Source organism: Panthera tigris, chromosome B2, assembly GCF_018350195.1.
Source record: "Panthera tigris isolate Pti1 chromosome B2, P.tigris_Pti1_mat1.1, whole genome shotgun sequence".
NCBI lineage: Eukaryota > Metazoa > Chordata > Mammalia > Carnivora > Felidae > Panthera > Panthera tigris.
Window position 1 is genome coordinate 57,028,203 of NC_056664.1, and position 72,089 is coordinate 57,100,291.

Genomic DNA, 72,089 nt, shown 5'->3' on the forward strand with positions numbered 1-72,089 from the left:
CCACATTTTCTCTAAAAGTCATAAATAAGCCACTTCTTATTCTCCCAGACAGAACAGGAACACTTCTTACCCTACAAACTTACTATCTTTGCAAATCCCTCTCAAACTCCATATCACGTTGCTCTAAAATATCTACAGATCTGTCTTGCCCAGTAGGCTCTGAGGTACTTGAGAACAAGGACTGTTATTCAGGGTGTATCCCTAGTGTCAGGAAATAAGAACTCCTGAGAAACCCCATGACCAATATCCACTGTTTACAGATATGTATCCCTAGATTTTGTCTTTCGGTTTTTTTTTAAATTTTTTTAACATTTATTCATTTTGAGAGACAGAGTGGGAGTGGGGGGAGGGGTGGGGAGAGAGAGAGAGAGAGAGAGAGAGAGAGAGAAAGACATAGAATCTGAAACAGGCTCCAGGCTCTGAGCTGTCAGCACAGAGCCCGACGTGGGGCTAGAACTCACAAACCATGAGATCATGACCTGAGCCGAAATCAGACACTTAATTGACTGAGAAACCCAGGTGCCCCTGTTTTTTGTTTTCTAAGCCTCAGTCCCTAATCAGCTTATTTCACACTTCTTACACACATTTCTGACAGCAGAATAATGTGCCCAGAAGGCCCAACTCTACACAACACACTTGCCATGAATTCAAATTTTGCCACCTTAATTACTGATTTGTTTCAGTTTTGCTTCAGTCTATTCCATAATCCAATGCGTCCAAGATCATGATAAATGAGATCATCTGGAATGAAGTACATTAAATATACAGGTGGCCCTTGAACAACACAGGTTTGAACTGCATGAGCTCACTTATATGCATATTTTTTACAGTACTGTAAATGTATTTTCTCTTCCTTATGATTTTTTCAATAACATTTTATTTTCTCTAGCTTATTTTATTGTTAAGAATACAGTATGTTGGGCACCTGGGTGGCTCAGTCAGTTAAGCATCCAACTTCAGCTCAGGTCATGATTTCATGGTTCGTGGGTTTGAGCCCCATGTCAGGCTCTGTGCTGACAGCTCAGATCCTGGAGCCTGCTTTGGATTCTGTGTTTCCCTCTCTCCGTGTCCCTCCTCTGTTCACGCTCTGTCTCTCTATCTCTCTCCAAAATAAAAAATAAACATTAAAAAATACATATTTTAAAAAAGGAACACAGTATGTCATATACAGACCAAACAAAATATGTGTTAATCTGGTTATATTATCAGTAAGGTGTCCAGTCAACAGCAGATTATTAGTAGTTAAGTTTTGGGGAGTCCAAAGTAATACACAGATTTTCAACTGCATGGAGCCTGGTGCCCCTAACCTTCATCTTGTTCAAGGGTCACCTGTATTTCTTTTTATTTTAGTAAATATGAATTTATTTTCAAGTGTGTCTTAGAAGAAAATATAAGCAACTGACCAGTGTGTTGATTTCCTGAATATTTTTTATGAATAAGAATTGCAAAGGGAGTACTTGAATACCTAGATGTTTGAAAGCCATTGCTTTATTGGTTCCTTTTTCCTTTCTCTTTCTTCTGCTTCGTCTTCTTTTTTTTTTTTATTTTTTATTTACCCAAAGTCATTTATTTAGTAAACCATGATATATGACCTCTCACCCAAATATTCTAACTTAACAGCGGAGCATGACTACCACAAATACTCTGAACTTGGCATCAATCCAGAAAAATACGGAATGCTTCATGAATTTGCGTGTGATCCTTGCACCGGGCTCATGCTAATCTTCTGTGTAGTTCCAATTTTAGTATAGGTGCTGCTGAAGTGAGCCCTCTTTTTTCTTTTGATAGGAGAAATAGCACAGCAGCAGAAGCTGCTCTAAAGCAGACACCTGAATTTAAATGATGGCTTCCCCACTACTTGCTCTCTGACACTGACAAATTTCTTAACCTCATTGTACCTCTGTTTCCCCAACCGCCAGATGGAGATAATTGCATCTACCTCATAGAGTTGTGAGTGTTAAATGAGCTAATATTCAAAAACATTTACAACAGTGCTGGACACATATTAAGAACTCTAAAAGTGTATGTTAATATGATTATTATTTAAAAGAATGTTTTATGTTATTTATGATGGAATACAATTGAGGCTCCATGAAGGTGTGCCTCTCATTTTGTTCTGTCTCTCACCCTTGTACAATGTTACATACATTTAGACTCTTATTTGGGAAGCAAGTTATGATAGATTCTTGTAAATATTTATGATGCTCAACAGCTTTTCTTTATTATAATATAAAAGTAATACTTTATTGTTTTCTCTTAAGGCTTTGCAGTCTTGTAACGACTGATACATTCCATGTAACTGCTGACTCTCTGTAAGAACTCTGGCGTATTTATGAGGCATGATGTTATTTGAGAAACCACATTGCTGGGAAAAAGCAGGTCATGCTTGTCTGTACTCAGCCAACCTAGGCTTTGATGTAGAGCCTTTAAGTGTGAGAATAGCACAATGTGGGTAATGACATAGGAGTTGAAAACCCAACCTTTATATAATGTTTTGTAGTTGAACGAAGTGTTTTGAATATATTGCTTTAATCAATATTCAAAAAAAAATCTGAGAAAAAATAGTGTATCCATTCTGCAGATGAGGAAATTTTATTTCAGAAAAAATTAAATAGCACCCACAAACACTAGGCCAAAAATGGACAGTACAAAATTTCCAACCAGAATGTGGATTAGTATTTATTTTTTAGAGATAAACATGGAAATATTAATAAAATGATTATTTGGATTACTTTCAAAATAATGTAGTCAGGAAAAGGAGTATAGATGAAAAGAAATTGGCCATGAGTTGATAAATATTAAAGTTGGATGATGGATATTTGAATTTCATTATTCTATTCCATCTACTTCTGTACATTTTTAAATTTTTCAACAATTAAAAAAAAATAACCTTTTTCTTTATTGTGTTGTTTCTGGAACCAAAATGTCAGAGTGTGAATCCTGGCTGTGTTGTTTATCTGCTATTTGTCATTGGGCAAAGCTGTGCCTTGTTGCCTCATCTGTAAAATGGTAATAATAATACTTCCCTCATAAGGAAGTTGTGAGAGTAACTGTTGCATGCAGCGACTGCACAGAATAGTATTCTGATTCCCAGTTCTTTGCTTTTTTCCATAACAAGCTAATATCCATTTTGAACAAAATATTAATAAACTCATCCATTCTTTCAATACATAAGCACCTAAGGGCTGTGCAAGACCTGTTCTAAGCACTGGGGATACAGAAGTGAACAAAATAAGCAAATTTTACATCCCTCAAGTTTCAGTGCCAAGAAAAAAAAAAATGTGTGTGTGTGTGTGTGTGTGTGTGTGTGTGTGTGTTAAATACTAATGGAGAAAAATATAGCAGGATAAGGAGGATAAAGAGTGATTGAAAGGGATAGCCATTTGATACAGGATGATAAGCAAAATTGCCAGTATTGTACCAGAGCCCACTCTTGCCAGCTCACAAAAGCAATTATTTAAGTTTCCAGGAATTTTGCAAGCCAGTTGTAAAACAGTCGTCACTAAAAATTAAATTCTATCAACCTAAAATTAAATTAATTTCATACAAACAAAGGTAATAAATATTTAAAACTAATCACTTCCTAACTATTTGGCTACATTTTATTATTATCCATGCTTTTGAGGTTACGCATGCCTCCTGAATCTGAATGGTAGAAATGCTATGTAAGGGAGTGCTACTGCTGTAGTGTCTTCCCAACTCCATCTTAAATAACAGCACTGTAGGGGTGTCTGGATGGCTCCCTTGGGTGAGCCTCAGACTCAGGCTCAGGTCACGATCTCACTTCATGAGTTGGAGCCCCACATTAGGTTCACTCTCTGCTAGTCCCTGTCTCTCTCAAAAATAAATAAAACATTTTTAAAAATCAAAAAATAATAAATAAACAAACAAATAAATAAATAAATAAATAACAGCACTCTAGAAGTCTCAAACTGGTTGGCCATGGTGGGAATATTTACACCAGGAAATTTGATAAATGCATCAAATCAGGGCTTGATTTATTGTTTGTTGATGGACATCCTAAACTTCAGACGATGATGAGTAAAATGTCAACAGTTCAGATGAAACTTAAAATTGGAGGTGAAAGAAAGGAAAGTCAAAGTTGACTCCAAGGTTTTAGGTTTAGACAACTGGAAGGATGAGTCGCTGTTTACTGGGATGGACAAGACCAAGATGGCGTTTATCAAAACCCTAGGAAGGGATGAGAAGAATTAGGAGCTTGGCTTGGCTTTGGACAGATTAAATATGAGATGCCTGTTAGACATCCAGGTGAAGATATTGAATAAACAGTTGGATATTTGTGTGAGGAGTTCAGGGGAACAGTTTAGGCTGAATGTATATATAGCTGGTACTTAAAGTTTCCGGAGACTGACAGAGATCCTGCAGGGAGCCAGTTTACACAGGACAAAGTTAAGTTTGAGCCCTGCAGAACTCCAACATTAAAGGGTCTAGAAAATGAAAAGGGACCAGCACAGGACACTGAGAAGGTAAGCCTGTAAAAGAGGAGAAGAACTTATAAGGACAAAGAATTCATTTAAAGTGCTATTTATTTCTTTGTCCTGGTTCTGTCCTGCAAGGCTTTCAGGCAGTAAACAATGAAAACAAATAATAAGCTAATAAAATTTAAATAGAAAAAATCTGTGTCACAAAAGAAAGGCCAAAAACATGTGAACAATGAGAAACAACAGTATGGTTTATATGAAATGCATGTTTGGTTCTGAGTTTTGTAGAACACACAGCAAAAAGGAAACACAATCAATGTATTAGTTTGCAAGAGTTGCCATAAACACACACACACACACACACACACACACACACACACACATATTGAGTACCTTCAACAAGAGGAATAAATTTTCTCACATTTCTGGAGGCTGGAAGTCCAAGATCAAGGTGTCAGCGGGTTTGATTTTTCCTCTGACCTCTCTCTCCTTGGATGGCAGACCGCCACCCTCCTCCAGTGTCCTCAAATGGCTTCTTCTCTGTGCATGAACCACCCTAGTGTCTCTCCCTCTTCTTTTTTTTTTTTTTTTAATTTTTTTTTAACGTTTATTTATTTTATTTTTGAGACAGAGAGAGACAGAGCATGAACGGGGGAGGGTCAGAGAGAGGGAGACACAGAATCTGAAACAGGCTCCATCCAGGCTCTGAGCTGTCAGCACAGAGCCCGACGCGGGGCTCGAACTCACGGACCGTGAGATCATGACCTGAGCTGAAGTCGGCCGCTTAACTGACTGAGCCACCCAGGCGCCCCTCTCCCTCTTCTTATAAGGACAGCAGTCCTCTTGGATTAAGGCCCCACACTTATGACCTCATTAACCTTAATTACCTTTTTTTTGAGTCCCTATCTCCAAATAAAGTCACATTGGAGGTTAGGAATTCAACACATGAATTTGGGATGGGGGTGGGGCCGGGAGACACATAAATATTATATTATTCCTTTTAAGTCAATATTGTTATAGAATTCTTGGTTTGCCCTACTATCACTTTTCAATGATTTTATTGAATGTACATGTGAGAAAGTGTCCAGAAGGAATGTTCCTGAGCTGAGCAGAGGAACTAGGAACTTGGTATGCACCAGTGTGCTGTCTTCAGAAGTGCAAATGTCCTAAGAAATAAAGGCTGCTGTTTTTCTGATTTGATTGCATCTTTAGGCTTTGATACTGAGAAGAGGGGTAATCAGGAAGGAAAAACTCTACATAATCCTTACTAAAAGCCAAGCCAGATGCTGGGAGGTAATGCTGCAAATATCACTGTCAGAAATAAAAGTAAAAATCAAAGACCTAGAAAAAGTCTGTGGAGCAGGAACACTAAGATTTAAGACATGATGGGGAGTCATAAAATGTATTAAGAAAATTATCTGTTGAAAACATGACTCCTTTATTCTTTAGGAGATGTTTAAACACATGTATTTATTTTAACCCCCAAAAATAAATGTGTAAAGATGCTAGAGACCTGTGACATCTTGTGCTGTACTAAGGCATTTTTATTTCCACTGGTTTCCTTGCTCTGATAAGCCATAAACCTTAAAAAAAAAAAATGAGCTTGATGTTTCTAATTTGCATTAGCATATTTATTGTTCAAAAAAATACTTGAGGGGCTCCTGGGTGGCTCAATTGGTTAAATGTCCGACTTTGGCTCAGGTCATGATTTCGCAGTTCATGGATTCGAGCCCTACATCAGGCTCTGTGCTGAAGCTTGGAGCCTGAAGCCTGCTTCAGATTCTGTGTCTCCCTCTCTCTCTGTCCTTCCCCTGCTCACGCTGTCTCTCTCTATCTCTCAGGAATAAATAAACATTAAAAAAAATTTTTTTAATTTAAAAAAAGAAAAAATTCTTGTTAAAATTGTTAAAAGACTTTAAATTTGTTTACAGGGTCAAATTTACTTAACCAAGGAACAGTTTTACTTAAACTAAAAAAAATTTTAGAATAGTGACTTAATTTTTTAGCACAATCCACAGTAAATATGTTATACATTACAACCCATTGCAGTCACCTCATATAACAAAATATTCACAAAAAATGCTAAAAATGTGAATTTTTTAATTTGTTTCTCTTTTTTTTCCAACACGAGTAACAATGCCCTTAAATGGTTTCATGTACTGTTAAACCATTGTAACTCACTGTTTAAAAAGTACCACTTTTGGGGCGCCTGGGTGGCTCAGTCGGTTAAGCGGCCAACTTCAGCTCAGGTCATGATCTCACGGTCCGTGTGTTCGAGCCCCGTGTCGGGTTTTGTGCTGACAGCTCAGAGCATGGAGCCTGCTTCAGATTCTGTGTCTCCCTCTCTCTCTGACCCTCCCCCGTTCATGCTCTGTCTCTCTCTGTCTCAAAAATAAATAAATGTTAAAAAAAATTTTTTTAATTAAAAAAAAAAACAAAAACGTTTCATTCCTTGGCCTTTAAAATCATCTGATCCATCCACATGACCATGCACCTACTGCCCATTAGAGCAAGCCTAGACCACTCTTTGATGTTCCTCCCTTGACTCTCAGACTTTCCCACTGAAATATCCTTTATAATAACAAAGGAGAGAGACTGGGCATGCCACCCTGATGGCTTTAGCACAACCCAAAGCAGCCTAGGCAAGGGTAAATTGTCTTTGAAGTCCTACGTTTTGTCTTAAAAATTCATGCAAAATTTGCATTTGACGCTGTAATGTGGGAAGTAATGTAATGTAAACTACCATTAAACAACTGACATTCTAAATAGTGCTCCAGGAAGGTTTTTCTAGCAGATTTTCTTGCAGTGCCCACCGACAGGTTTTGTCACACTCTTCTAAGCAATTGATCAGAATCATTCTTACTCTTCCACTCAATCACACCCCAATTTGATCCAGGATTTTTTCTGTTTCTCCATCTCTAATCCTCAAATTCCAACTTATTTCCTGCCTCTGCAGCCACAGATTTAGCAATCTTCCTAAATTCACCTCCTCTTTGTAATTTTTTACAGCTTTGATGGTGCACAATCTTATCAATTCTTGTGTCCAGTGAGAAACCTTATTCTAGTTCCCTAAGAAACCTATTCCAAACACCAGCCCATTAGTTCACACCTGACTCAATCAGGCTTGACCCCTTCTTGGTTGAGAATTTATTAAAAACTAGAGTTGGAGGCAGCACCCAGTTAAGCAACTGACTCTTGATTTCAATTCAGGTCATGATTCAACCAACAGTCAGTGAGATGAGGCCCCTCATTGAGATAGAGCCCCTCATAGAGTTCCCTGGTGAGCGTGAATCCTGCTTAAGACTCTCTCTCTCCTTCTGCCCCTTCCCCGCTTATGCACATGCATGTGCATGTGCCTTCTCTCTTTCTCTCTCTCAAAAAAAAAAAAAAAAATAGAGATGGGGGTGGGGACAGCTGGTAGAGAAATGTATCAAGATTCTAAAGTTCCTCAGGAGAAAATAGACTGGATTTTAGTGATGTCTGAAGTACTTCAACATTAGGTGCTTAATAGAGGCACTCAAAACTACCATCTTCATGAATCAATGGAATCTCTTACCTCTGTCAGGTTCCCAGAGAGATTCAAGGATAAATTTATGGAACACCCATAGATACTAGTGCAAGACCACATATATATCTACAACCCACTATTTTAGGAGAAGCCTCTTATTCCACCAACCAGTAAAGGCAAAAAGGCAGCTCTCTCCTTGAAAATTATGTTCAATTCCAGACTATCTTTTCAAAGTGTTGGTATTTCTACCAGTCAGGATATGGTAAAGGATGGGACCTCCCAGTTTAGCCAAGTCCACCAATTAGCTGTGCTCCGGGAAAGAAAGTTTGACACATTGTCCTGGACTCAATTGAGGGGAGGCCACATTAGACCTTCCATCACAAGATCTCTTACTGAGACTCCCAACTCCAGCTCATGCTTAAGTTTAGTCCTTGACCAACATCTCATCTGCAGTAGCTCTGCTCTCCTGCCCCAACCACATACCCCCCACATACATAATTTTCTGAGAGAAATAGATCACAACAGATTTCATATCAATTTTTAATTTCTCATCACCATGTAACAAATGAAAAGACCCTTGGCCAATGCGGTTGAATGGAGTCTCTTATTGTCTTTCAGACTGGGGTCCAGGTCCTTCTCATTCCATTTATTCCTCTGCATATGCCACATGGATTTCTTTCACACAAGTCCTTAGGATGTCACTTCCCTATTTGAGTCTCATTCTGTCTCTGGAAAATTTTCCTTGGTTATAATTGCTCAGTGTTAGCTGAAAATAACAATATGCATCATAATTATGTAGAAAAGCTAAGAACTAAAATTCTTTCTCATAACCTTCCATATTCAGATATAGATACATGCTCTAAGCCAAGATCCCCAATAGGCAGCCCTCATCCATATATCGCCTGCACTGTGCTTCGTTTGACCCATACATTTGTTTATAAGTTGACTTGGTAGCCCATATTTGGATCAGAAGATTTTTATCCAAATATCTAACCTTTCATGAAAAATCAGAAGATCTGGCAAAGCTTGGCCCATATTCTGACATTCCCGCATGACACATCCAGAGCTAAGTGGCAATGCCTCCTTTAGATGCTGCTTCCTGTCTCCAATTCAATCCAATAATAACCACTTTCCATTTTCTCTCTAACTCACAAACCCAGTGTGAACTGCCATTTATCATTTATACTTGTGCTGCTGATTTTCTTAGAATACAGAAATATGTCTTTGCATTCATGCCTACATCAAAGGTAGAAAAATGAAACATAGGATTCCTCATAGATTTTGTAAAAAATGAGATAAGAGTATATACTTTGGTGGAAGTAAAAAATCATCCCTACGGGTTTATTCTCTCTCTCTCTCTCTCTCTCTCTCTCTCTCTCTCTTTTAATGTTTATTTATTTTTGAGAGAAAGAGAGAGAGAGAGAGAGCAAGTGGGGGAGGGGTAGAGAGAACACAGAATCCAAAGCAGGCTCCAGGCTCTGAGCTGTCAGCACAGAGCCCAATGTGGGGCTCGACTCCACAAACTGGGAGATCATGACCGGAGCTGAAGTTGGACGCTTAACCAACTGAGCCACCCAGGCATCCCTATCTCTATAGGTTTAATATAAAGCATGTTTTAAGTTGAAGGCATTCAACTTAGGACATTATTAGAAAACAAACCTCTATAAGAACTATGACATCTACAAGGAAAAATCAAGTGTGATGAAATAGAAATAAATAATAATAAAAGGAACTGAGGTTTCAGGGTTTGTTTGGGGTTATAATAATGCTGCTATGACATACATTTACAAAGCGGGCTGTCTTCATTCGTATACCTCATCATACAGCTCCCTACACCCTAAACTCCCACCTTTATTCCCATCCTACCACACTGACTTTTCAGTTTGCAACTTCTGCTCTACAAGAATAAACCTAGAGGCACCTGGGTGGCTCAGTCAGTTAAGCATCCAACTCTTGATTTCATCTCAGGTCATGATCTCACAGTCCTGAGTTCTGTGCTCTGCTCAGAGTTGGGCTCTATACTGACAGTGTGGATCCTGCTTGGGATTCTTCCCCTCTCTCTGTCCCTCCCCCACTTGCAGTCTCTCTCTCTCTCTCTCTCTCTCTCTCTTTCAAAATAAATAAATAAAATCTTTAAATTAATTGATCAACTGATCTATAAAATGAAGTGACACCCAACTACCTCCTATCAACCCCATGGACCCACCATACTTCTCATCTAAAGATACCATAACAACGTGGTATTTTTCAGGTTACTAATGATTACAAATCATGGAGAATTCACATGTGTATATTTTCAGATGCCTGGAAAAGCTCAGTGACTTAATGGTGAAACAAAACCTGAGGCATTTATACAACTGGATACTTCAAATAGGTTGGTGGTGAATTTTATCTCCTGTCCTAGACAAGTGAAGAACCATATGGAAATAAGGACTGAAATATGCTTCAAACTTGGTATAGAGTATTTCAGACTTGATACAGAGTATAGACAAAGGCTGGTTGATATGGCAGCAACACATTTCTAACATTTGGGCTAATGATAGTGAAATAAATCCTTTAAGCACTGATTAGGCAATAAGGAGGAGGAGGAAGAGGCAGTGGCAGTGTTGGCGGCCTGGGAGAAAGTCAAAAAATGTTTTGGGCAGATCAGCATGTAGTCACACACAGTGTTGGGACGCCAGCAGGTCATGCTCAGAACAGTCTGCCCTGGAATCAACTATGAGCCGGGGCTGCCGAAATCCTGGCAGGCCCAAGGAGTGCTGTAATCAAAAGCAGCCCTTCCCAGGATGGAGAGAACAGGTGGTCTGGAGCAAAGTTCAAGCAGGTAGAGTACTAACTCCTTCTGGCTAGCATCATTCAGATAAAGAACATAGTGAAGAACATGGACATTGTTATGTAGATTTATTTATTTATTTATTTATTTATTTATTTATGCTGTTAGATGTAATGAAGACATAAGAGATAGAGGCTTAAGGAGAGATACTTCACCTAGCAACAAAATCATTAAAAGTTCACTTTGGTGTTATAGTACCACCTCATAATTATATGACTTGTCTGTTGGAAGTTTCCAAACCCGGTTTCTCCTATTCTTGGAAACCCGAGAAGTTCATCATCAAGCCAATGTGACAGAAGTTGCTAGAGCAGTCTGACAAAACCAGGACAGCTCTGGTTAAATCTTAGGGCATAATAAATTACCCCAAAATGTAGCAGCTTAAAACAACCGTTTATTGGTTGCAATGTGAGGTGTCAGTAATTCAAGCAGGGCTCAGTTGGGTAGTTCTCCTTAGAGACCCTCACACAGTTGAGGTCCAGATATTGGCTGGACTACAATTATTTGAAGGTTCGGCTGGATGGGATGTCCAAGACAGCCAGCAGTTTGCTCTGGCCATCCGCTGAGAGTTCAGCTGTAGCTGTCGACTCAAGCACCTCCATCCTCTCTCTCAGTGTGGTTGGGTCTTCTCACCGCATAGCCTCTGGTTTTGAAGAGTCAGTACCTGAAGAGGAAGAGTCCGAAGGGTGCGAAGAGCAAACAGTCCAACAGACCAAAGAAGAAGCTATAAGGCTTCTGACTTCTGAACCCTGAAAGTCATTCAGTGTCATTGGCACTGAACTCTGTTGGTCAAGGAAATCACTAAGACTAGTCTGGACTCAATGAATCCCATCATTCTATGAAAGGAGTATCAAAGACTTTGGCACCATCTTTAACCCACCATAAATGCCTTCCCATCATGCTTCTGTAAATCTTCCATAATTGCTTTTTCTACCTTTCTTATGTTATTCATTCCCATTTAAATTTGGAAATGGATATCCTTTACATTAAAGCCATGGCCTTTAATTGAAACCCTTCCTACTAGTCAAGCCTGAAGATACAGAAAACATGTTCTCTACGTTTTGTTTGTTTCCAACATTCAATTTGCTGTGTTAAAATACCAAAATTTTTAGAAGCAACATTTCCCATCCACAGTTTGTGACAGGAATGTTATTTTTGAGTTAAATTTAATGTCTAGAATTTCAGTTAATCTCCCTTGAAGAAATAATACAAACCAAAGTTGCTTAAGCTTGGGAATCAGGAAAGACAGGCAGTAGACTTGTCTTTGTTACATGTTGTTCTAGTACACTTGGTGTTATGTAGTCTGTTCCTCGTTCATCTCAAATTACCTTTATACAATAAAAGCTTATCGTATCACTTTTAATCAAATTCTTTGTCTTTTGTTCTCATGTAAAAAGATGTTTCTGATCTCCAAAACCTTAAAAAGAGGAAAAGGATGTTCTTATCTTCCCCCAAATGATGAAACTGCTGTATCTTCTTTCCTCGTGGCTAATAAAGCACTCAAAATCCACACCACAAATCAGATGCCTTATTGAAAGGAATTAGAGCTTAACATGGAAATGGAGACTTCCTTTCAAATATGTCTTGGGGGCCCCTGACCTAGACTGTGAAACAAAAAATGTTTTTCATCATGTACGATCTGGTTGTCTTTTTTCATCCTTTTTTGTTTGTTTTTGGTCTTGGGGTGGTAAAAGATTTTTTTTTTTTTTTTTAGGAATCAGTCAGTGGCTGTTTCTTAAGTTTCTTCAGTATAATTTCTTTTCTACGTTACTGTCATATCCCTCCACTTCCTCCCCCTTCCTCCTCCTCCTCCTCTTCCTCCTCCTCCTCCATATGCTTCTCACATTTTCTTTTCCCTTTTTTTCGTATCCTGTATCCTTGAATTGGATTTCTATTAAAGGTAAATCAAAATAAAAGAGGAAAAACAAAACGTGAAGCTTTGTATATCTTTCACTGTAAGGATTTGTGGAATCAAATGTATGGTTCTTCACTAAACCTTAAATTAGGAGAGTTTCAGCTTAGTAGACAGTCATTTAAATTAAACTAAAAAGACTATTTAGAGCAAAGAGAGAGGATTTTAAAAGGTTAGCAGAGTATTAAGCCAAAAGAGATTTAAAATATGTAGTAGGCAATAGGCAAAGCTATAGTGACAGAAAATAGATCAGTGGTTGTCAGGGACTGGGGGAGGGACAATGGGGAATGACTGTTAATGGGTCAGCATTTCTTTTTTGAGTGATGAAAATGTTCTGGTAACAAAGTTCAACTCTTCATCTATTGTTTTCCCTAATACTCCCATGGACCGTAGGACTTGTTCTAATTTGACAAAATCCTAAATTTCTATCATCAATCTTAAATAGGTTGTGTTACACCATCCTGGTGGGTTTGTGAAAGGCAAGTAGGAAAGAAGTGTCTGAGGAACAAAGAGCCAAAAATAATCCCAAACTGAAAGTGCTCATTTTGTTTAGTCATATAAAATTCAAACTGTGTATCATTTTCATGCAAACCTTTTCCCTGTGTCCTATGTAAATAAAGAGAAGACACTGTTGGAATTATTTCCCTTTGTAAAGAAAATTTGGTTCTTTAACCGTCTTCTCTTTGAGCTTGTTTCAAGACATTGTGCTTTATTTTGTCCTGCAGGCAGGGGGATGAGGTTGAGGGAGCATTGCTTGTTTTCTACGGTTAACTTCTATAACCTCTTTATAACTATAGCATTTCTGAAGCTCTAACAGATTGATTAGTGTCCTAGTCTAGACAAAGCTGTTTCCTTCCTCAGAGTCCTCAGAGGACTCTGGTCCTCCTCAGAGTCCCAGAAGTCTCAAAGAAGCCTGCCTGTTGGATTTACATCAATTCAAAGTCAAAACCATCTCCATTTCTGTCTCCTTTTTACTTTCTCCTCCCTAGGAAGTTTTTGACTACCCCCTGCAAGACATTTGCTACCTAACACCTTTCTTGGCCATCTCTGTCCCATCTGGGTCCCTCTGGGATGGCCTCACAAAGCCAAGCAGATTTGTTCTGTCCTTCCTTGTGTAGCCATGTCATTACCATATGAGTGATAGTTTGGTGAACTTTGCACTTACTATTTCTTCTGCAGGGAAATGTCCTTCCTCAGATTTCCACATGGATGCCTCCACGTAACAGACTGGGTTCTCCAAGAAGCTTACTCTGAAACAGCCTTCTGCACACAGGGTGCTTAGGAGGGAATATGTTTGGAATCAACTGTGGAAAGGAGGGAAAGGAAGCTATGTAGGCTTAAACTGCCCCAGGGGGAGACTCTGAAACTAAAACAGCCCATCAGGTAGGTCTTGTTTGGGTTTTTATTTTGAGGCTTTTATACCCCCACACCTTGATCAGTCATTAAACATGGGCCATCCACAGGAAGGATGTGCCCTTGAAAAAGTGGCTTTTTGCAGCTGAAGCAATCCCTGAAAGTTCTGATATTAAAGGCTGTCTGGTGAAAGCTCACTAACAACGGAGGTAGAAATCCTTCCTTGAAGGGGAATCTGGGTGACACATCTCCGCATCCACACATCCCCCACTTCATGTAGACTCTGTGTGCACCTTAACCTTACCTCTTCCTAGAGGCTTTTCTGCCCATCCTTTGTAAAATATCCCCATTCCTAGCCCCTAAACACAACCCCAGACTTCTTTTCCCCTTGCCCTGCTTTATTTCCAGTTAACATATTATACATTTAAGTATATATTATCTACACATCACACACACACACACACACACACACACACACACACACATACCACATGCAAGCCCAAACTTTGTTTAATTCAAATTGTTAGGATCCCAGTACCTATAACATACAACAATTCTTGGCACAGAGTAGGCAGCCAAGAAATATTTATTGAGCAAGTAAATCAAATCTGGCTGCCACCTAGATCCATTATTTGAGGGAAATACCCACGGAAACAATATAGTAATTTAGTTGTTTAAGGCTAGGATTCTTAAGTACTATCCAAAAAGACTTAGTGACCAGAGTAAAACAAGAACATTAATGTAACTTCAGTATTGTCTAAAATTTGACTTCATGAAGATGCCCTCTCCTGCTGGTAGAAGAAATGCAAGCAAACTTACTCTAATGTAGGAGGGACCTGCCCTGAGAGACCTTTAAAGAAAACACAATGTATTCAGTTTCGAGGGCTTTTGCAACAAAGTACCACAGACTGGTGGCTTAAACAACAGAAACTTCTTTGCTCACAGTTCTGAAGGCTAGAAGGGTGTATGGTGTGGATTTCTTCTGAGGCCTTTCCTTGGCTTGTAGATGCCTGTCTTCTCCCTGTCTTCACATGGTCTTCTGATATGTCTGTGCCCAAATTTCCTCTTATAAGGGCACCAGTCCTATTGGCTGAGGGCCCACCCTAATGACCTCATTTTAACTTAATTACCCCTTGAAAGACTTTATATCCAAATACAGTCACATTCTGAGGTACTAGGGGTTCCAGCTTCAACATGAACTTGGGAGGAGCGCAGGAAACAATGCAATCCTTAACATACAACCAAGTTTCTACAAATCAAGTAGGATAAATAACAAAATAGATGTTAAATTAATTCATATACCATACACTGACCCTAAAATAAATGAGCATCAACCACATAGAAAATCCCAGAGGACTGCCCACATATGAAAGCTAATTGACAGCATATAAATAAAGGAACTAGAGAGCCAAAGGGTCCCTGGGTGGCTCAGTCGGTTAAGTGCGACTTTAGCTCATGTCATGATCTCACGGTTCACGGGTTCAAGTCCTGTGTCAGGCTCTGTGCTGACAGCTCAGAGCCAGGAGTCTGCCTCAGATTCTGCATCTCCTCTCTGCCCCTCCCTGCTCACACTCTGTCTCTCTCTAAAAAATAAATAAACATTAAAAAAAGTTTTTAGGGGGGCCTGGGTGGCTCAGTCTGTTAAGCATCTGACTTTGGCTCATGTCATGATCTCACAGTTCATGAGTTCAAGTCCTGCACTGGGTTCTGTGCTGACAGCTCAGAGCCTGGACACTGCTTCGGATTCTGTCTCCCTCTCTCTCTGCCCCTCCTCCACTTGCACTCTGTCTCTCTCTCTCAAAAAAAATAAACATTAAAATTTTTTTTTTAATTTTTTTAAGTATTTCAAAGGAACTAGAGAGCCTTTCTGGACTGCTTTCAGTTATTTGGCAAATGGACAAGCTAAATTTAGCTTCAAATTAGTACTGCAAACCTGAATTCTACACCAAGGCATATACTAAAGGATGATTTACTAATACATCATACTGTAGAAGGACTTGGCCAAAGGTGAATAACTTTTGGACCAGTTGTGTCAGTAATACCTGCTATTATTGTTGAAAAAAAAAAAAATAGCAGGCTCCTTAGAAAAGAAATGCTGAAGTGGTTTCAGTATGTTAGAGCTAAAGTAGAAGTAAAGTGCTAAGTTAATGCACAAGAATATGTGAGCACCCTGCTTCTCCTTATCTGCCTTGCCAATCAGGCCTTCAGGATTTGAAGGAAATTGTGAATTTCATCCACTTCTTTTTACTTATAAAAAGATACTATTGGTATTTTAAAATCTTGTTTCTTAAAATGTAACCTTCTTCGGCAAAATCAGAATCACTTGGGGTCTTATTATTAGCAGACAGTGTGGCTCTCCAGACCCATAGAAGGTGATTCCCTAGGGATAGGACCCAGTAATCTGCTTTCGTAATAAGTTCTCAAGATTCTTATGTATAATAAAACTTCAGGAACATTGTTTTTAGAAGGTGACCAAGATCTCATACCCAAAATACTTACTTTTTATTACAGGGTCGTTTGGTTTTTGTCCCAGATGAACCAAAGAATTGGAGACCCGAGACCAGAATGGAGAGAGAGAATTTACCGAATAGAAAAGTATAGAACACTTCCAAGAGAGAAAGCAGGCCACTGCCAGAGCAAGAGTGGCAATGATACCCAGAAGTTCTAGCTGCGTCCTTTTAAGCTTGCTTTCTATCATGCAAATTTAGATTTGATTGACATTTTTGATTGACAGCTGGTGATTATAACACTTTGGCTCCTGAGCATGCGCCTACGTGATGCATTCTGTTACAATTGTATGTATTTATGTATGGTATATTTACGAGTTTTCAATGAGCTTTTGCTGTGACCTTAAAGGCAACTTGCACCTTTTGTGCACATGCTCAACTCTTCCAAGTCCCCTTGTGGCTTTTGAGCCAGAGCCTTTCTATGGCAAAGCCTTTCTTGTTCTGTTAGCCCTTAGAGGTGGCTCTGAACGTGTGACTGTTAACCCTGGGTGGGGTGGGGCAGGGCTGGGTCCGGGGGGCGGTGCTGGGGCTCTGAGGGTGTGGCCAGCTTCTGCTTTATCCCTCCTCCCTCATGACTAATTAACTGCCTAACATTCCCCCTTCAAGTGATTGGACGCCAAATCCAGACCGCTCTGGCTTCTTCAAGGTGTTAGGGGGCATTGTGAAGATTCTGGGAGTCCATCATTTGATGACTATCAAGGAGGGTGGTGGTTGCCAGTATCCATTCAAGGGACTTCCAAAAGGGAAAAAGTTGTAGGTATCTAAAGGTTGATATCCTTCCTGAGGATCAATTGGAAATTGATGGCTTGTACCCAGGAGAAGCCAAAGGATACCAACATATTGATTAGTTGTAGTCCAAGAAGTACCATTAAAAGAGTCCCTAGAACAAGGGGAATAAAGGGACTAAGGGTGTAATTGTAAGTAGTTACAAACAGATTACCCAGGAAGACAGGTGTTACCTGGTATTCAAATTTTTTAATTTTAATTAAAGGGTTTGTAGGAGGGAAGTGAAGGGTTTGTAGGAGAAATGATTCCATAGTGGGGGAAGGAGACAACTGAGTTGTAAAAAAGGAAAAAAATGGCTATAGCAAGCCTTATTCCTAACGGAATGTTTCAGAAAAAGATGGGAGACCTATCTGTAATGAGGGATATTTCTGAAGAGTAGCTTTAGGCTTTTGAGGGGTTCACAGGAGTAGGCATCTGTGATGTCTGCTGGGGTTAATTCCAGGGTTTGACTCTGGAGTGATGGATCCAGCCAGGGATATCTGGTACCTAGATGGCTGTAGAAGGAGACAAAAGAACCAGGAAAGGCACTTTCCAAGTCTGTTCTAGTTAGGACTTAGGGGAGCTGTCTTTCCAGACTTTGATTAGAACCTGGTCATCAGGTTCACATAGACGAGGTGACTCCTGTTTGGTAGTGGAAACCGTTAGGCCGTATTTCTTTAAAGCCCGTTGAAATTTGGATAGAGAGATAATGTGAGTTTGTATTCCCAGAGTCTCTAAATCTAGCAAGAAGTCTGTAGTTAGGAGGGATCACCCATGGGGGACCTCGAAAGGATTTAAACCCAGGGCTTCCTTAGGAGCAGCATAACTACGGAGAAGGACAATTGGCAAGGCTTTTTTCCAGTTTAATGATGTTTCTTATGTGAGTTTTTTAAATACCTTTTAGGTATCAGTTGGCCCTTTCCACCTTCCTGGAGGACTGTGGCCTCCAAGCACAATGGAGGTGGTATTTGACATCCAGTGCTTAGGGGACAGTTTGAACTACAGTGGCCACCAAGGGTGGGGGGTGGGGGGGTCCATTGTCAGTCTGAAGTGAGTTTGGAAGGCCACATTGGGAGATGACTTCATGTAGAAGTTTGTTGACTATTGCAATTGCCCTTTCAGTCCCTGTGGGGTATGCCTCTATCCATCCTGTAAGGGTGTCAACAAGCTCGAGGAGGTATTTGTATCCTCCTCAGGGTGTCCTCTGAGTAAAATCCATCTGCCAGTCTTTCCCAGGGTAGGATCCATGCCTCGGTATTGGTTGGATTAATTGAGGCCAACAGATGCCCTGGGGGTTGATATATGTGCAGGTGGGGCAAGAGAGGGTTATTTGTTGAACCACTTGAGAAAGCCTTTTACTTTTGAATGTTCTGGAAATGAGAGTTTGTAAGGCATATCATCCTAAATGAGTGGAGTTATAAAGGGCCTTGCCTAGTTTCCATAGAAGATTTTAAGGAATGGCCAACTCTTGAGTAGGGGAGCAAATGAGCAAATTGCCCACATATTGGAGGATAGTCCCCCCCTCAATTAGTAAGTTTTGCAAATCCTTAGAGAGTGCTTGGCCAAACAGATGGAGGTTATTCTGAATCCCTGTGGGAGTACTGTCCAGGTAAGCTGTTGGGAACTGTCGAATATAAACAGAACACAAACAGAAATTGGGATTGTTGAGCCAATGGAATGCAGAAGAAAGTATCTTTAAGGTCCAGGACCATAAAGCAGAGGCTCTTTGGAGATATGGTACCCAGTATGACATATGGATTTGGTACAGTTGGGTGTAGAGGTATAACAGCCTCATTTTATTTATAAAGACCAAGCTCATTGGTCTTATTTTTTTTATTTATTTATTTACAAGACTTATTTTTTTATTTATTTATTTACAAGACTTATTTATTTACAAGACCAAGCTCATTGGTCTTGTACTAGGTGATAGCTGTTGTCCTTTTTCTTAACTGCTAGGATGGGAGTGCTGTAGGGTAGAGTTGTGGGAACAAGAAGCCCATGTTTTAAAACTTGGTGATTATGGGCTATAGTCCCTGTCTAGCTTCAGGTCTGAGGGGGTATTTTTGTGAAGGTAGTAATAGGGGTCCTTAAGTTGAATTATAATGGGTGTGGTTTATTGCCCTTCCAAGGATTTCTTGATCCCAGACACCTGGGATGACTAGGGAATCCCAGTCTTTTAGTACTTTTGTGGATAGATGGGGGTGGGGGAGGGATGCTCCATAGGATAGCAGGAAAAGAAATATTAACAGCAATAGTTTTGTTTTGAACACAGTTGTACATAGGGAACACATTAACTCAAATGTCATCAGGAAGGCTGTTACTAAAGTCTATCACATGACTAAGGGCTCTCATACAAAGTGAAAATCACAGGAAAGAGTGGGAACTTATCTTTCAGGTAAGGTACTCCTGGTCAAGATTCTAAGATAAGGGCGAAAGTCCTACCTGTCAAGCCACCAAGCAGATCCTGAACACCTGCCACAACTGCAACTGTTAGGTCAATTTGCCAAACTTCCTTAGATTCTTCCAGTAGGGAGGCAATGAGACCAAATGGATCTGTACAGTTTAGTACACGTGGCACAGAAGACTGCATGAGCTCCATGTTCACTTTGGTTGCTCTTGCACCCCAAATTCCATGGCAGCCATGCAGAGATAGGCCCAGGTAGACACTGCACACGCAATGGGTTTGTGTCATAGTAAGGAAACTTGAGCTTAGAAAAACCCCCGTCTATTCAAGGAACTACTGATAAACCTGTCCATCCATCCCTGCAAAGAGAGACATTATCTTTATTATTCTGATCAGGAAACAAATCTGCCTACTGACTCAGAGGGAGATATTATCCTTATCACACTGGACTATCTCCAGGGAGGGTGGGAAACGAGCTTCATTATCCTGGAGAATAAGCAAACCTGCTCCCTGCCTGGAGCAACTTTGCAAATATCGTTGAACAAAGTTGTCAGTGCTCTTTGCTCCGAAAGCCATCCAGAAGTGCCAGAATTATCTCTCAACACTACCTTTTAATATGTCTTGCCTTGATGACTCAAATTTAGCCTGAATGTCAGAATAACTCAAGCCAGTCTTCGTTCGTTGACTTCAGAAGATAAATCTTTCTGTTTAATACTTCGCACAGTCATGAACTCAGGCTTCAAACTTTTTTAGTGGTGTATCCTAATCTCAAGCAGGTTCTTTCATACAGCTTCAATATATAAAACAGATCAAAACAGAACTGCTCCCTCCGAGGGGATGAGGTGATGCTGTCATGAGCTGGGACTTCTCCAAAGCCCCCTTGCCTTCACCTTCCCTGCATTAGATTCTGTCCCCCTCCCCCTTGGCCTCTAAGCATCCTCAAAACCTCATCCTCCATAAAAAAAAAAAAAAAAAAACCAGGTGAAAACCATCACTGTACTGTACATCACAGTGATTGATGTTTTATAATTACCAGCCCCCCCCCCAATCAGGCAATGATAGAAGGGATCATACAGGTATGAATAAATAAAAAATAGTTCTTCCTGGCATTAGTGGAGACAGAGGAAAACTGGTATTTTTAATTAGTCACTAAGGTGTGGAGGCAAATTGCATTGTTTCTGTTAATAGGAAATATGTCTAAGGGTGGCCTTAGAGGATAGTATTCACCTCTGTACCCATTTACCTACTTACTCATTTATTTAACTCAGCAGGAATAATTTTTAAAATTTTTTTTTCAATATTTATTTTTGAGAGACAGAGAGAGACAGAGTGTGAGTTGGGAAGGGGCAGAAAGACAGGGAGACACAGAATTCAAAGCAGGCTCCAGGCTCTGAGCTGTCAGCACAGAGCCCAGTGCAAGGCTCGAACCCACGAACATGAGATCCTGACCTTGGCCAAAGTTGGACGCCCAACTGACTGAGTCACCCAGGCGCCCCTCAGCAAGAATATTAATATTGATAATCATTATTAGTACACAAAAGTTAATAAGACATGATCCCAAAGAAGGGATAAATGGAAGCAAGTATTACCTAAGTAAAAATATTTTATTATTTTTATAATTACAAAACTTACACACATGTGCCCTAAGAGGGTATGATGTGTTTCTATGATGTTTTCTGCTAGTTGACTTTTTCTGCTTAAGATGGTCACCAAGAATATGCACAATTCTTCATGTTGGAGAAAATAGAAAGGCTTGAGGGACACTTTTTTTTTAATCTACCGGCTTTGAACGCACTGAATCTTATGAACTCTAAATACTCTTATTATCCTTAAATTTTCCCAGCAGCTAACCAAACTGTGCTATAGGAAGGATTATCCATATTAATAATATCCAGCTGCTTTTCTAACAAGATAAACTGGTAATTATAAATAACCTAAGCAGAAAATAATTTCTTCTTAGGGAAGGGTCTAGAAGCTTGCTTTTGATTATATTCACCTATTGTCAAAAATGATAAGATCTACTAAGTTCTCTAGATATAGTATATCATTTAGCTTAATTTTCAGAACTACTTGATGAGTTAAGTACTATCCTACTACTGCAAGTAAAAAAAGGGAGGGTCAGGGGTGCTGGGTACTTGCCCAACATGCTACAGGAAGTAGGAAGCAGAATTGAAGTCTGTCCAGTTCCATTCCCGGGCTACTCAAAACTGTTCCATGCTTGATGAGCAAGAGGCCATTGCCAGCACCTCTTTACTCAATCATCCTTTGAGCGTTCACCATAAAAGGAAATTCATCTGTTTCCAGCTTCTCTGGACAATAAGCTCCTTGCATCTTTCTTTTCTCAATAATGTCAAAAGAAATATGAGAATATAAGTGAATTGAGACATGAATTTCCCTTTTTCTTATTCAAAAAGACTCTTGTGCAATAAAGAAAGCAAATAAATTGATAGAAATTCAGAGTATTAAATCTTGACAAAACTTTGAACAGATGAAATCATTTTTGTTTTTATTAATGACAAAAACCTTTTAAGAAGTCTCTTGGAGATGAATTCTCTTTCAATTTTGAACTAAAAGAAGATAGCAGGGGAGAGAGGGAAGATGGCGGTGTAGGAGGACGCTGGGCTCACCGCGCGTCCTGCTGATCACTTAGATTCCACCTACACCTGCCTAAATAACCCAGAAAACCGCCAGAGGATTAGCAGAACCGAGTCTCCGGAGCCAAGCACAGACGAGAGGCCCACGGAAGAGGGTAGGAAGGGCGGCGAGGTGGTGCGCGCTCCACGGACTGGCGGGAGGGAGCCGGGGCGGAGGGGCGGCTCGCCGGCCAAGCGGAGCCCCCGAGTCTGGCTGGCAAAAGCGGAGGGGCCTGACGGACTGTGTTCCGACAGCAAGCGCGACTTAACGTCTGGGAGGTCATAAGTTAACAGCTCTGCTCAGAAAGCGGGAAGGCTGGAGGACAAAGGGAGGGAGAGCTGCTGAGCCCCCGGACGACAGAGCTCAGTTTGGTGGGGAACAAAGGCGCTCGCCAGCGCCATCTCCCCTGCCCATCCCCCAGCCAAAATCCCAAAGGGAACCAGTTCCTGCCAGGGAACTTGCTCGCTCCTCGCAAACACCCAACTCTGTGCTTCTGCAGAGCCAAACCTCCGGCAGCGGATCTGACTCCCTCCCGCTGCCACAGGGCCCCTCCTGAAGTGGATCACCTAAGGAGAAGCGAGCTAAGCCTGCCCCTCCTGCCCCCGTGCACCTTGCCTACCCACCCCAGCTAATACGCCAGATCCTCAGCAACACAAGCCTGGCAGTGTGCAAGTAGCCCAGACAGGCCACGCCACCCTACAGTGAATCCCACCCCTAGGAGAGGGGAAGAGAAGGTACACACCAGTCTGACTGTGGCCCCAGCGGTGGGCTGGGGGCAGACATCAGGTCGGACTGCGGCCCTGCCCACCAACTCCAGTTATACACCACAGCACAGGGGAAGTGCCCTGCAGGTCCTCACCACTCCAGGGACTATCCAAAATGACCAAATGGAAGAATTCCCCTCAGAAGAATCTCCAGGAAATAACAACAGCTAATGAACTGATCAAAAAGGATTTAAATAATATAACAGAAAGTGAATTTAGAATAATAGTCATAAAATTAATCGCTGGGCTTGAAAACAGTATAGAGGACAGCAGAGAATCTCTTGCTACAGAGATCAAGGGACTAAGGAACAGTCATGAGGAGCTGAAAAGCTCTTTAAACGAAATGCAAAACAAAATGGAAACGACGACAGCTCGGATTGAAGAGGCAGAGGAGAGAATAGGTGAACTAGAAAATAAAGTTATGGAAAAAGAGGAAGCTGAGAGAAAGAGAGATAAAAAAATCCAGGAGTATGAGGGGAAAATTAGAGAACTAAGTGATACACTAAAAAGAAATAATATACACATAATTGGTATCCCAGAGGAGGAAAAGAGAGGGAAAGGTGCTGAAGGGGTACTTGAAGAAATAATAGCTGAGAACTTCCCTGAACTGGGGAAGGAAAAAGGCATTGAAATCCAAGAGGCACAGAGAACTCCCTTCAGACGTAACTTGAATCGATCTTCTGCACGACATATCATAGTGAAACTGGCAAAATACAAGGATAAGGAGAAAATTGTGAAAGCAGCAAGGGATAAACGTGCCCTCACATATAAAGGGAGACCTATAAGACTCGTGACTGATCTCTCTTTTGAAACTTGGCAGGCCAGAAAGGACTGGCACGATATCTTCAGTGTGCTAAACAGAAAAAATATGCAGCCGAGAATCCTTTATCCAGCAAGTCTGTCATTTAGAATAGAAGGAGAGATAAAGGTCTTCCCAAACAAACAAAAACTGAAGGAATTTGTCACCACTAAACCAGCCCTACAAGAGATCCTAAGGGGGATCCTGTGAGACAAAGTACCAGAGACATCACTACAAGCATAAAACATACAGACATCACAATGACTCTAAACCCATATCTTTCTATAATAACACTGAATGTAAATGGATTAAATGCGCCAACTAAAAGACATAGGGTATCAGAATGGATAAAAAAACAAGACCCATCTATTTGCTGTCTACAAGAGACTCATTTTAGATCTGAGGACACCTTTAGATTGAGAGTGAGGGGATGGAGAACTATTTATCATGCTACTGGAAGCCAAAAGAAAGCTGGAGTAGCCATACTTATATCAGACAAACTAGACTTTAAATTAAAGGCTGTAACAAGAGATGAAGAAGGGCATTATATAATAATTGCAGGGTCTATCTATCAGGAAGAGCTAACAATTATAAATGTCTATGAGCCGAATACCGGAGCCCCCAATTATGTAAAACAATTACTCATAAACATAAGCAACCTTATTGATAAGAATGTGGTAATTGCAGGGGACTTTAACACCCCACTTACAGAAATGGATAGATCATCTAGACACACGGTCAATAAAGAAACAAGGGCCCTGAATGATACATTGGATCAGATGGACTTGACAGATATATTTAGAACTCTGCATCCCAAAGGAACAGAACATACTTTCTTCTCGAGTGCACATGGAACATTCTCCAAGATAGATCATATACTGGGTCACAAAACAGCCCTTCATAAGTTTACAAGAATTGAAATTATACCATGCATACTTTCAGACCACAATGCTATGAAGCTTGAAATCAACCACAGGAAAAAGTCTGGAAAACCTCCAAAAGCATGGAGGTTAAAGAACACCCTACTAACGAATGAGTGGGTCAACCAGGCATTAGAGAAGAAATTAAAAAATATATGGAAACAAACGAAAATGAAAATACAACAATCCAAACGCTTTGGGACGCAGCAAAGGCAGTCCTGAGAGGAAAATACATTGCAATCCAGGCCTATCTCAAGAAACAAGAAAAATCCCAAATACAAAATCTAACAGCACACCTAAAGGAAATAGAAGCAGAACAGCAAAGGCAGCCTAAACCCAGCAGAAGAAGAGAAATAATAAAGATCAGAGCAGAAATAAACAATATAGAATCTAAAAAAACAGTAGAGCAGATCAACGAAACCAAGAGTTGGTTTTTTGAAAAAATAAACAAAATTGACAAACCTCTAGCCAGGCTTCTCAAAAAGAAAAGGGAGATGACCCAAATAGATAAAATCATGAATGAAAATGGAATTATTACAACCAATCCCTCAGAGATACAAACAATTATCAGGGAATACTATGAAAAATTATATGCCAACAAATTGGACAACCTGGAAGAAATGGACAAATTCCTAAACACCCACACTCTTCCAAAACTCAATCAGGAGGAAATAGAAAGCTTGAACAGACCCATAACCAGCGAAGAAATTGAATCGGTTATCAAAAATCTCCCAACAAATAAGAGTACAGGACCAGATGGCTTCCCAGGGGAGTTCTACCAGACGTTTAAAGCAGAGATAATACCTATCCTTCTCAAACTATTCCAAGAAATAGAAAGGGAAGGAAAACTTCCAGACTCATTCTATGAAGCCAGTATTACTTTGATTCCTAAACCAGACCGAGACCCAGTAAAAAAAGAGAACTACAGGCCAATATCCCTGATGAGTATGGATGCAAAAATTCTCAATAAGATACTAGCAAATCGAATTCAACGGCATATAAAAAGAATTATTCACCATGATCAAGTGGGATTCATTCCTGGGATGCAGGGCTGGTTCAACATTCGCAAATCAATCAACATGATACATCACATTAACAAAAAAAAAGAGAAGAACCATATGATCCTGTCAATCGATGCAGAAAAGGCCTTTGATGAAATCCAGCACCCTTTCTTAATAAAAACCCTTGAGAAAGTCGGGATAGAAGGAACATACTTAAAGATCATAAAAGCCATTTATGAAAAGCCCACAACTAACATCATCCTCAACGGGGAAAAACTGAGAGCTTTCTCCCTGAGATCAGGAACACGACAGGGATGCCCACTCTCACCGCTGTTGTTTAACATAGTGCTGGAAGTTCTAGCACCAGCAATCAGACAACAAAAGGAAATCAAAGGCATCAAAATTGGCAAAGATGAAGTCAAGCTTTCGTTTTTTGCAGATGACATGATATTATACATGGAAAATCCGATAGACTCCACCAAAAGTCTGCTAGAACTGATACATGAATTCAGCAAAGTTGCAGGATACAAAATCAATGTACAGAAATCAGTTGCATTCTTATACACTAACAATGAAGCAACAGAAAGACAAATAAACTGATCCCATTCACAATTGCACCAAGAAGCATAAAATACCTAGGAATAAATCTAACCAAAGATGTAAAAGATCTGTATGCTGAAAACTATAGAAATCTTATGAAGGTAATTGAAGAAGATTTAAAGAAATGGAAAGACATTCCCTGCTCATGGATTGGAAGAATAAATATTGTCAAAATGTCAATACTACCCAAAGCTATCTACACATTCAATGCAATCCCAATCAAAATTGCACCAGCATTCTTCTCGAAACTAGAACAAGCAATCCTAAAATTCATATGGAAGCACAAAAGGCCCAGAATAGCCAAAGTAATTTTGAAGAAGAAGACCAAAGCAGGAGGCATCACAATCCCAGACTTTAGCCTCTACTACAAAGCTGTAATCATCAAGACAGCATGGTATTGGCACAAAAACAGACACACAGACCAGTGGAATAGAATAGAAACCCCAGAACTAGACCCACAGACGTATGGCCAACTCATCTTTGACAAAGCAGGAAAGAACATCCAATGGAAAAAAGACAGTCTCTTTAACAAATGGTGCTGGGAGAACTGGACAGCAACATGCAGAAGGTTGAAACTAGACCACTTTCTCACACCATTCACAAAAATAAACTCAAAATGGATAAAGGACCTGAATGTGAGACAGGAAACCATCAAAACCTTAGAGGAGAAAGCAGGAAAAGACCTCTTTGACCTCAGCCGTAGCAATCTCTGACTCGACACATCCCCAAAGGCAAGGGAATTAAAAGCAAAAGTGAATTACTGGGACCTTATGAAGATAAAAAGCTTCTGCACAGCAAAGGAAACAACCAACAAAACTAAAAGGCAACCAACGGAATGGGAAAAGATATTTGCAAATGACATATCGGACAAAGGGCTAGTATCCAAAATCTATAAAGAGCTCACCAAACTCCACACCCGAAAAACAAATAATCCAGTGAAGAAATGGGCAGAAAACATGAATAGACACTTCTCTAAAGAAGACATCCGGATGGCCAACAGGACATGAAAAGATGTTCAACGTCGCTCCTTATCAGGGAAATACAAATCAAAACCACACTCAGATACCACCTCACACCAGTCAGAGTGGCCAAAATGAACAAATCAGGAGACTATAGATGCTGGAGAGGATGTGGAGAAACGGGAACCCTCTTGCACTGTTGGTGGGAATGCAAATTGGTGCAGCCGCTCTGGAAAACAGTGTGGAGAAAATTAAAAATAGACCTACCCTATGACCCAGCAATAGCACTGCTAGGAATTTATCCAAGGGATACAGGAGTACTGATGCATAGGGGCACTTGTACCCCAATGTTTATAGCAGCACTCTCAACAATAGCCAAATTATGGAAAGAGCCTAAATGTCCATCAACTGATGAATGGATAAAGAAATTGTGGTTTATATACACAATGGAATACTACGTGGCAATGAGAAAAAATGAAATATGGCCTTTTGTAGCAACGTGGATGGAACTGGAGAGTGTGATGCTAAGTGAAATAAGCCATACAGAGAAAGACAGATACCATATGGTTTCACTCTTATGTGGATCCTAAGAAACTTAACAGAAACCCATGGGGGAGGGGAAGGAAAAAAAAAAAAAAAAAAAAAAAGAGGTTAGAGTGGGAGAGAGCCAAAGCATAAGAGACTTAAAAACTGAGAACAAACTGAGGGTTGATGGGGGGGTGGGAGGGAGGGCAGGGTGGGTGATGGGTATTGAGGAGGGCACCTTTTGGGATGAGCACTGGGTGTTATATGGAAACCAATTTGACAATAAATTTCATATATTAAAAAAAAAAAGAAGATAGCAAATAAATGTAACAGATACTAGAGTAGGTAATATTATTTTTAATTTTTTGCTAAGAGTCATTAAAATAATGTTGACATACTACTCAACAAAAATGCATGTCTTTGAATCATTTTTAAAATACAGGTTTTACAGGGGTGCCTGGGTGGCTCAGTCGGTTAAGCGTCCAACTTCAGCTCAGGTCATGATCTCACGGTTCGTGAGTTGGAGCCCGGCATCGGGCTCTGTGTCGACAGCTGGGAGCCTGGAGCCTGCTTCAGATTCTGTGTCTCCCACTCTCTCTGCCCTTCCCCCGCTTGTACTCTGTCTCTGTATCTCTCAAAAAATAAATAAACGTTAAAAAATAAAATTAAATACGGTTTCCCACAGTATTTGAAAATAGAGCATGCCTAATGAACGCTTTTGTAGGCTGAAATGGCATAAACTGAAGAAACAATTACCATTAATTTATATGGAAATTTTTCCAAGTGTTCCCAGACACAAAAAAAATAATCTCTGAGGTTTTTCTGAAACCTTGGGACACGTCTTGCTAGTAGATACGCACAGTAAGTCGAGATAGAGTGTGGATGCTCACAGACAGAGTTCAGAGCTATGGTGGCTTGACGCAAAGATGCTGGGTGTCGTTCCAGGGAAAGAGCTTAGCAAGGCCACTCTCGCTGTTGGGGTTCGCGCTGCCTCTATAACCATTCACCGCAAAACAAACGCTGAAAGCAATTTTTGCTTTGCACCCTTTTTTTTTGAAAAGTGAAAATCCTCTTTAGATTTCTTAGCAAAAACAGGTACCGATGTAGATCTTTCGTGAAAGTGAAGTGGCATAAGGCAAACTTTAAAAAAGCAGAGGGTGGACATCTGAATAACAAAGTCAGTAATGAAAATGGATTATAAAAACAATTCATAGAATAGTTTAATCCAAATGAGTATCTTGCGCTACAAAATTAATTTTTCATAGAACGTATTCAATAGTTACATTCTGCTTGAAGGCGTGAGAGCTTTGGAGCACCTGGCTGGCTCAGCCAGTGGAGCGTGAGATTCTTGCGTAGTGAGTTCGAGCCCCATGTTAGGTATAGAGATTCCTTAAAAATTAAAAAAAAAATAATCTTTAAAAAAAAGACAAGAACTTTATTTACCATATTTACACAATTTAAGATTCTGCTACAAGTATGTCTAACTAGCCAGGAATTAGCATTTCTCTTTAATTCAAAAACTAAGCCTATATTTTACTTTTAAAATATAAAAATAATCAAGAAAATACCACCTGACCTACAGTCCCTTTTACTGTTGCACTAGCCACTGGGTTTCACCTCAGTGGAAAACCTTGATATGACCCTTTGTTGCATATGCTCTGTTAACATAGGAAAATACTCCAACACATGTGCAGAAGGTTCGACCAAAAGTAAAATACATGATGTGAAGTCTTCACACAGCTACCTGAAGAGTATACAGCCTGTCTCACTTGCGGTTAGACAGCAAGTAGTACCTTTTCCGCATCTGCTTTCACTAGTGATCTGTGTAAGGTTGACGGTGGGCAGTCGGAGGAAAGTTAAGAAGGGGCAATTTCTAAATAAAAATGTAGGATACCCACCTCCACGACAGACCATCTCCTAGAGAGAGGTTGCTGGCAGATGTTGAGATAAGGTATATAATCATAGGATTTCCAGTCAAGAAGCGATATAGGGAAAGAAAATTCTTCCATCCAGTTATTAAGCCTAACCTTTAACTATACCCCAATCAGAGTCAGGAACTTTGTCACATGGCAGAGGGGCCCTTCCTCCTCTCTGACATTAACATGCCAGCGGAGTGCCCCTGGCTGGAAGCTGAGAGAGCTCAGAATTCTAGGCCTGGACATTTCAGGGCTGAGCACTGCAAAGTCAGCCGTCCGGTTCCAGCAATTCCTACCAAAAGTGGGAGACACTAGATCTTTTCCTGAAAACACATCAACACTGAATTCTAAAAGAGGCCCAAAAGTGACCAATAAATTCCTTCAGAACCCTCTCAAACCCTCCACTGAAAAATGAATTTGAGGACTATCTCCTCTTTTTCAACCAAATCTAGGCCAATTATTATTCAATCTGAATGGGCAGAAGACATAAAAGAGGAGCTAACCTGCTTTTTACCTCATTGTGAATAATCCGAAACCTCCTGAGCACGGTACGAGAACGCCTTTCTAATTGCAATAGATGTGTCCCTGCTAAATGGCCTTTACCATGAGTTTCTGAATTTACTCCCAGTATAGGTCCTGTTCCATGTCAACTCCAAGTTAGTGTCTAACGCTTTAACATCATTTCGCTACATTTTCCTCCCTCTTCATTCCAACCTCACCTTCTCTCCCCTGACCAAGTGTGTTCAAACTACCCAAAATAGCTGTTGAGTGGATGTGGGCCTGTGTCTAACTTCCCTAAAGCAGGACATACCTATCTCTGCACTGAGTACAGAGGCGAGTGAGTTCAAAGTGATCTCAATAAACGCATCGCCAGCCAGTCCCTCCTTTCAAGCAGCTGTTATATGGGCTTATGCTACACTTAATTTATTAGCCTAAGACAAGTTAATTGCATAGTTTCCACAAAATAGAACATGTTGTTCATAGTAACTACATGCTAATTCCTTTGAAAACGTCAGTAATTATACAGTGACTTTGCATCTCCCAACAATTGTGTGATTAACTGGTGTTACATGTTTGAAGCTATTAGCAAGCTCAGCACCGAGGCAGACAGAGTTCTGACAGGGTTTGTGCGTTAAAAGGACATTTTACTATCCTAGCTTTGTTCCCCAAGAACTTTGCTTTTTTATTAACACTAGTGGGTTTGCACACAGCCCTGCTGAGGCAGGAGGGCTCTTGCAGCACCAACAGCCTTGACATTTAAGACAACCACACAGAGGCAGCACACCTTTTCCAGGCACAGAACAGGGTGTACTCACAGAAGACAATATCAATGGTTGCCCAGTAAATACACATCTATAAAAAGTTCAGTAAACACACAGGTTTAGTGACTTGAGTTTTATGTCTAAATACAGCTTTAAGATCACACTTCAGGCCGACTACTTGTGAGAAATGATTGTGGTTTTAAAGGTGTTTGAAGGTATGTGGCCTTAGGATTCTGTCTCGTAAAGCCAAGAAAGAAGTGTCATTTTTGCCTGACGTGCTGATTTGGCTTTGAACCTCACGTTTTACCGAATATTCTGCTTTGGGTTACGTTTATGATGCACTCTTAATTTCTCCAATGTCTTCTGGGCTTCTCTTTCTTCTCCCAAACTCCTTTTCAACCTCTCCAGGTTTGATGAGAAAATTTTTGTCATCACATTATTTTTTTTTCCAAATATCCGCTTTGGTTGGTGGCTTCAACAGAAATGAGTCTTAGGAAAATGAGGTCACAAAGACTCCCCATGAGTTTAAGTAAAAAAGTGTTTCCATTATAAAACTAAGGGGAAGTAAAGGAAATGCAAAAGTGTAGAAAGCAATGATTTTACAGAATATAGATTTCTTACCCAACTTTAATAAAATGCAATCAGCAGTCTGATTCAGCTACAAAACCCTTTTTCCCCGCCTCTTTTTCACAACGCTTCACAGTGGATGGGAGAAATATTCTTTAGATTTCAACCCTGGTCGTTTGGGGTTGGCAGCTCTATTGCACCCTCCCGGTTTTCAGTCTAGTAACTTGGCTTCTGGTATTTAATCCAAGTGTGGAAGTGTTCAGGCCATGCCCTGGGACACTAAATCATTCTGTGCATCCAATCTCAGGTCTCTCTTGAGGAAAACAACTCCTGCCCAGAGAGGAAGACTCCACCCTTGACCTTGCCTGTATGACATGAACCCCTCAGCCATCTCTTCCTGCCCTCTGTTTCTTGTAAAGCAAAATCATGAGCCTGCTGGCCTGACATGCCTGAGCTTCATGAATGATCATTCTTTCTGATTCAAATATCAGTTCTTTGATGATTCATTTTCAAATGGCCCCTGGGAATGATATCTGAAGTTCTATAAACTGTGGCTTTATAAAACCGAAATTGCTTTTCAGAGGCAGATTGAATTTCCAATGATGGAAAAGTTGAGCCATTACATTTCAGCCTCCCTTGGAGTAGGGAGAGTGAAGGAATCATCTCCATGTTTCCTTGGATCCCTATATTTACCCCCAAAGCAGCAGCCTATAGCAATTTATCATTATCAATTCTATGTATTCACTAAAACTCAATGTAAAATTTGTAGTGTAAGCAGAATATATATATGAAAGCAATAGGGGAGTAAAACGATCATAAAAATGAAGAGAAATAGTAGAACATATCAAGAACATATGTTTCTATGGTTCAAATTTCTGATTTTAATTATAGATCCACATTTGAAGTTATTTGAGGATTGGCATCCCACCAATTACTGAAAGGCCCATCATCTAATTTCTAAAAAGAAATAGTATTGGAGAAATTTTAAATCTTCTGCTCTACTTCTTCTTTTTTTTTTTTTTATAGGGAGGAGTAGATGGAGAGAGGCAGAGGGGGAGAGAGGGGGGAAGAGAGAGAGGGAGAGAGAGAGAGACAGAGAGAGAATCCCAAGCCGACTCCATGCTTAGCACAGAGCCTGACAGCAGGGTTCAATCCCATGACCCTGGGTTCGTGACCTGACCCAAAATGAAGAGTTGGATGTTCAACCAAATGAGCCACCCAGGCACCCCACAAAGTTTATTGTTTGATAAGTAGGTTCCAGGCCCAGCATGGAGTCCAATGTGGGGCTTGAACACATGACCCTGAGATGAAGACCTGAGCTGAGATCAAGAGTTGGAGGCTTAACCAACTGAGCCACCCTGGCACCCCTCTTCTGCTCTGCTTCTATAGAAAACCTGTGTTATAGGCAAAAACTTTTACCTTGCTTTATCTTTTTAAATGTTATACAGTCTTATAAGTTAGTTTATTATTTCACTTAGAGTCTGGTAACAAACACTTGACATTCCATTGTATTTGTTAATATCAGTAGAACAATGATCTGAAACAAGATACTTGCGAAGAGAACAATGGCTACTGGTTTCAATATCAATAATTCCTATATTTACTAGTTTTCTTCTTATTTTAGTAAATATTAAAAGGGCATTTTAAGCTTTTGAGGGTGAAGGTAGAGTTTGCATGGTTGATAACCTATATAATAAAATGAATTCATTGTCTACTATTTTACAAAGCACTGTACTAGGCACCATGTTAACTATACCGAATTTTCACTTATTGCAAGTTCTATAAAAAACAGTTATGAGTATAGCTTGTGTTTATCAAGCACTTACAAATACCAGTCTTGGCATTAAGAATTTACATGGATTATATCATTCAATCTTCATATCAACCCACATCAACATTTTACCCCCATTTCATAGAGAGGAAATCAGGTTCAGAGAAACTGGGCTACTTTCCCAACATCTCACAGTTAGCAAGGAGCAGAGCAGAGCCCCTGGAGCTTATGCACTAACAACTCTGGTGTAGATCTTCTCCCTCTTGTCAAGGGTACTTCAGTGTGAGAGGATTAATATAAGGATCAAAGGGAAAATCAAATAAATACTGCATACACCTGAGAACATGCATGTAAATTATTAAGCCAATAAAAGATTGCATGCATATTTGCAAAGTAGGAAACACAAAGTAGGTAATGTGACTGCCCTTATATTCATTTTATGGCTATTTGACACATATTGTTGTTTGGCATTTTACATGTATATGAATCCTCCCTCAGCTAGATTCTGACCTTACTAATGAAGGACCATGTTTTCTATTTTAGGAATCTGCCATAGCACTTAGTACAATGACATTCACATAGTAAGTGCTTTACAAATATTTGTGGAAGGAAGGAAGGAAGGAATAATAGGCAAATAAGACAATTTTGCATATGGTTGTGTGGAGTGGCTATATGCAAGGGATAGCAACAGCTTAAAGTGAGATAGCAAAAGCCTGGATAAGGCAGATTAGAAAAAATGGATAGAGTCAGGAAGTGGGTTATAAAATAAGCAACCTTTATGAAACACTATTTGAAGTGCTTTTGAGGTAATAAACCATTTACTCTTTACAATAACAATCCTGTGAGGTAGGTACTATCCTTATTCCCACTTTATAGATGAAACACACAAGGATAAGTAATTTAACATCACCCAGGCAGGAAGTGGTTGCATAAAGAACCCATGCAGTTTTGTTCTGCCCTTGGCCAAATAGAGGATCTGAGAGTACTTTGAGCATCCACATGGATGCTAAGACTCAAGGAGAACAATGATTCAAAGGTTACAACAAAAATTCAGGGCTGGAATGTCAGAAAGTTATATAGTATTTCCTAACACTGAGAGAAAGTTGGAATGGGAAAAGCAAAAAGGGAAAATGAGCAGGCGTGCCATTTTTTTCACATTCAGCTTAAGTAATGTTCAGAACATTCCCTGGAAGCCATCTTAGGAAAGGAGCCTGACCTGGAAGAAAGGGTCGGGAGCTTAACAATAAGAAGAACCACAACAACAGACCTTTGCATAGCCCTTTATATTTTTGTGGGAATTGTGTTTAGTGAGGTAATTAACATACATTCTAAATTCAGTAACTGAACTCATATACAAGGTTATTTGACAAATTATTTCATTGTTCTTCACAGTTTTATAAAAGTCATTATGTTTCTTGGTTTGGAGAAGAAAAAACTGAGACTCAGAGTTTTAGGGACTTGCCAGTGGTTTCTCCCCTAAATAGACCCGCAAGCAGGTCAAAGCCTGATCTGGCTCACTGTCATGCAGATTTCAGTTAACAGGAAACCCAGTCTGAGCAGCCGCCCCTACCTGGCAGCACAAACTAAAGCCACCCCCACTCAAACCCCATCGCTCTTTATCTCATCTTTTATGGTCTTGGGCAACACAGCATTCATCCTTCCCATGGCTTACCGCTACATTGTGTTTACTTTCTATTTGCTCCCCCTGGAATATAAACTCTATGAAAGCAGGGTCGGGGTCAGTCTCATTCTACAATCTTTACCTATAAAATGTCCGGCAAGCAGTAGGCCTTCACTCAAGGTTTTTTGCAGAAGTGAACGAAGCCCAAATCCCCAAGCCTGTAGTCTCATCACTGGCAGAGGACGTTGGATGAAACCGGGCAGGACAGCGGAGCAATGCATTCCTGCGGTTTCTCCCCCTCCCACTGTTCCAGCTCTGAGATAACTGCTCATTTACAAGAGGTAATGTGGGCAGGGAATGAAAGAAAACAGGAATTAATTGGGGGACTTTATGGGAAACTCTTCCCAACAATGAAAAGTGGTTTTGGATTGAGTAATGCTGGGAAGATTGTAGGGTAACCGAGACGTACGGAGAAAGCAAACGGGATAGAAGCAGTATACCAAAAGGTCATTCGGGACTTATCTGGTTTACACTGAGTTTACGTTAATTCATTAAGTAATTTATTATCAGGTCCTACCTAAAACACACACTTTATCAAAATTTTCACTTTAAATATAACATCCTTAGAGTTTCTTTCCCATATCCTATATTCTTCTAGGATTTTTTTTTTTTTTTAACGTGTAAGAGTCAGGTGAATCTCCTTTGTGCACATATTGTTTCTGGTTTTTGTTTTGTTTTGTTTTGTTTTGTTTTGTTTTGTTTTGTTTTTCTTGCCACATCCAAAGATAAATAAGTTCTGGTTTAGGGCGCCTAGGTGGCTCAGTCAGTTAAGCATCTGACTTCAGCTCAGGTCATGATCTCACGGTTAGTGGGTTCAAACCCCACATCAGGCTGTGCTGACAGCTCAGAGCCTGGAGCCTTCTTCGGATTCTGTGTTTCCCTCTCTCTCTGCCCCTCCCTCACTTGTGCTCTCTCTGCCTCTCTCTGTCTCTCTCTGTCTGTCTCTCTCTCTGTCTGTCTGTCTCTCTCTCTCTCTCTCTCTCTCTCAAAAGTAAATATACTTAAAAATAAAATAAAATAAAAAAATAGAGACCTAAAGAGTGAGAAGGAACCAGATGAGCAAAGAGTGGAAAGAATATCTTTCCATGCAGAACAACATTCTTCCTTTCTTCTTTCCAATTTTGTGTTTTGGTAATCAGGGCACATAAAATCCCTTTATGTAGGGATTGTTGATTCCCTGGAACCTTCTTCCTCCTAAAACCAATCATGGTAATGCTATGCCCCTTCACCAGTGATTGGTTTCAGGGCGGGTGTGAAACTATATTCTGGCAAGTGGATATGATAGAAAGCTTCTGTAAGAGTTTTGCTTCTTTTTAAAGCAGAAAACTCGAAAGGAGAGCTTACTGTCACTGCCCCTTCCCTCTTCTCGCCTTCAGTGTAGAAGTGATGCCTGGAGTTGTGGCAGCTATTTTAAGACTATGAAGCAACAAGCAAACATGCTATGTGTCGCTGAATAAAAAAATGCAAACAAGATGTATCCTTGATGAACTTATTGAGTCATTGGACAGCCCTGAAATCTGCTGCCTGCCAGACTTTGTCTCATGTGAGGAAAAAAAAAGCACCATTCTTAAGTAACTTTAGATTTTTCTATTATTTTCAGCTGAAAACATTCCTGATGTAGCAAAGTAGTCGTGTGATCATATTTTAAAGATCTTTTCTTTTTTGTGTGTGTGTGTGGGGGGGGGGGTAGAGGGAGAGAGAATCCCAATCAGGTTCCATGCTGAGTCCCTAGTTCTATCTCACTGTTAGGGGGGTGGGGTGCTCTATCTCATCACTGTGACATTGGGAAGTGAGCCAAAATCAAGAGTCCAATGAAGCTTAACGAATTGAGCCACCCAGGCACTCCTTAAAGAAAGTCATTCTTAAGGAAGATCCTGCTGTTTGAGAGACCTTTTAAGGAAGCTCTCTATACAATATGGAAAATTGACCACTAACTAGACGTTACTATAAATTTTTTATGCTGAGTACAGTTCATGTGACAAATTCATAATCACACAGACATCAGATAAAGGGAGATTTATCACTGTAAGATGAGAACAAAGACTTTAGAACGTTTTCTCCTTAGATAGAGGTGTCTTTTGAAGAAGGCTTTTCTGAGAAAAAGCAGAGTTAAGTCTAGGTGGAATTGTCACATCAGACTCCATTCAGTCTTTTCTTTACGCTAACTGGTTACCTGTTAGGGCAATAATTCTCAAAGTCCTTCTGTAATAAAAAGATTATGATATTTGATATTCTATGGCTCATTCTATTCTATTTTACATAATTTCTGTGAGGATGAAATTCAGATACAGGATACAAATAAGCTTTCATTGCCATTGCCAAAAAAAAGCACATGGAAAACAAAGAAAGGTAATAAAATACATTAAGTCTGTTGATAAAGAGGATTATACCTGATGACCCTTAACAATAATGATACAGATGGAATGTGACAGGCAATCAGGCCTCCACATTTTTTTTAATATGATACATCAAGAGATTCTTCCCTCATAAAATCATCAATGCTGCTGACCATTTCAAAGGGAAAAAGAAATAAATCCTGAACTCTGGATCCTATTAAATCCCATCTGACTAAACTCACTATTCAATTCTCACTTCTAGGAGGCTTTGAGTCAAATCAAGTTCCATTGCTTTGAAATTTTATACCTCTATACCTAATGATACAGAGCTACCTAAAAAAATGTGTGTGGGATTTAAATAAAGAGGAATGAGTGGTAATGAGGAAATCACTCCAGCTAGAATAAGACCTATGCTTTAATCTGTCAATGGCAATCAATCAATCAATGTCAGATATTTTTTAAAACCTATTGTCATCTATTTCATATTTTTGCCATGAGATAATTGTTGAAATGTATTTCCTGGTTTTTGTTCAATATTGCATATCTTTCCACTCTGTTTTTTTCTCTATGAAATTGTTATATTATTAATAAGTATTTTCTAAAAGCTTTTAAAAAATTGTTTAAATAATTAAGTATAAATAATTAAGTATTACTTCTGGCTATAGTCCCATATTACTTATCTTATAGCAATAAATTCAACTTTTCTTTAACCTGCCTAATTGCTAAGGTACACTTTCTGAATGAGTCATAGTCCTATAGATACAAACAACAGAAATAGGCTCCAGTTGATTTACACAAAGAAAACACTGAAAGATATCAGCCCTCATTATCAGACAGTAAGGCTAAAGAACCAGACCCAAGGTATCCCTATTAGTCCAGGATCTGGGGATGACAGGAATAGTGTCATGGTGGCAAAAATCTAGACTCTCACTCCTGGATTAGATGAATTCCTACCATTTTCTGTCTTTAATCTTCCTCCAAGATTTAAGTTCCAGGCAATAAGTGTTTCATTAACCTATTTTCAATCATATACTCAAATATTGGTTAAGAAACTGTAGGCATCCTGGAGTACAATCCTACCAGGCTAAACTAATAATAATAGTAATAATAATTATAATTATAATTCCTCTAAAAGGAATGTGGTGTCAAGAAGGGGAAATGAGGGGCACCTTGATGGCTCATTCAGTTCAGTGTCTGACTATTGATTTCGGCCCAGGTCATGATGAGATTAAGCCACATGTTGGAGTCTGTGCTGACAGCTCAGAGCCTGCTTGGGATTCTCTCTCCCTCTCTCTCTGCCCCTCCCTCCCACTCATGCATGTGCACATGCGTGTGCACTTTCTTTCTCTCTCTCTCAAAATAAATAAACAAACATTTAAAAAATAAGAAGGGGAAATGAATGGTTGGCAGTCACAGATTTAAGATGCCCAACACACCATTCTTAACCATTTTCTGTAAACTGCCTTTCCTATTTTCAACTCATGGCTAAATGAAATAATTTTTTGCAGCCATTCTGAAAAATCAGAAAGCTCCTTATCATTTGCTTGATGGCCTCAGTCACTGAAGTACGGGAGGAGCTAAGTGGCTTTTATTCAAGCTGGAGTTCTGATCATGGAAAGCTCTAGGGTTCATGATACAGTCAGTTCACTAATGGAGTTTTCTCCCCATTGCTGAGTGGCGACACAACCAGTTGATTTGATGAAGTGGCTTGTTGTGCATTATGTTGAGTGTGAAAGGTATGAATGATGTCACCCAAAACAATATGATCAGCTATGCTTCATTCCTCTTTCATATCGCCAACTGGCCAGTCGTCACCGTGGACATGGCCTTCCTTCTCTTCTTTGCTGTCCTGTATTAATTCAGAATGTCCAGTTCATCCCACATTTTGATTCCCTCTGTTGCTTCCTTGTTCCTGCTGGTAACTTGCTTTCTCCACTTTGTTAATATCTACTCCTTCTCCTTCCTCTCCTCCTCTTCCTTCTTCTTCTTTAAGTAGGCTCCACACCCAACATAGGGCTTGAACTCATGACCCTGAGATCAAGAGTCACATGCTCTATGGACTGAGCCAGCTATGTGCCCCTTAACTATCTTCTTAGTAAGGAAATCCTGCCATCCTTTATTTTTATAGGGGGAACAGAAAACCTTAGAAAGGAGATGTGTGTGCCAAACACTAAACTCAGGAGAACGCTGGCCGGTTGTTTAACGGTTTCAGACTCATCAAGGAGCAGAATAGGAGAAATACTTTAAAAGGTAATTACATTCTTTGCTTAGGTTTTTGGCAGAGTTGACAGTATTGAGAAATAGTCAAATTCAACCTGTGGAATAGTTTTAAGAAAAAAATAAAAATTTTGATTACATATTGATTTTTCTTAGGATAAGGAGAATGAGGTAGCCTCTTGTTTTGTTGATGAGCCAATTTTCTTATCCAGTCTGTTCATTGATACGATTCTATTGCTGATTGCTAACCCAATTATTTCATAAATGGTTAAGTTAGATTTTCAGAGGAGTATACTTGAAAGTTATCAGAAATAATCTGGACAAGCTTCTCTTCATTTTCTTTCTCAGTTCAAGTGCTAAGAAATAGTCCTAACAATAGTTTGAGGCATCATTAGATATGTATCTTTGTTTGGGCAGAGCATGTATGATTTGGTCTGGGACTCTGAATTGCCCACAAATACTTCACTGAACTTTTCAGAGAGGTTAGCTCCCCTCAAAGCTGAAGCAAAAGTTCATGTCATACTACCTTTATTAGTATCCCTGCAATCCCAGAAAGAGAAAACAGAAGAATGAGGACAGAAAGATGGGAGAGCCAGTCCAAGGATGACCTACCAGGACAACCTTCCAGTTTTGCTTCTTCCAACACCCTGACAAAGCAGCCAAGCCATTCCCACCGGCCCCAGAGTCCCTGTATACCTACAACTCAGTACACTTTTCTCTCTCCATACTAGTCAATGACCATTTGTACTGCTCATGACACTGCCTACAGGGAGAATTTCCTTTCAAGCCTGTCCTTCCATCCCTGGGTGGGGCTGTAATGAGTAATCTATTTTTCTGCTGGCACTAATGTATGGTGAGAATTCATGTGTAAACTGGCCCTGTCATCTCTTCTTCTCTCACTTGGTCACAGGGGATCACTCCTTCTCTCTCACACCTCATGAGGCCCCAGATGTGAGTTGAGGGAAGTCCACTGTGGCAGGTGCCATGAGAGTTTGAAATACATGGATGTGTAATTTATTTGTGCCTTCTGGGCATGTTCAGGCTGGACCCCAATTTTTCATTTCTATCATAAGTCTGCTGATACAGCTACCAAACTTATCACTCATTGTGTCTGATAATAGCATAACAGCAGTTCTAGTTGTTTAGTCACCTGACGTTCCGTGATCGGGCACACAATTTCGACCAGCATCTAGTAAAACATCCAAAACCAACTTAATACCATTTGAGACCACTGTTGTTATCTCCTCTTCCTGAACCTCCTAAGTTGTATTGGCTGTGCCCACTTCAAAGCCTGATTCTCCAGCCTTTCTCCTAAACAATGAGTACCTGAATCCTTCTAGCAAATTCCTTTTATTTAAATTAAGCAGTCTGCTTTTGTTTCTTGCAACCAAAAATCTCTGATATATGAAAATTGTGTACTGGTCAGGCAGGTTAGGTAGTTATGTAGTGGTTAGTTCCTTTGTTCTGAATTATGTATTTTCACATTAGCATATGTTATCATCATGACATTATTTATTGATCTGCTACAGCAAAACATAAGAAAACTGAGTTCCCATTGTGCCAAAGAGAAAAAGCAACTTGGGTCTCGTGCCTCTACAATAAAGCAAAGTAAAACAACAACACTGCTTACATCTAATTTGATCCTAGGCTTCCTTCTGTGGTTATTTCACATCCAATTCACACAACATTCAATGCTATGCATTTAACTAACCTAAGTGTGAAACTACATATCCACTCCTGAAATTCTGTTAATTTCATATAAAAGAATCAATTACAGGGGCGCCTGGGTGGCTCACTCATTTGAGCAACTGACTCTTGATTTCAGCTTAAGTCATTATCTCATGGTTCGTGAGTTCAAGCCCCACATTGGGCTCCACCACTGACAATGCAGAGCCTGCTTGGGATTCTCTTTCTCTCTCACTCTCTCTCTCTGCCTCTCCCCTGCTTTTGTGTGTGTGCACTCTATCTCTCTCTCTCTCCCTCTCTCAAAATAAATAAATAAACTTTAAAAAAAAAGAATCAATTACAGGGATTTTTTATGCTTTAGTGATAATTATATTTTTTGTAGCTACTTAGATTAGGACATTAAAACTGAAAAAATATCAATATCATTCTTAAACTCCTTTTTCCTCAAAACACCTTCCTGTAAACTAGTCAAAGAGATAGCTAGGTTGCTGGAGAACAGAAGTGAGAGGAGCACTTTTCAATGCATTCCTTTGAGGCTTTAAAATTTGCCATTATGTTGGGGCACCTGGCTGGCTCAGTCGGTTAACTCACAGTTTGTGAGTTTGAGCCCCGTATTGGGCTCTGTGCTGACTGCTCAGAGTCTGGAGCCTGCTTCAGATTCTGTGTCTCCCTCTCTTCTGACCCTCTCCCATTCATGCTCTGTCTGTCTCTCTGTCTCAAAAATAAATACACATTAAAAAAATTATAATAAAATAAAAATAAATAAAATTTGGCATTATGTTAACAGATGCCAATTCAAAACATAAAATAAAACCATCAGCTTTCAGAAAAGCAAGTAAATAATCCAATAAACTGTGTTGATGTATCTTTGTATGAAAGAATAATAAATATTTGGTAAAAATTATGTTTTTAGGCAACACTAAATGATAACATTTAGGGATGTACACTGGGTGGTAAAAATACAAACAAAAATAAAGAAATTATTACCATAAAAGTCATTGGGGCAATAAAATTTCAGCAGCAGTAGAGAAGGTTATGTTGAGGTAGAGAGAGGTGGCTGAGAAAGGTGGTTCCTACAAGAGTGCTTACCTTACACTAATTGATTCTTTTATACAGTTTTCTGTATCTGTGTTATATTTCACAATATAAAACATTCTCAAGAAAACTCTTGTTTTTTGAAGGATTTTTTAATGGGTTGGGAAAATGCTCACAATATAAAATTCAGTGGAAAAAGGGCAGGTACACAATTCTGTAGATTCCAGGTATGCACATGCACAGTGGATATTTGCAGAAATAGACATTACAATAACTATACCAAATGTGAATTGTATTTCGTTTTTTTCTTATTTCATATAGCTGCTCTCTTGGCTTAAATGTACAACATCATAATTTGTAAGATAATATTACAGAGATGAGGTGATAAATCTAACTTGCCAGGTAAGCACTGTGTTAACCCTTCTCCTTCTTCAGTGCCCATCAAGGTAGGCATTTAATGGGTTATAATCATAACATTTTAGAGCTAGAGAAAAATCATGAGATCATCTTCTCACATACCTCTATTTCTCAGAGGTAGAAACCAAACAGCAGATAGGCTAACTGAACTTGGCCACGGTCCAAGATTAGGTAGTCTTGGACCTGGGACAGGGCCCAGTTTCTCTCCTCCCTCTCACACTGATATATGCATTGCATGGAGGGTGAACACAAAGCCTTGCTCTTTAAGAAAAGTTTTACTGACTTTTCCCAGAACGTGAGTATTATGAGAATTATCATTGAGCAATATTACCAATAAAATGTAAATTTGTAATGCAACAGCAAATGCTGAAAATTAACATTGGAGAGATTTTATTTTTGAATTTTTTAAAGAAAGCAAGAACAATAACACATTCTGTGACTTCTAGAAGACCTGCTTGAATTCACTTATCTAACATGGTAATGGTAGCTTGTGACTGCAATAAAGTCCATCATTACTGCTTTTATTGCTATAAAAATGATAAAGCCTACACGGCAACTGCTTTCGATCATGCTTGTTTGGACAGGCTGCTTCTGACTTCCACCTCATTCGTACTTTAGCCCCACTTCTGTGCCATGTAGACCCAAGCAGTTTGTACAAACACCACATGACCTCAACTGTACCTCCCAGAGAGAAGAAAAAAATAAATAAATAAAAGAGACAAACTACTAATAGATAAATAAATAAATAAATAAAAAAGACAAATGCTAATTGTGACTCTTTCACCTATTCTTCATTTTTTAAATTAGTTTTCAAAACGCTTCAAGTTTTAGTTCCTTAATATATAATATTCTAACTTTCCTCCCCACATTTTATTACTTTCTGAGAGATAATCTGTAACCTCTAACCTTCACTGAGCACCTACTACATGCCAGACACCATCCTCAGGGGTAGGAATATAGAAATAAATAAACGTCTCTTCCCTCAAGAAGCTCGTTATCTAGTGAAGAAGCAGCTACACAAATAAGCTGATGATGGCAACAAGATGTGGGTGGTACTATGTGGAAACCAGGGAATGTTCTGCTGATACTTAACACAAGTGGCTGGCTCCACATTTCTATCCCTCTGTATGACATCTTAGAGCCACAGAATGAAACCAAGTGAAGCCCTATGGGTCCCAATCCCCAGTTCCTGTCAAGCTTATATAAGCAAACAGCTTTTCTGTCTGAATGTAGAAAACAAACACTATACAAAAAAACACTAAATAAATCCCTCAGATAGAATTTCTAAGACTAGAGTGTAAAAAATATACATGTTTTATCTCTACCTTTCCACGAAGTGGACAGAGAACTAATTCCATAAAGAAGGGGACTGTGGAAGACATTGTAATACACTAACCATCATCCAGGTCATTCCTTATGAACAGATTCTCAATTTTATTTGGGGCAATAACGTGTACAGCCCATAGTACTTTGTAAGATAATTACTATTCCAGACCCTATTTCTGTTAAACATACCAATGTGGCACAGTTCTGCCAATGAGATTTCATGGAAATCTGTCAGGAGGCTTCTGAGACTTTTTCAATGCTTGTAAAAACAGCAATAGGAGAAGATCTTCCTTTTACTACTTCTTTCTGATTTGAAATCAGATGAGATGTTTGGAGCTGTGGCAACCATGGAGCAATGAGGTGGCAAGAATAAAGACAAAAGCCAGCATGCTAAGGACACAGAGAAGAAAGAATCTGTATCCTTGGTAACATTTTAGGGGGGTTGGACTGTGGACTGCCTGCCCTCAATTTCTGTTAGGTAAACATTACATGTGTCTATGAGTTAAGCCATTTTAAAATGTTTATTATGTTACTTGCTGCTGGAAGCATTGCTAATACAGATAAATATCTAACTTGTTCATCTCTCTAACTTTAGTACTAAGAACAGCGGCTGACATGTAGTAAGTGGTCAAAGAATAGTTATTGAAAGACTAAAGAATGAATGGATTTTAGATCAGGTACCAAGCACCATACCTAAACTTGTGGGTGATAAAGATATTGTACTTATTTTATATTGAATTTCTATCTTGAGTATAATTTCTCTAAAAATAAAATGTGCAATGCAAATTTGTTTGCCTTACACTGCTTTATCCTTGCTAAAAAAAGCTCAAATTTTTTTATCCTTCAGCACATTATCCAAGGGAGGACAGACCCTTCTTTGGTCCCAGGAAAATCAGTCTTGTTTGATTCAAGCCAATTGTGCTAGTCTCATATCCTTTGCCTATGCCTGGGCGTCGGAGACACCTGGAGCCAATGGGGCTGTTGAGTTTGTGCTGAAAAATCAGCTGATAGCCTTATGGGGTTTCCCTTGTGCATAACAGTTGATTTTCTCTTGCTGCTCTTAAGATTCTGTCTTTATCTGGAATCTTTGACATTTTAATTATATGTATCTTGGTGTGGACCTCCTTGGGTTTGGGGTTTTTTGGGGGGTTTCCTTGTTTTTTCTTTTTATAGTATTTCTGCACTACCTGGACCTGGATTTGGTTTACTTCCCCAGGTTAGGGAAGTTTTTAGCTATTATTTCTTCAAATGATTTCTGCTACTTTCTCTCTCTCTTCTCTCTCTCTTCCTTCTGGAACCCCTATAAGGACAATGTTAGTAGACTTGATTTTGTCCCAGAGATCTTTTAATCTATCTTCATTTTCTTAATTCTTTTCTCTTCTCGTTGTTTAGCTTGGTTGTTTTCCAATACCCTGTCTTTCAGATCACTGGTCCATTCTTCTGCATCTTCTAATCTGTTGTTGATTCCGTCTCATGTATTTTCCATTTCAATTATTGTATTCTTCAACCCTGAGTATCTTTATGATCATTATTTTGAAGCTTTTCTCAGGTAGATTGTTTATCTTCATTTTGTTGAGTTCTTTTTCTGGACTTTTGTTTTGTTCTTTCATTTGGAGCACAGTCTTCTTATTTTGATTGACTTTCTGTGTTTGTTTCTATGAATTAAATGGAAAAGCACTTTTTCCTGTCTCAAAGGAATAGCTTTGTTAGGCATTTCCTTGGGTAGACTGCATATTCCTGGCTTTGGCTGGCTAGCTCGAGCTATAACAGGCACAGGCTAAGGATCACAGGGCACTCTACACAGAGATGCCCTGGCAAGACAGATGAAGCTGAAGCAGGTACAGGCTAGAGCAAGGGGAGATCTCAGGGTATTCCATGCAGAGGGGTCCCTGGCAGGATGACTGAAACTGAAATAGGTGCAGACTGGATGGGCCTGGGGTGCTCCAAAGAGGGTTATCCTAGCAGGACACCTGGAGCTGAGATATAGGGGCATGGGGGTATGAGATACAGAGGGTATAGGGAGACTGGTAGGATAGCTAGAGCTGCAGTGGGCGGGTGATAGGAGGTTGCAGGGCACTCCATACAGAGGGTGCCCTGGTGGAGCTGAAGCAGATGTGGGCTAGGTATGTCTCAGGGTGCTTTGCACCTGTTGCCTTGGCCAGACAACTGGAGCTCCAGGGGTACTGTCCAGGGGTGTTCTGGTATGCACCATGCTAGGACCACCTTAGTGTTATGGCTGGAGCTTGGGCAGGTGTGTGGCCCTGGGGCGCCAGCTGGGGTGATATGGGCTAGGGGCCCAGGACTCACTGAAGTGACAGGCTGGCTAGGATGCCCGGGCCCTGGTTCTGTCTATGCTATCAAGGTGGAGAAGTAGCATAAACAATGGTGCTCACCAGTCCCTCTGACTCTCAAGAGCAGTCCTCATGTCCCCTGCCATTTTAGACACTCAAGGGCTGGTGAGACCTTTAAATCATGGCTCTTTTTCTGTGCCCCAAGGAAGATGAATCTGCAAAGAGATTCCTCCATTACCATCTTGGACCCAAATTTTGTTTCTTCATACTGAAATGTCTTTTCTGCAAATTGTCACAGCAGTGGAAATGTCACTTTACTTCTAGGTAAACCACTGAATCATTAATCTTGTCCTTAGTCACTCAGTATCCCTAGTATTGTTGTAACTAATTAAGTGAAGAACTTCGGTTGAATAATATTTATAATATAATATAATATAATATAATATAATATAATATAATATAATATATATAATTTATTTTAATAGTATTCTTGAGAAGATTGATCTTAGACACTTGATCTTAGACAAAAGGCCGAGGAGCGATGAGAGAAGTATTGATAAATGTGTAGAGATTCTGTAAAATGTTGAAAAGTTTAAGCAACAAAGTAACATTAAGTTGTGACATTTATAAAACATGGTATTTACTTGTTTGTTGATGTATTCATTCACATGCAGATGCTCTCGCTAGAAAAGCAGAGGGATAGGCAGACATAAGAAAGATTAAAAACCCTCACAAACTAGGCAGAGACAAGAAGCTGAATAAAACTGGAGCCAAAAAACAAAACAAAACAAAACAAAACAAAACACTATGAAATTGAAGGAAGGAAGAGAGCCTTAGTTCATAATATGTTGTATGATTTAGATTTTTACTCAAGTGAGATATTAGAGAATCACAGGTTAACCACCTAAATGTGATAATTTTCAAATAACTTAGAAAAAGTATGGTTTGATTTATTCTAAGAATTGCTATCATTAACAAAATTTTATCTTTGAAGAATAAATCATAATAATACTGTTTTTTTCATACAGTAAATATTCCTTCTATTTATTCTTATTGATCCTATTGGAAACCTTGTTTTTTATTGCCTTGTTTAAAATCTAAACCATCAATAAGATAGCAAAGCATATGTTAATGACACTTAAACCTTTTGCAACCTTGAACAAGTAGAAGACTGGCAATAAGACTTTAATCTGTCAGCTCGGCAATTTTCTAAACCTGTCACTAAATTCTGTGAATCCACTTACCCAAAAGGTCAGCAGAAGTAAAGTCTTCATTGCACAAGTTGATACCAGTACTATGTCGTTTGCCAAGAACACTTAGTAAAATAAAGAATTCCATTGTTTCAATAGGTTGACCTAGCAACTTAGTCAGAAAGGTGGGTTTTTTTGGTTTTTGGTTTTAAGTCTATGTATTTATTTTGAGAGAGAGAGAGAGAGAGAGAGAGAGAGAATCCCAAGCAGGCTCCACGCTACCAGCACAGAGCCTCACATGGGACTCAAAACCATGAACTGTGAGATCATGACCTGAGCCAAAATCAAGAGTTGAATGCTTAACCGACTGAGCCACAGGTGCCCCAGAAAGGTTTTCTTTATACTAATTTAGATGAAGAGACAGAATAAAGTCAAATAACTGTTTTAAGGTAGAGGTACTCCAAAGTAGTGCTTAAGGGCTCTGAAGTTTGATAGATCTGGGTTTGAATCTTGGCTGTACCAGCTGTGAGATCTTAGTTTACTTTCTCTATGATTCAGTGTCTCCATTTGTGAGATGGGGATAATAATAGTTCAAATGCAACAGATACTGCTGTCTCTCAATATCCATTCTCCCCTTCTTCCTCAGCAACAGAATCTTAATTTTTTAGCTAGACACATAAATGATTGAAAAAAAAAAGTCTTTTACAACTAGGTGTGGTCTAAGTTCTGGGATATATGTGGAAATGGTATGTGCTACTTCTGGGAAGTGTCTTTAAAGAAAGAGGGTGTGACCTCTTGCACCCTTCCTTTTTCCAACAGCTGGAAAATGACCTGATGGCAGGGCTATAACAGCCTGCTTTGTCCTTGAGGTAGCCTTGTGAATGAAAGCTATGTATGCCAGAAGTATAAAACAAAGATTGAATCCCTGCCACTACGTCATATCATCCCTGGACTGTTTCTGGAATACTGGAACAGGAAAGAGAAATAAACCATCTACTTAAGCCATTGTTTAGTGGTATATAATTCTTCTCTCTCTGTCAACCTTAATCCTAATTGATAATACTACTACAAAGAAAGGTTTTGAGAATTAAATAAGATCATGTGTGAGCTATATAGTAGGTGCCCAATAAATGATGCCTATTATCATTATCATTATTAGTAATATTCAAAGATAATATTATGGACTAAAAACACATAAGAACAAAATATATCTATAAAAACATACCTTTCAGACCAGTGGCATTAAGGAATTATGAAGACACTTATCAAAGAGTAAACTCTATCCTGGGAAGCAACTTTTGATGTCATAAAATAAATTACCTGCAGTAAAGAAAAGAGGTCAAATACCTAGAATAGCTCCAAATCTCCATGGTAACCATATGATTTCTTATACCAAGTGTCGTCCAATGTTCCCAGTCTGAAAGACCTTGAATATTAATGAGTGTAATTGAAAATGGAGTATGTACATGTGGTTTGCTGTAAAGCAAAACCTTCTGACTGGTGATGGATCTCCTAATGGTAACCTCACCTGTCAACAAAAGCACTATGCAAGAAAAGAAACAATTTTCAAAAGATAATCATTAAAAACTCAAAACAAGGACCATTAGTAGGAAAAATATATATATATATAATAAATAAATAATTTAAATACATATTTGATTTCTGCACCATAATTTGTCATGAATCCTTTGAAGTTACATACTATGCATCAGAGATATTGATGGAAAATTTGAAGATTCCAGAGCAGCCTCCCTCCACCCCTAATCAGAAATTATGTCCAAAATAATGTCATAAAAGATTTTTTATTAATGCAACCCAATAATTTTTCAAAGTATCCGTTGTCATGATTTTTACCTCTTTCCCATAATTCTGCTGCCAGAGCACACCTTAGATGACTAGCTTGTTTTCCCTAATAATTCCAATGTCAATTCTGTTTATTTACTTTTCTAGTTTTTTATACCTAAACTAGGTATCTTGAAGCCCCAGCAGAAAAGGCAGGAGTAAATTTTACAGCTGCTATGCATGCATACAATTAGCATTTTTAAGCATCCTCATTGCAAAGAACTAGCAATGGAATCTAACTATGGTAAAGGCTAAGGACCGTACTCCACCTCACCAGGATTCATATTTTGAGACTGAGACCAAAAAAAAAGAGGGTGGGAGGGGATGTAGGTATCAGCATCAAAATTTTGCAAGTAAACAAAGGTAATGCTCAGAGGTATTAGATAACTTGACCAAGATCCCACACCTTGTTTGTGTATAGCCCAAACAAGATCTGATTTTAAATCTCTTTAACGCTATAGCTTGGGCTTTTTTCAGCAAGCCATTTGGCCTCCACCACAGAGAGGATAAAAGCAAGATTTTGCCTTTAACACTTGGAATAGTAATGCAATAATCATGAATGTACTTGGGAAGTTGCAGAAAAGATTTTTTGCAAAAGGGTGACTCAACATTGAGAAATAGTCATTAAGAGATTTCAGATCAAAGAAAAGATATTCTTGAGGCCCTATATGTTTTGGAATTCAGATTTTAGAAAGAAAAAAAGGGTACATATGTCATATATTATGACACATTCCAGCAGGATCTAGATAGCACCCCTTTATCAAACACATTAATATTTCTGTAGTAAACCATATGAGAAGCTATACAAGTCACATGTCAGTTCAGTAGTTTTTACTGCTAAATGAGTTCAGGTCAGATCAGGTTTTGCATTTCTAAAATACTTCCTCTTTTCAGAGCTTTTTGGATCTCATAATTACAGGTAAAGGACATGGACCTATACTATGTCCTGTCTCACCAGGTGAGGGAAATGCTTATGATAAACTGACTGATTATCAGAACTGACTTTCCACTAACAGAGTGAAGACATCACATATGCCAAGTCTGTCCCATATAGTTGGCACAAGCTTGTTTCCTGTTTTGTGACTCAATTACAGTCCATTATGTGACTCAATTGAATTTAAAAGTAGGCCATGAAAATGAAATACAGGTCAGTATACTAAAATCCAGGTAAGCTATTAAGTAATTCATGTGTGACTGTTCTAATTCAATGTTAAAGCTATACTTAACTTCCAAGTTTTACATTTAACTTGCAAATAAACAATTGAGAAAATTAGGAACTACTGTAAATAGATTATTAGTCCCTGAAATTCAATCATTAATGTCTCATTAAGATCCATCCTGTTCAGATTAAAGGCATTTGTTACCATTCTTTACTTTGACAAATAGATTTGAAGTAAACATTCAGCACATTAAAATCCAACAAACGGGTGCCTGACTGGCTCAGTTGGTAGAGCATGCAACACTTGATCTGGGGGTTGTAAATTTAAGCCCCATGTTGGGGTGTAGAGATTACTTAAAAATAAAATCTCAAAAAAGTAAAAATAAAATAGCTGATATAATAAAATAAAATAAAATTTAGCAAATAACTTTTTCTACCCTGTAACTGTATAAACCTGTGGAGTGATTTAATGTGTTATCATTTGTCATTTGTTGAGAAGCCTCTATATCTGGATCCAACAAATTCTAAAACTACAGATAAATTTGCAAGTAAGCGTATACTCATCAAAAAAATTAACCGCTAAATCTCTCTCATCATTTTACTCTAGTATTGCATTGATATTTTTCTCTCTTCTTCTAAGTCTCCTTTTATGTTCAGTCTTCCTAGATTCTACAACTGAAACTATTTTCCCATTATTTTCAAATGTTGAAATATGTTGGCTTTGATCTTCAGGAGATTTATCAATCAATATTGATAAGAACTAGGAAAAATAGTAAAACAATGAAAATGTACATAGACATCTGAACAGCGATTTTGGCATAATTATTTTTCTTAATAAACTTGTGACCTGTGCTAATGGCAGCATTGTCAATGTGACAATGGCTACTGCTGTTTTTGATTTTTTGCCTTGTAAATAGATAGTAATGAGACCACTTAATTAGACCATGTGCTGTAGAGAACATGCTGCATGAACAACCCATTTTGAAACAAAATAAGAAAATAAAATAATAAAATAAAAAATAACTGAGCAAGAAAAGAAAAAACCAAAGTAATTTTTAATTATTGCCTAGAAAATAATTTCTGGCTTTGTCATATCCTAGCATAAAATCATTTTTTTTAATCAGCTCTCAATTCAATTTTTTCCCCCAATCTTATTCTACCAGAAGCTCATGTAGTATGACAAAGAGACAGCCACCCTCCTGTGTAGAAATGCACAACAGTAGCTAATTACATCAAAACCAGAAAAGATACAAACACCACCCGTAAAAAGGCTAAATGACATATGGCTAAAAGCCATAACTAAGTTTTATAAATATTATCATTAATCACCAAAATTATTTCTTTCCTAAGGGAACAAAGTTCAGAAACAAGTAGCATATATTTTAGAAAGTGTCCCTTGACCTGTACAAATTGAAAGATAAGCAGCGAAATAAGTGCCTACTATTTCACTGCCTCCCCTGAAGTAACTCATTAACAGTTTCAATTATGTCCTCCCACTTTCTATCCACCAAGCACTTTGTTGCTTTTTCCAGTATCCATATGCAGAACAAATTCCAAATAATCTTCACCAAATAAGTAACTCTAAAATTTTCCTACGTGGGTCTTACGTGGAGTACTTAGAGACCAATGGAAATCTTATAATAAAATATATTGACCCAGGGGCCCTGAGTGACTCAGTTAAGCATCCGACTCTTGATTTCAGCTCAGGTTATGATCTCAAGGGTCATGAGATCGAGGCTCACCTCAGACTCTGCACTGACAGCATGGAGTCTGCTTGGGATTCTCTCTCTCCCTCTCTCTCTCTGCCCCTCTTCTGCTCGTGCTCTCTCTCTCTCTCTTTCAAATTAAAGCAAAATGTGCTAATCTAATTCTCTGATTATTTAGATGAAATAAGTGGTGGCTGAAGAGTATTAATTTGTTCAAGGGCACATACTCGTTGAGCAGCAGAGCCCAGACTAGAACTCAAGTCATCCAACTCCCTCTCCAGCGGTCTTTCCCACAGTCTCCCTCAGATCATGTTTCACACACTGGATCACAACATTTGGGTAGAACCTTTTGTTAAAGAAGTAGTGAAGTCTGTCTTCCACACTGGGCTCTTCAATTTCTTCATCTCAATGCAACATTTTTGCTTTTTTGATGTTATGGGGTTTTATATCATATTTTCTCCAAAGCATTTCAAGAGCTGTACTGCAAATTTAAACTATTGTTTCTGTTATTTATTTGAACTTAGCTGAATAATTTGCATAATTATGAGGAGGATAAGAGGTCCAGAAACCATATTCATGATATAAGTGGGATCATCACAGGATTCCAGTTATTTCCCTGATTGTAAAGGGGTATGTGCTCTTTGAAAAAAAAAGGCATACCCTACAAGCTATACAAAGTAAAATGCAAGCTCCCATAAAAAAAAAAAATTTTTTTAAAGTGGAATCATCACCACCTATCTGCTAAAAAAAAATTTTCATTGAAGAACAGTTGACACGTATAGTAGTTTCAGGTGTATAGATTACTGAGTCAACATTTATATGCATTATTAAATGATCACTACAATAAGTCTAGTTATCATGTGTAACCATACAAACTTGTTATAATATTATTGGCTATATTCCCTATGCTGTATTTTACATCTCCATTACTTATTTATTTTAAAACTGGAAGTTGTACCTCTTAATTCCATTCACCTATTTTGCCCATTCCCCCCTCCTCCCTTCCCTCTGGAAACCACCAGTTTGTTCTCTGTATTTATAAGTCTATTTCTGTTTTGTTTGTTCATTTGTTTTGTTGTCTTTTCTTCTATTTGTTTTGTTTTGTTTTTTACAATCCACATGTAAGCAAAATCATACAGTATTTGTCTTTCTCTGTCTGACATATTTCACCCAGCATAATACCTTCTAGGTCTATGCATAATGTTGCAAGTGGCAAGATTTCATTCCTTTTTATGACTGAGTAATAATATGTCATTGTGTTTATACATCACATCTTCCTTACTCATTCATCTTTTGATGGGCACTTAGGTTGCTACCATATCTTAGCAATCATAAATAGTCCTGCCAGTGAGAGGAAAAAATGATAAACAACAAATAAATAATCCTTAGAGTGGATCATTCTCACTAGAGATCCTAGTTACAACTCATATGAAATAGGCTGAGGTGTTGTCAAATGCCAGAGTTCTTTGTCACTCTCACCAAGACTGTTTCCATGACAAGCTTTTGATAAGCAAAGAGAACAGTGGGAAGTGCTTTCTCTTTGAGATAGAAAAAGACTCTGTAAGTTGAATATACCCCCAAATTATATCATTTGTATTAGTTAAAAAAACACAATAGCACTATAAAGTAAAATAGTGTAATAGCCAAAAAACAAGCATTTGTTCATACATATATTCAGAGTTGCTATTCCTTGGACAGTGGGGGCAATATCGTAATACCGTTTGCTATAGTAGAAAATGCAGTGCAATGGGTCTGCTTGAGTTGCCACAGAAGGGGGTTTAGACATAACGGTAGTTACATGATCTCCTTTAGGAGAGAATCAACTTTGAGAACCATCAAGAAACAACCATAATATAAGGGTCCAGGGTATTTACTTTATCTCACTGTTGATTATATGCTTTCTCAGATATTAGACACAACATGTTTATAAATGAGATCCCATATCAATCAGCAGTAAGCCCCCTGAAAACAAGGCCAAGATATCTTATTTACCTGGAGTATTCTTTGTCTGAATTTTTAGGGATCGTCTATATCTAGCATAAAAGTATTTTGTTGTCATTCCCAAGTTGCCAGGTTAGATTATAAAAATAGTAAAAATAAATTAAATGTAGAAAAGGTAGAATTTTACTAAATAGGTTTTAAATTTGGTTTATAGAGTGCACAGAGGCCTGGGGGACATATTTACATTCATGTGAAAAATTATTTCTTATTCAAGCCTGGTACCTTCTCAAAACTGCCACATATGTTGCATTTCCTCTAAAAGGACATCAATTTTGGCTTTTGTTTCACCTTGAATTAATCAAGGGGGAACTTTAACTTTTCACTTTTAATAAGTAAAAGTATTTGGAAGAAAACATAACAGGTATAATTTTTATTACACTTATTTATTTGTGTCCAGCCCATCTCAAGAAAAAAAATAGGTGAGGTAACTCATAACTTTAAAAAGTATAAAAACAAGGTGATCAAGCAGAAGCCTTGGAAACAATTATACTAAATGACTCTGAGATTCCTGGCAGCCAAAGCAAAAGAGAAATTCAAAGTGTTATTTTCTTTCTTTCCTTTTGCCTGATAAGAGAATGTATACAAATTCATATGAAAAGATATATTTATCTTTTCCTGGTATTAAATCAAGGGAAGAATTATATATAAATGCCAAAATAATAGATGTCAAATATTATAATGCACAAAACTCTCAAATGCAGTTGTTACTTACAGATGCTACAGAGGCACTTTCCATATTAACATTTCTTCAAGTGGAAACAGATAAGAAAGGAAAACTCATTTATGAGTGTAATCGTCTCAGAGAACTAAATTAGTAGAATTTAACATTTCACAATCTCTTGTCCTAACTTGATTCAAGGATTTAGCTCAGAAAAAGTAGAGCAGCACTTCTAAAAGTGTGACTTGAAGATTCCCTGCATCAGATTATCCCAGGTTCTTCTTCAAACATGGAGATTTCTGGCCCACACTCTAAAGCTACAGAATGAGAATTTCAGGTGTGGACCTTAGGAATCTCAATTGTAAGTAAGCATTCCTTTTGAATTGTGTGCTTGTAGTGTTTGGTTATTAAACACCATCAGGATCAAACCCACTCGTCTATATTTGGCTTCGTGATGCTGAAGCGGAGTCTCTGTAACCAAATCTCTTCTTTGCCACCTGGCTCACTGTTCACTTCTGCCAATAGGGGGCACTTAGAGGGAGCATGGAAGCTAGGTGCAAGGAGGTGGACCATGCTCCTGGTTTGCTTGCTGTTCCTTTCAGTGTCACCCAGCTATAGCCTTCACCCTGGTAGGTCTCACTGTTTCCAGTAGCACTTGGTTCCATTTTCCATTTCATTTCCATCTTACAAAAGCAAGGCCCATGGTGCTCATTTGGAGCACCAGCATCTTCTGAAGTCTGGGTTCCAGCTCTACCAGGCTCTCCTCTGAGTTCCTGAGACACCAGCACCATCCAGGCAGCTTCCTCACCTCAGAAGTCTGGATTCCTTCTCCAAGCTTCTAGGTTCTAGCAACCCAACCTTTTCCCCTTGCTCTCCTCCCAGGCCTAGTGGTGGCAACTGCTTCCTGCAATTACTCTGTGTGAGATTGGTTCCTTTTTTCCCTTTCAGTCCTCCAGTACCTATATAACCAATTCCCTATATACATTCTCTCTTAAAATAACTGGCAGGGTTTGTTTTCCTGAGTTGCCCCTGATGATACAAATGTTAAGATTTGAGTTCTACCCTGCCACCCAATAATTGCACTACCAGCTATTTACCCAAAGGTTAAAAAGTACTGATTCAAAGGAACAAATGCACCCCAATGTTTATAGCAGCACTATCAACAATAGCCAAATTATGAAAATAGTTCAAACGTCCATCAACAGATGAATGCACAAAGAAGATACATATATATGTATGTACTTTTATTACTCAGTCCTTTATATTACTCAGCCATCAAAAGGAATGAAGTCTTGCCATTGGCAATGATGTGAATGGAGCTAAGAGTGTATGATGCTGAGTGAAATAAGCCAGTCAGAGAAAGACAAATACCATATGATTTCACTCATATGTGGAATTTAAGAAACAAAACATATGAACATAGGGAAAGGAAAAAAAGAGAGAGAGGCAAGCCTTAAGAGACTCTTAACTATAGAGAACAAACTGAGAGTTGCTGGAGGGGAGGTGGGTTGGAAGATGTGTTAGATGGGTGATGGGCATTAAAGAGGGCACTTGTTGTGATGAGCACTGGGTGTTGTATGTAAATAATGAATCACTAAATTCTACTCCTGAAACCAATATTACACTATATGTTAAGTAACTAGAATTCAAATTAATATTTGAAACAAAATAAAAATTGAGTTCTAATGACTTGAAGGATTAAGGAGGTGACAACGTATCTCTTAGCCAAGGGCCCTCTCACTTATCAATTATTTAAACTCCTATTTTGGTAGCAGTATATAAAAGCCTGGTACTGAGAGCTTCAACTACGACATATTATTGCCTGAAGAAACTTCCAAAAGCTTTGAGTTCCAGATAAGCACATAAGAAAGTTGAAATTCTGTTATTGAAAATGAAAATTTCTCACATAGTCTTTCCCAGACTCAGAGCTAACCAGTTTTATCTAGGAGTAGCCCACTTATCAGTCTGGGAGCAGAACAAAAATTTTTATCAAAAAAGATATTTATTCTTCCTAAGGGCTTTCATAGGAAGCATTACTTGCATTATCCGCAAGACAAAGTCCAAACCTTGGCCTTATATTTAAAAGCCACCCATGAAGTTATACCTACAAAATTTTTCAAACTCATTTCAATCATCTTTATTAGGATGCTGCTTCCTCCTGGGCTAGTTGTTCCCTGGCACATCTTACATATGGATTCCTGCCTCCCCACGTTGGCTCAGGCAGTTTTCTCTGCCTAGGAGTCCTCACTGAATATATATATATATATATACATATATATATACATATATATATATATATATATAGATATATATCTAGAGTAGTGCACATAATGGGAACTCAACACATGTTAGAACCAGTTTTCATTGCCTTCTTTCTACATTAAGCCTTCCTCAGGGTTATTCTGTTTTGAACTGCCATGCAGCAAAGGTTATCTTCCGAATTGCTTGTAGACACTTCCAATCTATAAATTCTTTAAGAACAAGCCATAGATCATACATCTGTGTATTCTCACAGTGCCCCCACAGACCTCGCATAGAATAGTGACTGCTAAAATTTGTTGAGTGAATAAATGACCTATGAAGAGTCATCTACTTTTTTTAGGAGTCCGTCATTTCTCCTGTACTCTATTGCAGATATCTCAAATTCTTCTACAAATGTAGAAGATGAATAATATCCAATATGTCTTATACTATGTCCACAGTGTTATAAAATAAATTTTTTCGTTTGTCTAAATCTACAGAATACTTTCCATACATTAACTGTTTAAACTTTGGTGCCAAGTCTGTGGAACTATTTCCCACTTTGATCAAGGAAACTAAGGCTCTGAGAACTTAAGTGACCTTGTCCGAGGTCACATAATGAGACAGTGATGTTCTTGGAACTTGGCAAGGTTCTTTTCACACACATTACATGGTCTCTCGGGAAGTTGGTGCTTAGACAATCATGATGACAGTGATGAGCTCACCTGACAGATTGCTTGCTCTTCTTCCTCTGCAGAGACTCGCTTCAACACCAGGAACAACTCGAAAGGAATGACTCACAATTCCCAGCAGCAGTGCCAGTTCATGTGCTAGGATTCTGACCACAAGTGTAATGATCAGGCCAGGGAGTCAGATTTCTGCTGGATTTAGAAAAGCATCTATGTGTTTATGAAAGGAACCCAATGAGCTGGTGATAGTACAGCGGCCCTTGGAGGATCCCCATCCACCTCTTCACCCCAGCCAGGAGCATGGCTATGGGAGGAGGAAGGCAGGCAGCAGAGAGGTAAGTGTGGCTTCCCATGTCCTCCTCCTTCCCATCTTAAGTTAGAGTGGTCGCTGGGTAACCCAGTCCTATGTGCTGTTTCATAAAGTCTAGTGAGCCACTGGAATTCTTACTTGTCCACAAAATTTCAAACACACTAACAACATAGAGGGACATAGTGCATACAGTGCACACTGAATATTTTCCTCTCCTGTTGAACTGTCTGAAAAATAGGGTTAATATACACCTTTGGGGCTATTCTCAACAGACTTGTAGTAAAGAACATGTTTTATAAAAATATCTGTTAATAATTTCACAGAGCTTTCAGATAATTTCAAAAGGTAGCCAGCTTCTTTTGAGTCCTAAGAAAAACATTATAATTAGTGTCTACTTTTCTTCTATAATATATTTGATACATAAGATGGCCTTATTGCAAGGCAAATGTTAGATTAGAACAAACATCAAACCTTGTAAAACTTAACTTCCTGCATCATCAGATCAAGTAGATAATGTCTCTCAAAATTGTAAGTGTAAGTTGCCCAGATGGCCTCACCTTTCTCACTCCTGCCCCTCCTTCAGCCACTCTTGCCTCTCCTACCTCTTTTCCTAACCTCCTGGTCTTTCCCTTCTACTTCTCACCCTTCTGATTCTCCCCACTTTCTTTCATTTTCAGAATAGAGACTTAACCTTGAGGAAACTGCTTTGTTTGCTGCACTTTCTATAAAGCCTGGTCTAAGCAGCCAATCTTGTTTGCAGAAAATAAAAGTTAGAAAGCTAGGTTTTGTGAACCAAGGGTGGAGGGTAGAGTTTTGAATGTTAGCACACAGTCCATCGTCCCTGAGTTCATGCCATCAGCAGAGAACTAGGTATGGTTTTTCTGAATAATCCCTCATCCACACATATCCTCTGTTGGTGAAATATGTGCTTGAGAGACGCAAGCAGGAACTATCAGAGGACTAAAAATTATAAGTTAGGTGTAAAAATATGTTCGCAATTACCAACAAGTTAGTATTTCCATTACTAGAGAAATATTATATTTTGCCATTATAAATAATTATGTACTTTGGCTTTTCACCATTATTTAGATGCCTTTATAAGATTATGAGCAATATTTCATTTTCTGACAAAAAGAAAATTAGAATCATGAAGATTAACTGTTGCCAGAGACTGGGCAAGGATAATAACAGTATAGATTCCTGAAAATGAGTAGATAGAAAATCAATCCAAACAAACTGGCAGAAGGAAGTCAAATTGGAACCATGCGAAATGAGGAACGATGAAATGCAATCATTAAAATAGCCGTGAGGTTAATTTACTTAACACTCCTTTTCATCCATGGGAGTCAGCAGATTATCCCAAGGTGAAGAAAAGATATAGGTGTAACCTTGTAAGAGGAGAGCTGTGGGACACAGCTACAGACAAAGCCAGCCTGAGGAAAAGGGCACAAAGGCTAAATATTGAATTTATATAGTGTTACTGGAAGGCAGCCAGGAAAGGTTTGCCCTGACTTTTATTACCAAGCCTATGGTTTAAATGGATGGCCCAAGAAGATACTATAGGTTACCTTGAAGACAGGCACCCAGACATAGGATTGCTTCATATGGGTACGTGGGCTATTCACTGTACAACGACAGGGAGTGCCATTCACATAGACTACAGTGTGAAAGGAGACCCCTATATCTGTGGAGGGCCTTCTGTGGTAACTTGCTGGAGTCATATAGAAAAAGAGAAAAAGCAGGATATCAAATCATATATAAAATCTGATAGTGATTTTTTTTCTAATAAAACATATACATAGAAAAATGACCAGAAGCTATGTCAAAATAATAAAATTTCTGGAAGTATGCATGAATTCACTTTTTATTTTTCCTAATTTTCTGTATTTTCACATTGACTAAATTAGCTTTTTAATCAATTAACAGCATTTAATAAATTAGTAGCTTAAAATACCCAAATTGATACTATTGATAGCTTCAATGTTTTAAAGTGTCAAAGATGTAAGGATTAGAATGGTTTCTACCACAGATGTAAAATCCTTTAGAAAAGTTGGGCACTATTTTTCTACATGTGTTTACATTTTAACTAGCTTGGCATTTTAAACTATTCAATAAAATTTAAGGATTAGCTTTGCTTTTGAAAGTTCTGATTTTAAATACTAAAGAGCTGGAATACTGCACATCCAAAAGTAAAAGATTTCAACTACAGTTTCCTCAACTCCAGTGCTCTCTCAATGCTGCTTATCTCTTGGGTTGGCTTCAGTTTAGACCTCAGACCTCCCCCAGCAACTGGGACGACGTGATTCCTGGTTCACAGCCAATGGAAAGAAAGACTGTCCATAAACCAATGACAACCAAGAGGAAGGGATTGGCTTAGATTAATCAGGATTTATCCTGGACCAGAGATGGTTACATCACTGCTACAGAGGGAAACAGGTGGAATCAAGGACAAATACAGGTTTTGTGAGGGCTGGAATTTATACAATCCAGGTGTTCTCTTTTAGTAAAACAATTTTTAAAAATACAAATTCATTATGAAAATGAACTTTTAGAATAAAAAAAATGTATATTTTTGAAAATGCAAGGTGCTGTGGGCATCATGAAATCTAGAAAAGAGAATATAATGTTTTCATTAACTTCCTGACACATTTCCATCACATCCCTTTTACAATTTTTTTGGCCTCATACTCTTTGCCTCTTCCTATGAAAATTGTGTAGTCGTTCATAAAGAAAAAATATAAACAGATTTTAATATTTCCTCTAGCAAAAAATAATTTGAGTTTTTTGTATTGATAATTTCAGTAACTTTCTTTTAGCATCACAATTAGTTATCAGTGATGTTGTACACATTTTCAGGAATGTTATCAAATTTGGGTAGGTTTCTATTAAGTTGTCTTTTTTTTTTTTTAACATATGGCTATGTGGCTATTGGAAAAATCTTTCTTCACCATTTAGCTTCTGGATCAATAGTTCTCAAATTTTAAATCTCCTCTACTGTCCACACATTCCCAACACCAGGCACTACAAGACCTGCTCATGGTTCCATACATCCCACGCCTTGGTTGGTACAGCACAATGAATGATTTCTGGAAGCCATTTTTACACCAAGGCAGCTGACTATACATGGGAGTAATTGCAAACCAGGTTAAATATGATCCATTAAACCCAAACAAAAATATTCTATATTCACCATTCCCTCAGTTGGATCTCAAAAATTCCCTATACCACTGCACATCACCCAACTGAAGGGCAAGTGTGATGGAGAGGAAGTTGGAGAGTGAATGAAAAATCAGTCCTAACCAATGAGAGTTAACATGACCATGTTAAATCAGGATCTAGGTCCCATGACAATGCAATCTATTTGAGAAGTGATCAAAATTATTGTCTAGAAAGAAAAAAAAAGTACACAATATAGTTTTTGTTATAATGATTAATTTACATGTGCTTCTTCATTAACTAGTTAATAAGTGGTTAATGTATCACATTCCTGGTGTGATCCCACATCCAATGGCATGAGGCAGGAGGGGATAGATATAGAAATATATCACCAGACCTTAATTTTGAAGAACTAATGACCTGATATGGGCATCAAAATTTATAGGCATTCATTTTCTGCTTTAAAATACTTGGCAGATTAAAAAGTAAACAATAAAGTAAATATAGGTTGGCATTGTGAACATCTTAATTTTGTATTATACATGTTAATTGCATGAAAAAATAAAGGCTACGCTAAAACTATTTGAAAATGAGTTTGGTTGGTTGCATACTGATGTTGTGCAAGGAATAGTGCCTACCCAACTTTAGTGTGCATTGTTTCATCTTGGATTCAAAGCTATTTAACATTTTCATCACTTGTGTGGTTGATGGACTAGAGCGCACGATGATTAAATTTACAGATAATAGCAAATTGGAATAAGTGGTTATTACTTTGGAGGACAGGATTAGAATTCTAAATGACCTTGCAAAGCTGGAAAAAGAGTCATATAAATAGACTGATGAGCAATTGTGTTGAGAAATGTGTGAGGAAGTACACTTAGGATTTTTTTTTAACTACACAAACAAAATGTACCAATTTCTTGAACAAACATTTTTTAAGCGCAGAAACCACCATCCATCACAAATTGAATACACATCAGGAAGTATAGCCATTACATTTTTAAAATGCTTCATTTTGGAGGTGGTTTAACAACAGTGTAATTGGAAGGAAACAGAAAATAATATATTTTCTCACTATGTCTGGTTCCATGCAATCTCTCATGGATCAGGTTTACTTTAACTCAGGAGAAAATGATTTTCTCAAGGCATTTGACTACAGAGCTTCTGCATCTGTTAGATTTCTCCATGGGCTGGAAGGAATGTCAGAGTAGTGTCAAAGGGGCCTAAAATTGGGGTCTGTTCAACCAGTACTTGTAAAACATTTATATATAACTTTGTATCAAGTACTACAGCCAATAAGCTACAAAGGGCATGCTCTCTGTGGGCAAAAGAGGTTTTGAAAGGATTAAAAACACAGTAATAGGGGCACCAGGGTAGCTCAGTCGGTTAAGTGTCTGACTCTTGATTTCACCTCAGGTCATGATCTCACAGTTCGTGAGATGGATCCCTGCCTTGGGCTCTGTGCTGACAGCATGGAGCCTGCTTGGGATTTTCTCTCTCCTCTCTCTGTCCATCCCCACCTCACCCTCTCTCTCTCTCAAAATAAATAAATAAACTTTAAAAACCCAGTAATAATATGCATTTTCTTCCTTATTAAATAGAAAATAAATTTCACTTATTCCATAACTAAAACTGGTGACATTTGTCAATTATACCTGTCAATACGATTTTCTCCAAGGTTAATATTATGAGATAAGTTGAATGTTAATACAAATAAATATAGAAATATTTATAAAAATAAGTGTGATGCCCAGAGCAATATCACAAACACACTGAGAGTAACTTTGATGAATTAGTTACAAGGACTATGCCCCACACATATCAAAGGATCAGAAAGCTGACAGCCTTCCAAAACATTGGGCTAGTTAAAAATCAATACATGTTTATTTTTGGCACAAGTCATTTTATTACTATGCTTTGCTGGTATTTGAAAGCCAGGCATAAAAGTTTAAAGATGTCTCATTAGCTTTGCTGAGAGAGTAAAATACACAAAAAATTTTGGTTTAAAATATAGGAATTAGAAAACATCTGAACCCAGAAACCCCATAGGAAACAAATCACTGTTTATATTTTATCCACATCATTTTATCCATTTTTAAACTATGAATGATTTACAATGTCTCCCCAATGTAACATACATGTTTACTGTGTTTATTCTTACATATAACAAATGCTGTAAAGCAATTTTCTGCTCTATACAAAATAAGTATCAAGAAAACCAACTACAAAAAAAAAAAAGCAACTGTGGGGCTCTTAGGTAGCTCAGTGAGTTAAGCACCAACTCTTGATTTTGGCTCAGGTCATGATCTCACTGTTCATGAGTTCAAGCCCCGCATCGGTCTTTGCGTTGACAGTGCGGAGTCTGCTTGGGATTCTCTCTTTCCCCCTCTCTCTGCCCCACCTACTCACGCTCTCTCATCTCTCAAAATAAATAAATTAACCTAAAGGAAAAAAAAGAAACTAATTTTTATTATATTATTTATATACCTTTTTAAATTAATAATAATGAATTTAAAGTTTGGGGGTGTACAGTTTTTACCAGTCAGCAAATAGTACACTTCTCTAACTTGAAGTGCCCCCTAAAGCACTCTAGATTTTAAATTCTCCTCTGAGCAAATTCTGTGACTGTAACTCTCAGGATTGGTGTTACTAATTCAAGCAGGATTTTTAAAGATTGTATTTCTACATTATTACAAAAGGGCACATATCAGTGACAGAGAGGGAATGTCTTTGGTAGAGGAGGAAGGAATGGGAGTAAGAATTGCAAATTAAGGTAAAAAGTTTTTTAAAAAACTAAAATGAGAAGAGCTTTCATGGACTGATGATAAATGGAAGGAAGTAAGGAGAATAATGTTCTTAATTATTCTTAAGTTTAAAAAGTATCTTTTAAAGGGAGGGTGGTAACATTTCATGGCGGGGGGGGGGGGGGGGGGGGGGGGGACAAAAGTCACCTGACAGTGGTATTCAACTTTTCACTAGAACAGTGGTTCCTAAAATGTAGTCCTTGGACCAGCAGAATCAGCATCCCCTGGAAACTTGTTAGAATTGCAAATTATCGAGGCGCTTGTGTGGCTCAGTTGGTTAAGCGTCAGACTTTGGATCAGGTCATGATCTCATAGTTGGTGAGTTGCAGTCCAGCGTTGGGCTCTGTGCTGACAGCTCAGAGCTTAGAGCCTGCTTCAGATTCTGTCCCCCTCTTTCTCTCTGCACCTCCCCTGCTTGTGCTCTATCTCTCAAAACTAAACATTAAAAAAAAATTTAGAATTGCAAATTACAGAGCCCCATCCCAGACCTACTGAACCAGCCACTAAGGGGTGGGACCTGGTAATCAAGTTTTAACAAAGCTCTACAGATAATTCTATGCATGATAAAGGTGGAGAACCATATTAGTAACTCCTGAGAGCTTTTAGAACTACCAATGCTCAGGCCCCATCTCAGACCAATTATATCAGAATTTTTAGGGATGGGGCCTTGCTATCAATATGGTTTTCAACACTCCCCAGGTGCTTCAAATGTTGGGTAGAGAATCAGTCTTGGGTTTTCTTCACCCCCAGAGAAAGGAGCCAACTGGCTGAGCTCCAAAACTAATCCTCTTAAAACAGGATTAGTTGAATCTTGAACCCGTTTACTTCTTTTTCAATGATAGATGTTCCTAAAAGAGATTTGAAAACCACAGGCTGAGCACAGCCAGGATTGATTCATTCTACATAAATCCATTAACACCTTTATCAGTAGATCCTAACCCTGAGGTAATAAGGACTCTACAGGTTCATTTGATGAAAGGAGAGGGGAAGATGACCATCCTGACCCAAGGGGCACAGTGAGGACACCTCAACTGAGAATCTGGAGAAAGGGCCACAGCCCTAGTGGAGGGGAATGAGGGAGAGTCCTACCATAAGAGTACAGGCAGGCCCAGACAGGGATTTAAAAGAATAAAAAGCGGATATGGTGTCACAGACAAATCTCTTCTGCATCATGCAGAGTTTACCTGAGGCTAGCCTTGTACAGCCAAATGGAGATTAGTCAGATACAAAGATAAATTATCTCTGAAATTATTTTGCAGATAGTGGGGAAACTTTTAAAAATGTGCTGACATTAGATGTACATGCAAATTCCAGGCACTACCTCAGCAGAACTGTGCCCTATCATCCCCATTAAAGGTTCCTCAGAATAGGAGCTGGGGTGTTTACTAGCAAAATGATAGGTTGTTGAAGAGATAGTGTTTCCTGGGTTTCTGGTTGGAAGCTGGCATCAAGGGAAAGAAACAGAAACTCCCAGAGCTGATCTATTAGTTTCTCTATCACCCAGATTTCAAGAAATTGTACTGAAAGTTTAACAAGCATTGTTGGATCTCCGTTCTTCATAAAAAAGAAAAGACATACAAACACTGAGACAATAACTTACCGATTCAATTATAAAAGATGTGTGTCGACTATTCTGAGTTAAAAGAGATTAGATAGAAATTAAATTGGCTTAACGTTCAGTTGAGGACTCTTGGTGATGAAGTTACATGTCCCAGTCTTTAAGCGGTGGCATTACAGAAGCAATAAATGATTTAAAAGTTTTGAAATATGGACCAGGCATATAAAATCCTGCAGGTACCAAGATATGGCATTCAAAAAAAAAAAAAGAAAAAGAATAGCTGGGGGTTTCAAGAGGAAAATTTCTTATTTTTAAGATAACATCAAAATGTACTTTAGTTTCTCCCTACAACAATAATTCAAAAACTTTAACTGCTGAAGAATCATCTGGGAGCCTTGATAAAACAGAATGCTGGGCCTCACCTCCAAGAGTTTCTGAGTCCAGAGTTCTGCAGTGCAGGTCAATTTTGCATTTCTGAGTTCTCTGGTGATGCTGTACTGCTGTCGGGACCACACTTTGAGAATTACTGATTTAAAATACTGATTAAACTCTAGCATGTACGATTTGTTTAAAATGACATAACACATAAGATTTACAAGGACATAAAGAATAAGTCAATACATATCCTTGAACCACCACCTACTCTAAGAAATTAAACATTACAATGCCATTGAGTTTCTCCTATATATCTTTTCTGGATTCTATTCCTCTTCCAACTTACCTAGGGATAATCATTATCCTCCATGTTTAATTGTGATTTTTTTTTTCATTTTTGAGGGGGAGGGAAGAGAAGGGCAGAGGGAGAGAGAAAGAGACAGATAATTTTAAGTAGGCTCCATGCTCAGCACAGAGCCCAACGTGGGGCTTGATTCCATGACCCTGGGATCATGGAATCAAGAGTCAAACGCACAACCAACTGAGCCACCCAGGCACCCCTAATCGTGATTCTTTATGGTTTGCAAAGAACTACAAATTGACAAGAAACAGGAAAGTTTTTTTTAAAGGCAAAGAATCTAAATAGTCTATTTTCAGAAGAAATTCAAAAGATGATCCACAAACATATAATGTTCAAACTTATTAATAATTAGAGGAATACAGAATTTTTAAAAACTATGAAATAACACTTTACATCCATTTAATGGTCAAGAATTAGGAAGCTGGGGGTGCCTGGGTGGCTCAGTTGGTTGAGCATCTGACCTCGGCTCGGGTCATGGTCTCATGGTTCGTGGGTTCGAGCCCCACGTCAGGCTCTGTGCTGATAGCTCAGAGCCTGGAGCCTTCTTCAGATTCTGTGTCTCCATCTCTCTCTGTCCCTCCCCCTGCTCACACTCTGTCTGTCTGTCTCTCTCTCTCCTCTCTCTCTCTCAAAAAGAAAGAAAGAAAGAAAGAAAGAAAGAAAGAAAGAAAGAAAGAAAGAAAGAAAGAATTAGGAAGCTGGCTAGTGCCAAGTGCTGGAGGGTTTGAGATACAGAGGGAGACAGGAGTGTCTGTGTCTACTGGTGGAAGAGTATATTGATGTAACCTTCTAGAAAACAATCCAGTTTCTTGGTCAAATCAATATAGGTATACACTGTGCCCCCTGCAATTTAGCTCCTGACTATCCTTCCCTAAGAAAAAAGGAGACCTGTTTAAAGATTGTGATGAAAGTCAGAGGCAATCTAGTATCCATGACTGGGGAGTGGATAAACACAATGTGGTAGAAGCAATTACTCCTTGAAATACCATCATGCGTTCAGAAGAAACAGAAGACTAGATGTACACATAGAAACATAGATACTTCTTAAAATCTAGTCTTGGTTTTGAAAAAAAGTTAGACACAAAATGAGATTTCTGTCACAATACTATATGTATGTATACATATCATTTTATTCTCTAAACTACAAGTAAACTGCAAACATGATGCCCTTAACCCCTTATTGTACTAAAACCCCAGAGTCCTGAAAACGAGAATGAGAACATTCTCTTACTTACTTGCAGTGCAATAATCAAGATCAGGAAACTAGCCCTGATACAATAATATTAGCTAACTCACAGACATTCATATTTTTCCAATAGTTCCAATAACATTTATAGCAAAAGAAGATCCTGGATCGTAGACTGTATTCAGTTGTCATGTCATGTTTGCTTTAATCTTGACAGTGCTTCAGTTATTCCTAATCCTTCATGACCTTGGTTTTTCTAATAGGTACTATCTCTAGTTCCCACTTACCCACAATTTCACTTGCTGAATTTTCAGTGTCCCACGTTCAACTGAGTTCCAGAAGATGATCCTCCTTCTGATGTATTGTCACAAGGACCATCATAGCCACATCACAATGCCTACATCATTCACTTCAGTTCATCTCATCACATAGGCATTTTATCATCTCACATTATCACAAGAAAAGTGCGTACAGTATAATAAGATATTTTGAGAGACCATATTCACATAACTTTTATTACATGATGGTATTATAATTCTTCTATTTTATTATTAATTATTGTTGCTAATTTCTTACTGTGCCTAATTTATAAAGGAAAAACATTGTACACAAGGTTGAGTACTATCTGCAGTTTCATGCATCAACTAAGGGGCTTGGATGATATCCCCCACAGATAAGTGGGGACTACTGTATAAGCAGTTGTTTTTAGGACATGCCTCAGTTTGGGTTTGTCTAATGTTTTCCTATGATTAGATTTGGGTTATGCATATTTGGCAAGGACACCCCTGAAGTGACATTGTTTTTTTTTTCTTTGTGCTCGGGAGGCACTTGTGAGCTTTTCCCATTATTGATGATACTAATCTTGCTCATTTTGTCAAGGGAAACTATCAGGTTTCCCTCGCTAAAGTAACTACTTTTTCCTTTGGAATTAATAAGTGTCTCCAGCAGGATACTTTGAGACTATATACCCTATACACATCAAACATTCACTCACTAGATTTAGCATTGGTGATTATTTTCTGAATTATTACCATGATAGTTGCCAAATGATGATTTGCTAATTCCACTTCTTCCACATATACTAATTGGCGTTGTACAATAAGGAAGATCTTTCTCTTCACCCTCAAATGTGTATTTCAATATGGACACATGGATTCTCATTTTATTCAATGGTTTATAATAGATTACTATCCTTACTTATTTTGATACCAAATTATCCCAGATTTGGCCAGTAGGAGCCCATTCAAGCTGGTTTCTAACTCCTTTACATAGGTTTCCTTTAATCTCTGAGCACTTTTTAAATTTCTAGCTCAAGTTGTTCTAGACTCATTTTGTATTTTCCCAGACTCAGCCCAGGAACCATTCATTTCTCCAAAGAGGCTTGTTTTCCTTTAGAGAAGAATGCTTTTCAGAAACCAAAATCTGGACATTAGGTGTGTTCAAAACCCAATCCAATGTCCCAGCCTTCCCATTTTCCACATTTGTAACTCCCCTTTTCTGGCAGTGAAAAACCTGATTCCATTATGCAAAATACATTTACTTACTTTCTTAATTCAAGAAATTCAGAAAGTAGTTTCAGAGTTCTGAAATAATCAAGGCTTCAGTATTTTAGAGGTTTTTTTTTTTTGTCTTTGAGAGCGTTCTTGAATAAGGAATGACACAAAGATAGTAGGCTCCCTGAACCAGAAGGTGGTCTCATATCACCCTATTTCCCCTTCTGTCACAAGATCCATACACCTAATTGACTCCTGATAATGATTTATTTAATGAGCAAGTAAGTGATCTCAATAGGTTTTTAAGACTCATAAGCATTATGGATTGAAATAAAGAGTTATTAAAGAGAGATTATTCAAAAAGATGTTGCCAGAAATAAGGGGTTTTTTTGTTTTGTTTTTTAAATGTTTCTTTTTGAGAGAGAGCAAGTGACCCGGGGAGGGGCAGAGAGAGAGGAGGACAGAGGATCCAAAGCAGGCTCTGCTCTGACAGCAGTGAGCTGGATGCGGGGTTCTAATTCATGAACCATGAGATCATGACCTGAGCCAAAGTCAGACGCTCAACCGACTGAGCCACCCAGGTGCCCTGCCAGAAACAAGGGCTTTTAGAAGTTTTGGTTTAAAATGGTAATAGTTGACCTTCACTTATTTTCTGTCAAAAATTTTTATTTGAGGGACCTGCTTGGTATTCTCTCCCTCTGCCCCACCCCTACTCAACACTTGTGCTCTCTCTCTCTCTCAACAAATAAATAAACTTAAAAAACCTTTTATTTGAGAACTGTCCTTTCATATACATCATTGAGTATAGTTGACACACAATGACATTAGTTTCAGGTGTACAACACAGTGATTCAACTTCTCTATACATTCTACTACTATGCTCACCACAAGTACATCACAAGTGTAACTACATATCTTCATACAACTCTATTATAATATCATTTTCTATACTCCCTATGCTGTATCTTTTACTCCCGTGACTTATTTCTGGGCCAGTTATGAAACTGGTAACCTGTATGTCCCATTCCCTTTCACCCATTTTGCCCATACCTTGACACACACACCCCCTTCCCTCGGGCAACCAGAGACAAATGTTGACAAGATTTGAAGGATTAAAAAAATTTATTGGGAAGTAGGAACCACACAGCAAGCATATAACCCACTGTGTTTGCTTTTTGAATCTATATAATAAATTCAAAACAAAGAGCTCTGTGTGCCTCTTCAAGCAGAGCTATCAACAGAGGTATGAAAATAAGTTCCTTTAGAGATAATTTAATCAACTGAGGAGGAAAAGTTTGCCCACTCCTTCAGGATTATAAAAGGAGTTGGAAGAGGCTTGGGTGATCCACCTGGAGAGCTGAGAGAAAAGCCACAAAGTGTGGAACTTTCTCCTGATAACCGACTGAACCGACCCCAAGAGAACACTTTAGAGACAAGGTGAGTGGACCCACACCAACTGGTGTGTTAAGAGGGCCCCAAAGTCAAGCTCCTCAGCCTTTAGAACAGCGGTTCTCTCTAAGAAGTAGATCTGTGGGTTGGGGGGTTTGTTCTAAGCATCTCTAATCGTGTTTGATTTGTAGAACTGTGTACATGATTACTTTTTCTATCAAAAAAAGTTTCAATTTATAAAGAAGTAATCTAATCTCCAGGTTACACATGTGTTCAATCATATTTTACAGCCCAAATATAAGGTCAGTCAGTAAGACAAATATGTGACATCAGAACTATCCCAGATAATTGGAGAAACTATGGTCACAAAATTTATATTTTGATTAACCTAAGATTATCAAACTTTGAAACCAGGTCCAGTAAGAGCTGTGCTATGTAATAATGTAATATCTCATCACTGGAAGTTTAAAAATCAGTATTTTTTATAATTTAAAAAAATCAATCTGATAACTGAAAAGTGAACCACAATTTATTTTTTATAACCTGAAATTAATTTTTCTTTGGAAATCTAATTGAACATACTTGACCATAATTACCTAGACCTTTAAAAAAATGTTGATAGTGTTCTTGTTATATATAAAAACAATATAAGCCACTGTAGGTAATTTGAAAGATAAAGAAAAATAGAAAATAGAAAATAAAATGTCCATAATTTATTCAACTTCAGAAATAGTCACTATATACATTTTCATGTATCTCTTTCCAGACGCTTTTTTTTTTCTATGTTTATACAAATATTTTGTTTCAAAAGCAGGATTATGTGACATAAATAGTTGTATAGAACTTTTCATACAAATTTACCAGATTGTATTTAACTGGTCTGCAAAGTTTAAAGTAGTAAAGAAAAGATGTATATCTTAGAATATTGACTAAACTCAAACCATCTTTTCCTTAAAGTATTCTATTCAACTTTAAACTACATATTTTGCCTAATCAAATAGGTCCCCAATAATTGTGTGCTATGACTTTACTGAGTGCAACCTCTTGATATCAAAGTTCCGTTTTAAAAGGTAGTTTGTTATTCAAATTTGAATAGAACCTGCTGTAATAACTGAATGGTTTGCACACACAGTTTTGGTCTCCATGCTCCATAGTGAAAACCAAATGTCAATGTGCTTCCTCCTTATAAATAACCAATTACATGGGTAACCTAAAAATAGAGTTCTTGTTGGCTAAGATGGGTTAATGACAGCCAGCTTGGAATCCTGTCATGTAGTACAGCTATTTTAGTGTCACAGTGTAGCTAGATTTGTCAATCTTCTCTGGCCTTTAGTACATATTTTAGATCTAGATGCCCCAATGAGGAGTCACAGCTAAGGAATGTATAGTTTACTGGTGAAGAATTGATTGCATTATTTCTAATTAGATCAGAAGGGAATCTGAATTCAGTGCTTTTGTGTGAAGGAGCAAGAAAAGGCAAAGCATGATCTAAAATTCACAAAGGGTGGGGCACCTAGGTGGCTCTGTTGGTTGTCTGACTCTT

At 38.6% G+C, this 72,089-nt stretch overlaps 1 long non-coding RNA gene and 1 other non-coding gene across 2 annotated transcripts; both read right to left on the reverse strand.

Annotated features, from left to right (window-relative positions):
• Positions 1 to 1,665: 1,665 nt before the first annotated feature.
• Positions 1,666 to 1,770, reverse strand: LOC122238910. The gene has a single exon (XR_006218058.1). It is a non-coding gene; the product is annotated as a U6 spliceosomal RNA (small nuclear RNA).
• A 9,448-nt stretch (positions 1,771 to 11,218) lies between these two features.
• LOC122238399 lies at positions 11,219 to 29,303 on the reverse strand. Its single transcript, XR_006217313.1, has 3 exons — positions 29,207 to 29,303; positions 13,858 to 13,996; positions 11,219 to 11,444 (listed from the first exon to the last, which is right to left on the reverse strand). It is a non-coding gene; the product is annotated as an uncharacterized LOC122238399 (long non-coding RNA).
• Positions 29,304 to 72,089: the final 42,786 nt, after the last annotated feature.